The sequence below is a fragment of the Phoenix dactylifera genome, chromosome 5, assembly GCF_051530095.1.
Source record: "Phoenix dactylifera cultivar Ajwa chromosome 5, Ajwa_hap1_PhDact_Kaust_v1.1, whole genome shotgun sequence".
In the NCBI taxonomy this organism is placed as follows: Eukaryota; Viridiplantae; Streptophyta; class Magnoliopsida; order Arecales; family Arecaceae; genus Phoenix; species Phoenix dactylifera.
In genome coordinates, this window is record NC_143194.1 from 4,542,873 (window position 1) to 4,614,485 (window position 71,613).

The window sequence follows — 71,613 nt, forward strand, 5'->3', positions numbered from 1 at the left end:
ATAAAAATGAATGTGATTGACGGAGTCTACGGTCATACTGTGCACGCCGACCGTATACGCCGTGTGGGATATAATTTTTGTTACCCTCGCTCAAATGCGGCTGTACCCGCATAGCCAAGTCGGCTAAAAACTCCGTCCCATGCCGTCTTTTCAAAGTTCGGGTAAAAAAAAATTGACCCATACGGTCACACCCACCTTACCTGAAAAGCCCGGGCCCACATAGTTAGGGTTCTGTCAGTTATTTGTCGGGTCAACTCACGCCACCCGTGATTTTTTAAAACTGTTATAACACCGTCATATATCTGCTTTAACGGCCGTTACGTAAAAGCCCAGAACCCCCTCTTTTCAAAAAGGTTCCATTTCCGCGCCCAGATAAAGTGAAAAAACCCCACCGAAAACAGAAAAACAGAACAAAAAAAAAGATCCAAACGGGCCAAACCCGTCACTGAAACCCTAGGGCCTGGATCTCCGTCGCCGGCGGCCATGGACGACCCCAAGACCCTCGATCTCGTCAAGGAGCTTGTCCTCCGCCTCCTCTCCACCCGCTCCCCCTCCCCCTCGGGCGACCCCTCCGGCGACCTCCCCCACGCCCTCCGCTACGCCCACCGCCTTCTTTCCAGCCGCATGTCACCCTCCCTTGCCCCCGACGAGCCCGCCATGGCCGAGTCCATCAAGCGTCAGCTCGCCGTCTCCGGAAGATCCGCCGACGCCCTCGCCTTCGCTGACCTCCACTCCAAGCTCGCGGCCCGCTCTGGCCCCGGCTCCGTCCGCAATCGCTGGGCCCTCCTCTACCTCTTCAAGTCCCTCTCCGACGACCGCCGCCGCGCCGACCCCATCCTCCGCGCCCCTGCCGTTGGCGGCCTCCCCGCCCTCCCCCTCGACCCCCACCCCGCCCGCCCCACCAAGAAAGCCCTAGCCTCCTCTGGCGGCGTCCTTCTTGTCTCCAAGGATCCGGAGAACATCCGCGAGATCGCGCTCCGGGAGTACGCGGATCTGGTCATGGAGGAGACCGAGGTCTCGGAGTCGGCCCTCGTCAGGGACGTCCTCTATGCCTGCCAGGGGATAGACGGGCGGTATGTGAGGTTCGACAAGGCGTCGGACAGCTACGATCTGCCAGAATCTCTCAAGCTGCCGAGGTCCACGAGGACAATGGTCAGGAGGCTATGTGAGCTCGGATGGCTATTCAGAAAGGTTAGGGGGTACATCACTGAGAGCATGAGTCAGTTCCCAGCCGGAGAGGTCGGGACCGTCGGCCAAGCCTTCTGCTCCGCCCTCCAGGATGAGCTCTCGGACTACTACAAGCTCTTGGCTGTGCTTGAGTCCCAGTCTCTGAACCCAATCCCAACGGCCGGCAGTGATTCAGGAGTGCCAGGGAACTACCTTTCCTTGAGAAGGCTCGTAGTGTGGCTTGCTGAACCGATGGTTAGGATGCGGCTGATGGCAGTTCTCGTTGATATGTGCAGAAATTTGAGAGGTGGGGCAATGGCCGGAGCAATTCATGGGCAAGCCCAGCATGGGGATCCACTGGTCCAGGAGTTCATGGGCCGGCTCCTCCGGAGGGTGTGCTCGCCTCTGTTTGAGATGGTCCAGAGCTGGGTTTTGGAAGGGGAGTTGGAGGATGTCTTTGCTGAGTTCTTCATTCTCAGCCAGCCAGTAAAGGCTGAGTCTTTATGGCAAGAAGGTTATCGGATCCAGTCTGTGATGCTCCCTTCTTTCATTTCTCCAACATTAGCACAGAGAATTCTGAGGACTGGAAAATCAATTAATTTCCTTCGAGTGTGCTGCGAGGATAATGGGTGGGCTGATGCTTCCGCCAAGGCGGCAGCCCATGTTGGTACCACCACAAGGAGGGATGGGCTGGGTTATGGTGAGACTGATGCATTGGAAGCTCTTGTGGTTGAGGCGGCAAAGCGGATCGATCAGCATTTAATGGATGTAATCCACCATCGGTATCGATTCAAGGATCATTGCCTCGCGATTAAAAGGTACTTGCTTCTTGGGCAGGGTGATTTTGTCCAGTACTTGATGGATATTGTAGGTCCTGAGCTGTCGGAGCCAGCCAACACCATCAGCTCATTCCAATTAGCAGGGCTTCTTGAGACTGCAATCCGGGCATCCAATGCACAATATGATGACCGCGATATCCTTGACCGGCTGAAGGTCAAGATGATGGAGCACGGGGATGGGGACAGAGGATGGGATGTGTTCTCATTGGAATACGATGCGAGAGTGCCATTGGACACAGTGTTTACAGCGTCTGTCATGAAGAGGTACCTCAAAATTTTCAATTACCTGTGGAAGCTTAAACGGGTCGAGCATGCTTTGATTGGGGTGTGGAAGACAATGAAACCCAATTGTATAATTTCCTGTTCGTTTGCAAAAGAAGGTCCAGTCAAAATGCAATTTGTCTCAGTGCTGCGAAGGTGCCAAGTTCTCTGGAGTGAAATGAATCATTTTGTCACCAATTTCCAGTACTACATAATGTTTGAGGTCCTTGAGGTTTCATGGGCACGATTTTCAGAGGAAATGGATGCTGCAAAAGATTTGGATGATCTTCTAGCAGCACATGATAAGTATCTTAATTCAATTATGGAGAAATCTCTTCTTGGGGAGAGATCTCGAGACATTATTAAAACTCTCTTCACGCTCTTTGACCTCATATTGCGTTTCCGAAGTCATCATGACCGATGGTTTGAACGTATAAATGAGTTGCAACTCAGGTAGATTCTACTTTGTATAATCCTTTTTCCATTCCTTTCCTAAATATTTATGCTGATATAAATAAACTTTTTTATTGAATTCACAGAGGGAGGGGTAAATCAAGGTCAAAATCAAAGGAGCCAGGTTCATGGGTTGATGGGGGTAGAAAAGCCATGATACAGCTAGCCAGAGAGTTCTTCCGGATAATGGATGAAGACTTGGACACAATTGCGAAAGAGTACTCAGCATCTCTCGATGCTTTTATTTCTCAGTTGCCTATGCAGCAACATGTTGATTTGAAGTTCCTCCTATTCCGTTTAGACTTCACTGAATATTATAGTCATCTATCCTCTAGCAAGTAAAATCAGGGTGCTGCAGAAGAAACAGTGGAAAAGCACTGATCTGCCATTTGTGCTTGTTGTATGACTTCGCAATTTCAAGCTTGCTGACCATTTTGGGCTGGTGGCTGTATTGTTCGTTTCATGTATCTAGATGAAGGTAACTGATGAACTGTTGTCTTACAATGCCTTTTTTTTTCTCTACTCTTTACATATTCTTTTCCCCATCAATAATGTTCTGTATAAGGATTTAACTTGATCTCCCCCTTCTGTTATAGATGCTTATCTGTTGATTCTGTCCATACCACGGAGGTATTACATCATTTTGAGTAATAGGTAAGTTTTGTTACATCAACCTTTGGATTTCGATATATTTTTGTGTATATGGCATGTATTTGTGAGGGTTCTTGATTTCTTGGCTTATTAATGTGCGGATGTTGTGAAGAGTTCCCCTTTTCCCAGGCTTGTATCCTTTGGTTAAAAGATATACAATTCTTTTAGTTACTGATGGCATCTGCCTTTTCTCTGATTTCTCATGCACATTGCTCCTACTATATTTATGTGTAGAATGTTTTTTGTGCTGATGCCAAGACTTAGGTGGGTTCAGCTGCTTGGTAATTTTGGTTGAGACTCCATCTTATGCAGAAATAATTATAGATTACGAAGCAACATAGTTATTTCAGCCAAAGGACTGATGACTTGAGGACATATTTCAGGATATATTATTTATCAAAAAATTTATGTTCTGCCATATCAAATATCAAACTGCACATCTGATACATTCCAAGTTATGAACCAAATTGGATGCTGACTAATGTCTTATAGTTTTGCTGATTCCATTGCTAAAGTAACTACCAAATTGGATGCTGACTAATGTCTTACAATTTTTCTGATTCCATTGCAAAAGCAACTACAACTAAGTAGTAAGCTTCCAATATGCTCTCTATTACCCTAAATACTGATGTCACATTAATAAAGAAGATCGTTCAAATATGATGTAGGAACCTGGTCAATCTTGGTCACTGATAACTTCAGCATACTGGTTGACTTGGATGCCAACATATTTTAAATAATCTCTGAAGTTCATGTCATAAGAAATGGACTTCTTTATAACCTTATGTGCATATCTTTCATTCTTTTGCTTCATGTAGCTTGACCTCAACCAACATACATGACACGAATATACCTACTGCAAGTGTTGCTTTATCTAAAAATCCCACCACCTTGTGATTGTATCCAATATTCATGTTGATTAGTTGTTCAAGGCATTGCTGCCTGCAATGTTTATCTTATCTTTTTTATATGGTGCATCACTCATGCCACACCTGTTGTAGAGTGAAGATAGATCCCAGCAAAATATGCTAAACACAAACAAACGGAGGACATCTTACAGCCGCTTATCAATTAATCCCATATATTGGGAGAGCTTGTTACGATTGACTGTGCTCATTGTTATTAACTTAGCTCCATACTCAACAGTAAAGTTTTTCTTTGCACCCGATAGAATTAAGTTCACCCACAAGTGTTTTTGAGGGAAGGTGATCCATTGTATAACCATCAATTATTTTTGTTGTGATTTTGTTGCTACACATTACCTACTCTTGAATATGTTCTAAATCTTGGCCTTCTTAAGGTTGATAATCCAACATAACTTCTTGAAGCAAGGAGTTTACCAACATCACAATGCACATATTCATCTTTATTATTTCCGTTTGCAGAACTGTCTAGCAAGACCAACCCTCAGCTTTACATTGAAGAAGCCATGCGTGCAACCTCAATGCATCTTTGCACCGAAAGAACTTCTTCATCTTTGCACACTTACACTGCATACTTCAAATTTTAAATGCTTCTCTTCTTGAAAAGCGAGCTTTTGGTGTGAGTGTGAGTATTGGTGAAGCGAGAGACTGAATTTAGTTCAGATTCTTGTTTCATTTGCCTATTTATGTGATGGGCCTCATTTGTTGTTAAAGTTCAACATGCCAGCATACTATGTATACAGCGAGATCTTTTAAAAGCTTGAGTTATATTAAATGTGAGATGTCTTCAAACTAAGTGTCTTGTTGAATTTCCTTAATGAAAGTCTAGACGTATTGACCTGTTGAGTCATAATCTTGGTGTACTTTGTATTGAATAACGTAAATTGGTTATGTGCATTCAATAGGAAGAAGTGTAATTTAGACGCTTGTTTCGTCTTGGTCAATGTGCCAAAACTGTTTTTGAACACTCAAGTCTAAAAGAAAGTACAAGCTTATTGTCCATTAAAATTAGCTGATATTAATTATCCAACATTTCCTTTACTGGTACCATCTAATGCCTGAATGATGATTTGATTGACAATATTTATTGTTCTATAAATAGCCATAAAATTCTGGTAAGCCCATTTTTTTCTTGCACAACTAACCTATTGAAGGCAAACTATATTGTTTTACAGATCTCTAACTGTCACTTGTCCTTTACCTCTGCAACCCCTAATCTTTTTTTGATGCACATTATTTGAAGTCTAACCTTCTTGTTCTGACATTTTCTTCTGATACGTAATTGTGATAATTCATTGATATTCTTAATGATGTTTCTCTAGTTGATTTTGCTCATGTTCTCCACCAAATTGTCGCTTTTTCTTTTGTGCAACTTTGTGGGTGCATGATTTTGTACAAAGTTCCTTGCATAAACATGTTGATCATGGTTGAAATTTTATAACATGTAATTATCATTGTATCTTAATTTTTTCATGGTATCCTATAATTTGTTTTGCTCATGTTTCTCGACCAAATTATGATATTTTGATGTGTCTTTTCTTAAGTTCTGTAACTGCATTTGGTGTGTGATTTTGTACATAAAGTTTCTGGTAAACCGTATCATGATAGTTATGTTTTGGCTTTGAGATACTATGGGCAAATCTACCTTCTAGAGCACTCCAATGAATATTCTCATATAGGAGATAAAGGTGCTACATTATGAAGGGAAGAATAGCTTCCCACTACTACAATGTTGAGTCATATCAGCTGTTGAAGGAGTAAAGACATCCGTTCAAAACTATAGTTTTTGAAGTAATTGCTGGCAAATTGGTGGATGAGATCATGGTTTGAGGTTTCACCCGAAACTTTGAAATTGAAACCTTTGGTTTTGGCTGGACCGATCTGAAACTGGGCTAGTTTGGGAGTTTTAGTAAAAGTAACTTATTGGACCAACATTTATTCTTCATATGAGGTTTGTATATAATCTTTTTTTTCTTTTCTTAATTATTTAAATGTTGAGAAGCATTTTGTCTAGATTGAACTTTTTGCAACTTTGGAGAATATTTGGATGCATTTCAATGTTAAGTTTCAAAAGGAAATACAAGAAAAGTAAATTTTTGACATAGTTTTGTCTATCCTAGAGCTTAAATCTTCTAAAATTTATGTTGTCATATTTTAGATTGCTATGAAAAAATAAAACAATATTTTCTTCTGATTTTCTGGTTCCAAAACCTTAAAAACAAAAGAAAAAAATTCTTTACATCCAAACCCTGTTTCTTTTTCGAACATTTTAGTTTTCTGATCTAAATTTTTGATTGTTGTAGTCCAATCCACCAAAACATTACATGCAAAGCTCCCAAACAATATAATATATTTTAAAACTATGCCTAATTTATTTTTGATATGTTCATTTTTCTTTGTTTTCTTGATTAGTTCGTAATTTTATACATGTATTTGGATTTGTTCATTATATCTAATCAAAGCAAGAGCAAAATCTGCCAAAACTATCAAAATGAAATTAGTTTGGTCTTGCTGAAACTGACACTGGGCTTTTTTAAACCTTACAACCTAGTCATTTGGACAACTAAGACAAGGAGTTACCCATGGGATCTACCATGACAATGGAGATAGATTACTCTGGATGGATTATGGGCCTTGACCTAGGTTCTTTTCTCCATGATCATGAGGAAATTGTGAAAGAGTATATAGTAATTCTAGTAATCATGGGTATGAATTAGATATAAGGAGACCTTCATTACAGTAGATTGAAGCGGTTTCAAGTCATGCATACAAGGTTGCATTGTTCTTTTGGCCCATTTAATGTATCTTCCGCATAGCTCTCTATAATGGAAAACAAGTTCAAATAGGAAGATTTTAGCTAGATGACCATGAACAGAATCCACAATGCATGGTACATGTATTGCATTATTAATGGAAAGTGTGTGCAAAGGCAAGTAGATATCAAAAGCAAGAATTTACACCAGTATGTGTTAAAAGTTGGGTGAGCTAGCATACATTGTTCTAAGTGCCGAGGCAGTTGCCAAAGCTACTGCTTATGATAAAGACACATATGTTATTGGAAATGAAGGTGCACAAAATAGATGATTTATGCATGGAGAAGCTTTGTTCAATGGGTATCTTTGATTGACTGCTTGGACATAGCAAGATGGGAGGTTTTGAGATTTTTCTAAAACAAAATTCAATGTTGTTTGTACTATATAGGAGAACAATTTTGCCATGGGTGGTGGGAACACCTAGAGCCCCATCTTGAGGGATTTCATGAGGATCTTAATTTTAAATTTGAACATATTAGTGATGCCTTGCTGTAATATATGAAGAATCAACATCTTTTTTTAAGTATTCAATTTTCTAATTTTTCAATTATCTACGTTTACTCTTTAGGTCATTTATGCCTATTCAATCATGATGGGGCCAGGCAAGACAAGTGCAATGGTAAACGGCTTGAGTTGGCAATTACAAAAAAACAAAATTGCCAAGGTTAGGTTTGTCCCCTGTTTGCCCTTCCGAGAATCTTGGGTTTCGCCTAGTAACAATCATGCACGAACCATTTCTTGAAGTATGTTTCTAGATAGCCCAAAGTCTTGATAGTTAACTCTAGGTATTCAAATAAAAAACCATGTCGATAAAGACAAGCAGGTGCACGATCACATGGCTGGGATTGCAATTTTCCATGAATTTCCTATTTTGCACTCAACGATGGAACTTTGATTTTTTTTTTTTTTTTGAAGATTGACAAATCAACAATAGATCTTTGAGATATTTCATAAAATGACCAATCCTCACATGAATAGGTAAGGATCCAAAAGTCCAATATTGATTCCTTCGGATGTGTCAATTGGACAAATAAGATCCGAAAATTGGCAGTTCGCCCTGTCAATCTTCCAGGACCCACACAACTCAATTTTCACCCATGAACGATTTGTGTTATTTCTGAGATCATAGCTGCATAATGTGGTTTTTATGCCTATACAATCATGATGCTAAACATAACTTCAAGGCTAATAGATATTCCTTATGATTTCATGGAAGAAAACTTAAAATTCTTTCAAATTTTGAGTTCAAAAATGGTATAGATTTAGAAGCTTCATATGAAAATAAAGCAAACTTCATCCCTCCTATTTCATGTAGTAAAACAATAATGGACTACTTTGTTGCAGGTATGCAAAGTATCAAAGCCTGGTCCAATTTTCTTTTTGTGTTTAAGTACATAAATTAAGTGCTGTATGATGTAGTTCTTAATCAAATGCACTTAGTGTATGGAAGTGATTGTGATATCATGATGCAAATTTTGATATTCGAGCGAAAAATTACATAGATTTTCTGAATATTTAGTTCATGACAAATTAAACACATTATGTGATATCATTATGTGTACCTCTTAAATCTAGTGCTTATCCCGCAAAATTGACATGATCACTTCATCCAATGCAGTTCTCTCCAATTTAACATTTTTAATTCCTTTATGTTCTGTTTCTCAGATTTGGTTAATGATAGGATGGAGACATTTAGTTGCATGGTTGTGTGGAACTTTTCTGTTAAATAGGAAAATCAAAGCAATCAATCTCATTAGCGATATGTTCTCAGGCTTAAAAATTTAATGAATTCAATGTTATGCGTCTTTGTAAACCTTATTAGTGCGGTAATTTTGTGTTGGCTATTGCTCAAAGTCTATAAATCTTGTCTTGGAGGCATTTCGATGAAGATAAATTAGTCTTATCTTGCATAGAGGTGAATATTTTAACTAAAATGTATAAAACTAAGTAGACCAAGGGTTTTACAAAAGAAGTATTAGTTGTTACAGCCTTGTTGCATATCTCGATTCAGGGGAGTTCCAAGACCTATTGAGGGCTGAAACAAATGAGATATCATGGGCATTGTTCAAGAAACTTGTTGATTGATGACTGGACTCACAACTAATTGAGTTGAAAGAAGGCAAAGTATAGCTTTCCTCTTAGCCCTTATGTCTCAGTGTGTGTTCTTTTGTGTTTCCTCTTTTCTTTTGTGTGTGCGTGTGCGCATGTATGTGTTTGATGACCAGATATTGACCTGATAATGGGCTTGCATTTATCCTTATGGAGTCTGAGGAAATTCCTTCTGGATCTTTCTACCATATGTGCAAGGTGAAGCTTACATGTGCACCGTGCATGTAAAGTCCTAGGCACACCTTCACATGGAGGGTTGTTTGTGACCCTCCATGTTGAGTTTGTCTTTTTCGAGAGTTTATTTTCTATTGTTATTTCAAAATTCTCTTTTTATTGATTTCTCAGTCTTCCCTGTCTTTGTTTCTTCCTTTCTATCTTTTCTCCAATATGTAGTCTGTTGTTCTGTTAAATGACAAAGATAGGGTTAACTCATGCTAACCATGTCAAAATTTTAGGCTATCTTTTTTCTTTTTTTTTGGGGGGGTGGGGGGGTGCGTGTAGGCATGGTTGTAAAGTGGGCCTAAGCCCTTTTAAGATATGTTCAATAGCATTGCAGCAATAGTGAGTTTGAGAAATTCTACTAGAAAAGCTCAACTCTTGATGGTAGTCAAGTTAATCATCGCTCCATCAACCAATTAGGAGGTGCATTGGACTCTGTATAGTCATGCATCAGATGAAAAAGGCTTGTCACATATTGCGATTTGAGATCCGAGCATGTGTCAGCATCCATGACTCCTCATCACTCATAACTACCTTCATATATTGCATTAATCCTTCCTGAAATTTAGGCCTTGGTAAGTTTGTTCTTTGTGGGTGTCAAATTCCCTCATTGTCCACGTGTTGGACTTTCAGAAAGAGATTATGGTCATGATGCATTGCAACGTAGTCCCTTGCCCATGAACATATGTCAAGGAGCACAAGATGATTTGTTATCCATGTTGATGATGTCATTTGTACCTCCAAAATTTTAGTTGCATCAACATACGACCTTTTGGTCAGTTGTGATCCACCAAAATGATGTAGCCATTCATCCAAATGTTTCAGTATTTGGACTGTTTTGTCAACTAGGATTTGATTGCACAGAGAAAAATCTAATCCTGCATTATTTTGGCAACTTTCCATTTTCATTTGCTGGAATCTGTAACCCCATCTTAATTAGTTGGGTGGTGATGCATCATACAATAGGATGATTGCATGAAAAACATGATGATCATAACGTTAACTGTGGAAACTACAAACATGATTGAGAAAGATACTGATTTCACCAAAAAATGACCTAAACTTTCAACCTCAATTATAATTTCATTCTTTAATAAAACAAAATTTACAATGGAAAAATTCCATTAAATTGCAACCTTAATATGAAGATAATTAATTCTAATTTTTCATAACATTTAAACAAAAAGCATAAAAAGACTTGTTTCATCATGGGACTTATATCCAACTAAAGGGAAAGAAATTATGAAATAAGCTCCCATAAACTAGTATTAGCAATGACAGTCATTGCATGGGGCCAACTCAATGCTAATTAGGGATGTATTACCTGACACATATTTAGATTCTCTATCTTTTTCTTTTTTATGGTTTTGCCTACAAGTAGCTCAAACTCCAACTTCTTGGTTGCTTTGACAGCTTGGTGATTCGGACCTTCTTGTGTAAGGTCTAAATTTCTTTGACATGGAGGAAACATTTGAAAAAATCTTCGATGACAAACCAAAATTTTAAGGGTGTTCTTCAATATATTCAAACTCATGACTTACACATTGTGCTTTGGGAGGGAATAAGTATCAGTTTGTACACTAACATTATAACATGATTTTTCCACTAAATATCTTAGCTAGGCACTGCACATCATTTCACTATGATCATCATCCTCACATTTGACTAGCAGAATGTAGTCAATAGTTTTCCACCCTTATAGAAACTGTCCTAGACTTTGGAGAGATATGGATCTTATGCTTTCATTAGGAAGAATTGATTGGAGAAATTCGCTGTTACATGCTACTCATTTTCTGAAATTACTGTTCTCTGATCTCCAAGCCCTTTTGTGGTTTGTCCATCTTCATATCCTCCAGGGCAAAACCTTCACCAACAATTTTCTAGTTCTCTTATCGAGAGTACTTTCTTCTGAAACATCTTCTTCTTTAGGACAAGAAGGTGTTGGTTTCCAACTTTATAGTGCTTAGAACATGTGGGTTTTTCACTTCTAGGGTGCTTCTATTGGATAAAAAGAAATCTAGATTTTGTCACGAGACATGGATGCATAGAAACTTGTGCTTTTGTTTTATCATTTAGTTTATCTGCCTCACTTTGTGGTATTCTTCATCCACAGTTCCAACCCTAGAAGTTACCCCCTACCCCATGACATCTATTAAATTTTGTCTGAAACATGAGTGTGTCTCTGCATTGTCCAAACTAAAAGAGTTCCTGAGTGTAGAAACCTATTAAGTAATATCTTTGGTGATCTGGTTCATAATGGTCAGAACTATAGTTTGATGGAAAGAAGAATGTGAATTTCAGTACACATACAGGCTTTTCTTAGAAGTTACAACATTCATATTTTTAATACATGTGTTCATGCAGTAATTGTGAAAATATTGAAATTGAAATTATTTAAATGATATTGTTTTAGTTGCAAAATGTAGATAGTTGAAGGAGAAAGCTGAAGAGACAAATTGTAGAATTACAAAGTCATTCTCTGAGTAGATATCAATAAATTAGTGATTTCTTGCTTTTCCACATGTTAACATGTTTTTTTGTTTCAACAATATGCAATTTAGTCGTCGCTCCTTTCCAGCCATTTCGCAATGAGTCCCCTACCTAATGTCCATCCATCTTTTGCGGCCCTTGCTGAAGGTTGTCAAATTGCCTAGGCAGTCCTAGGTGCTGACCTCTTTGCAACCCTCTATCAACCTAACATCAACCCTCCATCTTTTTAACCGTGTCTGGGATTCACGTTGGTGAGTTAGATTCTTCTCGTCTAATTGGAAAAGAAATTTAAAAAGGAAAACACGGGCATGGAAATGCTTCTTTGTGTTAAGACTTCAACATACAAAATCTACTACGTGGGATCCAAATCTGAAGGTTATTTGAGATGTAGATCCGATTTTAACCTATCCTTTGAATCTATTCAACCCAAAAGGTCTTCTCTCTGATTCTTGTTTGCTATATGTGCATATCTTCTCATTAGATCTCGTTCAGATGTTTCATTTTACATCTACATTTGATTCACTCTAACAATAGTTTAGATTAGCCTCACTAGTTTTTATGCTCAGTAAGTCATTTCTTCTTCTTTATCTTTTTTTATTAAGAGTTAGGGAAGCCTGAAAACAAGAAGATGAGGCAAGACTTGAAAAAAACATAGAACATGGTCAAGTCAGTTATGGAGTCCAAAACATCGAAGAACCCATAAAAGTCTTCCTCTTCTTCTTTGGGGCCATTCTTGTCAAATCCATCATGAGAAAAAAGATGCTGTCCAGAACATGTTGAGGAATGCGGCTGCTTGTCGATGAAGCCTCTAGCATGTGCCCAGCCAAACCAACCGGCTAACAACTAAAACCAACGTTTTAAGTCCCGGCGGGATGGGGGGCATCCTGGCTGTCCCATCCTATTCTTGTGAGAAAATGGGACCAGGACGGGATTGGGACTCTGAAACTCATCCATGCGGGTAAAGAAGAAAAAAAGAGGAAAGAAAGAAAGGAAAGATGAAAAGGAAAAGTGAAAGGAAAGAAGAAGAAAAAGTGAAAGGAAAGGACGGAAGAAGAACAAGAATGAAAGGAAGAAAAGAAGGAAGAAAGGAAAGAGAAAGAAGAAGGAAAAGGAAAGAAAGAAGCAAAGGAAGGGGTAAGAAAAAGAAAGAAGCAAAGGAAAGAAAGGAATGTAAGATAGAAGAGAGGAAAGAAAGAAGGAAAAGAAAGAAAGAAAGAAAAAAAGGAAAGGAAAGGAGAGGAAAGAAGGGGAGAGAGGAGGGTACTTATGGGATTCTCAACCACGACTATTGCCGAGATGAGGTGGGATAGTGGGGCGTTCCGTTCCATGGAGAAACCAAGATATCCTATCCTACAAGATTTAAAACCTTGACTAAAACGACGACTTCCCATCCTTTTCTCCATCTTCCAATCGTTCTCATGTCATCTTTTTTTAATGGCTTTTTCATGATGTTTTGCAACGTATGAATCATAAGAACAAGCCTGTTAACCGTAAATGCAATTGAGAATGGAGTTGCATGGATCATGGACCATAAAAATATTTATCATGCAATTATGATCTCTAAGCCAGTTAATTTCATGGAGAAAGAGGTTAATTAGTATGCCTCTTTTTGGCATGAGTGGCATAAATGCTTTATTTGAGATCAGGAAATGCATCCTGCAAAACTCATCCTGATGACCCTTCAGAAAAACTAGTTTCCACTTCTGATGGAGGAAGAAATTGGTGGTTAATAAGCTATAAGTTGGAGAAAAATGCTCTGCAAGAAACCATTTGGCTAGATAGCGGCCATAGAATGACAAGGATAGCTACAATTGATCTGGTGCTCAACCATTTAACCTCATCTCTGCCTTAAATTTCTTCTGTTGACATTAATGTGCATCTCGGTCTTTTCCTGTTCTTTCTTTGATGACAATTAGAGCTGAATAACACTGTTTGTGCAATACTTTCCTCAAGTGATATGTTTTTGTGATGGTAAATTAAGGCAGGCTTGAATTTGTGCCTGCAAGTCTGCTTGATATGAATGGTTGCTGTGAAGAATGTAATCTCTTGCAGCCTTTCTGTGCTCTGGTTACTTCCATGATAACTTTTTTGCAGGAGAGATTTGAATTCAAGTATTGGTCAGAATAATAGTACTTTCTCTACATCCAGAGTTTATGCTAGGTTTATTAGTTAACTTAAGGGAATGATCGTGAGGTCAGTACCAATATCTTATTTTGCCATCTAGAAATGCAATTTTTCAATTACTAGGGCGATTTTATGAAACAACAGCACTTTTTGCGACCCCCATCCAACTGTGTCAGGCTCTCATGATGTTTTGGTCTCTATGCAGTACCTTCTTTGTACTTTGATCATCCTGCTATACATTCTTTAGAGCCATTGAGAGCATGTGCATCATGTGCAGACCTCCCAAGAATGTTAGAGCTTGGTTACAAATGCTTGAAAAATATATCAATGTAAGATGATTTTGAAGTACATTTATGGTAGAATGTTGTTGCCTGGTTTACGGGGGCAAGATTCCTGCATGCATATTTGCAATTCCTATAGTGATAGCATGATTGTGGGATTTGATTTCGGTCATGTTGCAATCCTATTCTGCATATCTGGTACTTTGATTATGGAGTCCAGGAGCTTGTACTGCAACTTGCTAGTGAAAATCTTGTCCCAGCCTCAACAAAAATACATTTAGCACGTACTCTGATCTGGGATGGACACCGGAAACAAGAGGAAACATCGGGAGGTCAGCAGTTAGACTGGGATATGCATCAAGGCTTCTGGTTTACAAAATTTCCACCTTTTTCTTTTTCTTTTAAAGCAATCTAGCACGTCATTTTTGGTCGCATTCCCTTGTTACCAGTTATCAAGGCTTCTGCACTACTTTGCAGCTTGACGACGATGAGAATATATTCTCTTGTGGAAAATGCTCTTAGTTTCATGGATAAGCTTCCAAGTAATTGCCAAGCTTAAGTGTGCTGAACCTTCCATCTTTTTATTGTGCTGAATGTGCTATTCTGTGATCAAACAGCACTCTCGTTCCACTTGCAATTGCATTAGCTTCCTCTTCCATATGGTCCAGATCCAGCTTGCATTAAATAACAGCTTGAAATTACAAGAGCAGATCAAGGCCATGTCCCCTATTTTTCTAGTTGCTCAAAATGAGCATGAAGCTCTCATGTGCCTAAATTTTGTCTGGAAGTAGTAGATGCATTACTCTAATATCTACAACTGAGGTAGAAGAGGATGCATGCCAACCTCTTCCTAGATATTTTGCCAATCACCTATTTAGATTCAGAGAGAGGGCCAAGAAGGAAACAGGTTCATCGTTGCAATCAGTTCGCTGAATCAACCTCAATTTTACCTGCATGCGCAAGCCAAGAAACACATCATAGCCTGTCCACCAAGCAGGGATTACAGATTCCCGCAGCGTCCCATTGCTGCATGAGCCACATCCACAGCTAGCGAAACATTAGGTAGTCCTTGGGACACGGATCCACTTCCTATGAGATCAACTTTTGGATCTGGCAATTCTCTCTCACAGCACTGTTAAGCGAGACGGACAATTTTTACAGTGGCAACAACAAGCTATATATCGATATGTAAGTCCGGGAAGCGAAACTCCCCAACTTCTGCTCCTGCTCGGGTGCAGATAACAGATCCGAAACAAACGGTAAACATAAACGATCTTTTGGGACAGAATCAGCTTGTCGACAATAATATTATCACAGAAGTTGAACAGAAGGATCCAATTCAAAAGTATAGCGCATATGCAACGCCCAGACTTGAAACAAGTGGGGAAAATAAACCTACTTTCAGAGAGAGTTTCTCATATCGACCATAAGGTAAACAGCCTAACATTCAGGAGAGAATCAGATCGTCCATAATATTATCACAGTAAATTGAACAGAAGATCCAGTTCAAAAGTAATAACATATATAACACCAGGCATTGCCCTAATGTTCGCACCTTTCCTCACCAATGGGCTACAATATATATTCTAGGTCCAAGTTTTGGTGGTGCAATCTCAATTCTTTGAATTTGGTTAACCTACTATTTGGATCTTTCCTCACTTCTCCCTCCCCAAAAATATGGGGAAAAAAAAGTAAAAAATGGTGTAACAGGTCCAAAAGGCAAAATATTCCTGTACAGAGTGGATGCCCCTCCAATTGTAGTTTCAATGAAGATGTCAAAATTAACAATTAGCCGGCGCCAAATTGCCAAATTCAAATTCTTACCAGGGAGTAACTCTGGGGAAAAAAAAATAAGAGGGAAGATAGAAGTCCACAGATTGCGCATACTGTCTATAAATAGAGCAATAGGTTATTGCAAAGAATCAAGCCAAGACAAAAAAATTATAGCAGTTAGCAGAAAAAATTATCACGCAAACTCAAGCAATCATATGCTGAATAATGCTGAGGGTAGTGTATAACAGGCCAGTTAAAATTTCTACTATATTATTTAGTACTTCAAGAAAAATCTGAGACCAGAGCATCTTCCTAACAGCTGGATTGGCCTCTAATCACATGCCAGCATGGTCAGATACAATTTACTTCTCTTTCACAAGAACAAACAAGAAATCTCCTTAGGATAACCCTGAGAGCATTTGTAGGATAGAACAGCCATTGATTTAGAGATAACGAGCAAAAATAGCCAGCTTTTCTCAAGTTAATAGAATACTTATGCCATGTTTAGCTTTCCTGATGTCCATCCTTGATCGTTTAACCACTGGAGAAGGATATAGAGGACCAAAACTACTAGGTAGCGAATGGGGTAGATAGCCAAGTTTATGAACAACGATGCAACCAATGGCCTGTCAACATAAAGAAATTAACAAATCTACAAATTTTATATGCAAAACCCCAATTGAAGGCTTACAGGTGCCCGCCAAAGTAGAGTAAGCCTAACAATGCAATATCCAAGCAGTCACATCCACCATTAATGGCAGTAAAGATTAAGATCAATGTACACGAAGTTTGAAAATGCAGGCCAAAGAAATCCGGTAGTCGCATCCAGAATCTCTTCCAATTAACAGACAAGTTTATATTTAGTATAACCTGAATTTATTGTAGTATCCTTACCATTATGACAAATGCCCATCATCCAAATGTCTCGTCATAGATGATCTGAAGACAGATCAAGGTTAAACACCAAAAAGGATTTCGAATGGTATAAACGCAGATAAGATTAGCACTGTGATCAACAGGAGTACATCCGACATCATTAGATAAATAATTTGTATTCTCAAGCCTATCTTTCTAGATCTACGGTAAGGAGCCCACCAAACACATGGAACACAAAGACAGCAACACTCAATGAATTACTAGGATGAGGTGGATGTTAAGTGAAAATCAGGAAACTTAGGGTTAGAAATAAAAAATTGCAGGAACCATACCAAGTTAAGAAGCTTGTTGATAATCTGTCAGGAAATTGACTTGATACAGGTGTGTCCAGCAAAATTTTGGCAAGGCTACACTAAACTATACAATAATAGTTGTCTTATGTTTGATAACTTGATTTAATCAGTTCAAATGAGTTTTGTTTTCTAAAAATGTGTCGATGAACTATGAAACGATTAATATAATATAACAGGATACAACAAGACTTAAACAAAGTCAAGAAATTACATTAAGAATAATTGTAGAGAGAACATTTGCAATATCAGGGCATATAGTTTTGATTGTTGTGGCATCAAAACCATTAAAAAAACTATATAAGTTATTACAAAAGATGTTTACATCAATGCTGTGTGACATATGGTTCCCTACTTTTACTGTTGACATCTTACAAATGACAATCCAAGAGTCAGCATCAATATGAGAAAACAATCATAAATGAAATTTACAGAAAAGGAAAGAAGTCAAGAATTGTACTTTTTTCATTGAAAAATTGCACTACTTTCAGCCAAAAAAATACATAATAAATGCATAAGATCTACCCCCCCCCCCCCCCCCCCCCCAAAACAAAAAAAAAAGGAAAGATCTACAAGATATTACAAAAGCAAGATTGAAAATGTAAACCCAGAACAACTCAAAATTTTCAGCTCAAATTTTTGAACTTCACAAACCTACAAAAGAGATTTGGAAATCGAGGCCTACAGCTTGAAAAACAACTACTTGAGTGGCCCCATCCACTCCAAAATCCTGCTTTATCCTCTTTTGCCCCCAAAAATTTTGTCAACCCTCAAGGAATAATCCAAATTGTGGGGAAGGTTGTCTTTATACTACCTGGAGCCAAACTCACAGAAGCTTCTAATTTCTCAAAAAAAAACTTGCAAAATTCAAGAATGACCATAATAGGATGCTTATCAGAGTTAAAATAATTTATATATCAGTGTAGGCTGAAAATGCAAAAAATAATTTTGGTTAGTCTCCAGTTCTGCAGAGCCAGTCCATAGCCATACATGAGACCTAGATCAACAATGGCCAAAATTCAAGAAGGAACTTTCTAGTTATGGTTTCAAAAGGTAGGAAAAAGGAAAAAAAAATAATTATAATAAAAATTACTTTTCAAAAAAGCAAAAGGACCACAGATAAGCCATTAAAGTGAGGCCCTCCTATCCTCCTCCACCTCCTTATCATCATATTTTAGATCTAAAATCCATTATAAATTCAAAATAACAGCCATAATTTTGCTGAACTAAATACTTGTTACATCCATAAAAACAAATTCATACCTTTTCAATTCGAAAAAATCCATCAACCCCCTTAGCAGTTGTAAGCGTCATTAATTTGGATTAAAATACAATATAATAGTCTGGAAGCCCCTACAATTGGTTGTCAACTAAACCTAAAGGCACCTAGAGGCATATATCAGCTAAAAGAGTTCCTTGATCACAAAGGTAACTCCCTTAATTAGTTTATTTCAGAAGATATCATGGGCAAAGGCATCAAACACGTAGCCATGGGATGGTGTTAGTAACAACTAGATTTACTCTTGCAGAATACAGAAAAACTGCACATGTGAGGCCTAGCCTCATTGGGCCAGCCCGTTGGCCCAGCCCAGCACCCAAACGCGGCCCGAAGGGCCGTTTCAGTCAAAAATAGGGCAGAGCCCTAGTTGATCGCAGCAGAGGAGGAAGAGTCCTCCTCCACCACGAACTCATTCAGAGGCTAGGATAAGCCTAGCCTCCACTCTTATTTAGAGCCCCCCTCGATGGACCTCCACCGCAACCCCCCCCCCCCCATGGATCTCCACTAGCAATCATCAAGCTCCTTTCTCTCTCTTTTCTTCCTTCAAAATCATGGCATCCTGTCACCGTGCCCGACGGAAATCAGGGCCGTAGCACTCACCGGAGTTGGTAAGAACGCCGAATCCTTCTTCTCCGGCCTCTCCTTTCTCAATTGACTGATTGCTGGTCGGATTCTGCCAAGGAATTGATCAAAAATCACTATGAAAACCCTCCACTACTCCGCCTTTGATCTCCTCTCCTCTCCCTTTTTTCGGCAATGCCTGTCATTAGTGTTCATCACCGAAGCCATCAGCTGCTTCCCTGCATCAATCCCTAGCCGAAGCCGGACCCCCAGTCACCGACGAGCGAGTTGGGATCCGAGAACACCGAGCTAAGAAATTTTCCTCCACCTTGTTTTTAGTTTGATTTTTGGACAGCCGGCCGCCGGCCGCCCTCCGCCTCATATTTCCCACCTCCGATGGCCACCTCGCCAGACCACCATGCCCACACCCACCAACTGCCTCCTTCCTTTGTTTTGCCAAAAAAGAAGAAAGAAAGAAAAGAAGAGAGAAAGAGCCATCTCTCTCTTATTTTCTCTCTTCCTTCTCTCTCATATCCCTATTTCTCTCTCTCTCTTTAAGAAGACCCATGGATCTATGAATCGAGTCCCAACGACTTGATCTATGAACTCAAGTTGATCTCTGAAAAGAGATCCTAAATTGCTCTATTGCCTGGGCCGCCTACTAGACCGATCACTCCGACATTGTTGAATATCCTTAAAACCTCCATCGATGAACCATGTTGATTGATCTTGGACTTATTGAGCCCGATTCATTAAGCGAATTATCTATATTTGATTTACTCGAAACCACCATACGCCCGATCAAATCTTCTCATATTATTTTATTAAAGTCATCAATTAAAAATTAATTTTACTGTTAATATTTTAAATAGGTCTAGCAGAGTTGCCTAGTGAAGTCTGACAGTCTAAGACAAAAGAGATAAGTAGATCTTGCACTCTTTATTATTTTTTAAATAATCATATTTTTCATGCATAAAATTTGCTTGTGCAAATATCATACTTTTTTTAAAACTATGGATCGGCATATGTATTATAAAAATCATGCTTTATTATGAAAAATAATTTAATAAATATTTTAAAAAATAGTTTTGTTTGTGAGATATGAATCTGATCATGTCATTTAGTATTTTTCATCTATTTATGTGCATGTTTTAAAAAAAGATATATTTTTCTAAAGGCTCTCAGATTACTATGACCATTCGTAGAAATGGAAGCCAATTTACAGCCTGGAGCTAACATCCAATGAAAACGGCCCTCAGCTAATGGATTAAAGTTGGTAACGAATACGAACTATGACATTTTGTTGATTACGAAGATGGACCTACCACGGATTATAGTGACCACGGCACGAAATTCTATGAGCAATGTTTTGATCCATGATAGAATTAAATGATGTGAAGAATGATTTACGAATTTATTTTTCTCTCTCTAGACAAATAGGGTCAATAGAAACGAATGATGGTCCAAGCTTAGAGTTCGCGCTAGCAAGCTTGTCAATTTTGTATAAAAATTTTAGTATTTTAAATTGACCAGAAATTTGTAGTCAATAATTTTCTGAATATTAAGAATTATGGATTTGGTATTTATGATTGGATTTAGACACTTTGAACCAGTATTAGTTGCATTTAATGGATAATGAAATTAGATTTCTATTTATTCAATTATCTTTGAGATGAATTTGAAAGCTAAATCATAAATGTAATATTGACTTCACGTTATTATGGGTTGTACCCTTTGGTAGCACGACCATGTCATACTCTGGATCTGGGGCATCACAATTATGGTATCAGAGCACCAGTTTGATCGTGGGTTAAGCTTAAAAGTTTAGTAATGGGTAGAATGCAAGGAAAGAGAATCAGCTAGAAGATCGAGGCTCTTAAGCTTAGATTTATGATTCGTATGGTTAGGCATGTAACAGGTATAGAAGAGTTAGTTTTGATCACAGTTGCACAGCAGAAGCATGGGGGGGTATTAGATGAAGACTCAGTACCCCCATTTGTTTGAGAATGACGGTATGTTAAGTTTTAAGGATGAAATTTTTTAAAAGAGGGAAGAATGTGAGGCCCAACCTCATTGGGCCGGCCTGTCGGCCTGACCCATCACCCAATTGCAGCCCAAAGGGCTGTTTCACTCAAAAATAGGCTAGAGCCCTAGTTGATTGTGGCAGAGAAAGAGTCCACCTCTACCACGAACTCCGTCAGAGGCTAGGATAAGCCTAGCCTCCACTCTTATTTAGAGCCCCCCCTCGATGGACCTCCACCGACGATCAAACATAAATGAAAAATTAAACCTCTTCTAAAAATGATTTAAATTTTCTTTTTCAAAATCAATCATTCACTTTAGATTGTATTTAATCCCAATCAAATCAAACATAAATGAAAACCTAAACCTCTTAAAAATTGATTTGATTTTTCTTTTTCAAAACCAATCATTCACTTCTCATAGCATGCTAGATTGAACCCAAAAATACTCGAATACAACTAACAATTGGGTTTGAATAGTTTGGATCTTACTCATTTTCATGGATCTAAATCTGAATCCGAAAATGATTAGTCTTATCAAGTTCGGACATGGGTAGATGAATCCAACCTGGGTATGACCCATCCATAGCCCTACCAGTATTCAATGTCTCGAATCTGATAAAAATTTAATGGGATGATGAAGATACAAGAATTGAGTGTTCATGACGTATAAACTAGCTAGGAAAATGCTACCCAATTAGCTTTTTTTGTTAGAAAAAGAAACTCAACCACTACCGATGTGACATGAGTGTGAAAGAAGTTGAAAAGTTAGTTTTTTTCTTTTTTAAAATACGAGGGGTAAACTAAATCACTTATTTTGGTTTTTTGACCCGATATATTGCATTGATTGTTTGTGATAGATTAGCTAGCTAGGAAGTGCTCCTGATTAGCTTTTCTTAACTCACAACTATTACTGACGTAACATGAGGATGATAATAAACATTTCCCTCCAAGCGGTACATACAACTTTCATCAAATATGGTTTTCCACAAAATTCTATATATTTATTAGCATAAAATTTTGTTTACTCACTTCAAATTGAATATCCATTTCTATCTTTTCCTACTAGGATGAAAATTCTATATTTTACGTATCCACATGATGAGTCCTTGGATATCATATAAAAATAAATGTTTTCAATTATTGCTATTTGACATGGACCAAGGTATTTTAAATTGTCTATTGACGCAAATATCGTAAGGGAAAACCTCTAACATGATTTGAATATTGGACCTTTGATTTATAGTAGTTCCAAATCAAATCTCTTTAGAAAGATGATTTTTTGTCTATAGTCCCCCTATGGAACTTTGATTATTGGGTTAGCTGTAAACTTCACATGTTTCTAGTAATTCACATGGCATCATCAAGTGATACAAGTCTTAGATAAGAAACTAAAACATTCCAGAATGCCCTTGTTGATGATTCTTGATTCCAAAAGCATATAGGGTTCCCTAAAACAATGTGACATCTCACACCACCTTTTGTCTTGATTGATGCACCTCATGTAGTCTCCCTGTAAAATATTACAAAAAGAAAGACCGACTAAGGGTATAGGGAAAAGGGATTTTGCCCCGTTTAGTTTGCCTTACATTTATTTCTAGAGCAATAGCATGATGAGAGAGATCACAGCTAATAACTAAGCTTCACAACTTTCACCATCTAGACAAAAAATCATCACATGTTCAGTGTTCTTCCCAAGCTACGGTGCTATAATTCTTTCCAATTGGAAAACAATTTCATTAAACTTTTTAATTTTTTAATCCTGTTATACTTAACTTTGAAGGGCTAGAAGATGAGAGTTGAACTAACAGTTTTAAGCACTCTGGCACAAGTTTTAGAATGTTAGGGTGAAGTTGCTGGAGTTGTTAAATTCCAAAATTTTGTATATTGCCAAAGATGAATAAGCCTAGACAATGGCATTAATAATTTTCTTTTCTCAGTTTCATTAAAAAAGCAGGCTACTTCTCTTAAAAAATCTTGTTCAGTTCCATGTTCCAAATGGTCAAGAACGATCAACTTCACTAATGGATCCAAATCATTTCCTCAGCACTACAGCCTTGATATATTGTACTTAGTAACGCAGTGGGACTTCAAATAGTTGGTCAGCTAAAACATACAAAGAAGCATCCTGAGATTAGCAAAGAATATTTTTTTGCAGTAAGAAAAAATAATTGAACATAAGGAGAGGGAATGCTAACTGTAAAGACACAATAAGCAAGAGAGCAAGGGGAAAAAACAGGCACGATAGACAATCCATAAAATGAAACAACCAACTACCATTCTTTCTTACCTTTTGGAAATTAATAATTATGACTCCCCATAAATTAAATCGAAAATGGAAGAAAAGTGATACCCTTTTAAAGCGTTGAATTTGTTTATCAAGTTACTGTTACATGGACATTATGACGAACCAACCAAACAAAATCTTGAAGTTTCCAGCAGCATTTGCAAGCTAAACAATGATTATGCTATGTTTAGAAGTTCATGCATTTCCTACAATCAAAATTATACGGCATATAAAGATAGTGATGATGCTCGACCCGTTGAAAAGGAAAACAAGAGTCATGCCAGAATGATCAGATTCCAAAACCAAAGATTGCTCGTATCTTGTGAAAGATGAGCTCTCTCCATCCCCTCTCCGTGTTCTCCACCACTGTAGCATTACCGTACCTGAAAAAAAATCCAGCCATGAAATTCAAACAAACAAGGATTTAATAGCATTACATCAATGGTTCGTATATCTTAGTTTAAATTCTTGTTAAAAAGAACAAGAAAAAAAAAACACTTACTTATCTTCCTCTGGCACGTCATTCTGCGTCAGTTTTGCGATTGTGACTCCTGGCTCCGGCTCATCAAGTATCAGCCGCACCTGCATTCCAGAAACAGAAACATATCAAAAGCCCCAGTCATCAATTGAAAAAGCAATCAGAGAAAACTGACAAAGATTATGTGCATACCGTTGAATGGATCCCTTCGGGCCAGCTCCCAAATCTCCACTTCTGAACAATAAGCTTTCCTTCCTGCAATTCCTCATTCATTCCGGTGATCGACCCATCGAAGAGACTGAACTGACCTCCAACCTCCTTGCTGATCCTCGCATTGCTCTGAGTGAACCCCTTCCACCGGTTCTCGTCCATCAAGATCTCATACAGATCCCTCGCCCTGCAATTGAACTTCTCTGTCAAAGTTATCGTCTTGAAGCCCTCTTTCACCTTCTCCTTCTTCGCCTTCGCCGCCGCTGCATTCCCTGACGCAGGGACCGCCGGCGCAGCCTTTCCTCCCGCCGCCGGCGCCGGAGACGCGGCCTTCCCGGCGGCCGACGGCGCCTTCTTCACCTCGAGCTCGTCCTTGACCGGCCCGCCCTTCGCCATGGCCTGAACGTAAGCGCGGATCTTCTCGAGCACCAGCGACTTGCCCTTGGCGATAAAGGCGTCCTTGATCCGCGCGCCGACAGGGCCGTCGTCGTCGCGGATGGTAATCTTGACCTCGGGGTCCTCGTCAGCGTTCTCGTCGGCGAGGTAGGGGACCTCGAGGGAGCCGAAGACCTTAAGGAGCGGAGGGCCGCCGGCGGGGTCGCGGGCCTCGCCCTCCCAGGAGAGGGAGAGGGAAAGCTCATAGCCGGGGATGACCTTGCCCTTGCGGACGTTGACGTAGGCTTCGCCGTCGACGCGGTCCAGGGTCTTGGTACGGATGGCAAGGCCGCCCTCTCCGTCGAGGATGGTGAGATTGGAGAGGAGGGAGGAGAGAAGGGAGCGCGACCATTCGAGGCAGTCCCGCTCCGCCCAGTGCCAGTTGTGGACGTTGGTGCCGTCCGTCCGGTCCTCTACGATCCACCGCTTGTCAGCCTCGCCGAACTTCGCCATGAAGTCGAGAAGAGAACCGGGGCTTCGCGGAGAACAAAGGGAGAAAAGAGACGAAGGCAAAGTGTTCGATAAAAGTCCCGAGAGGAATGCGAGAGGAGTGAAGGACGAGGGGCTCGGGAGGGCGGATATAAGCGTGGATAACGGGGTGAGGAGCGCTTCTGGATGCTTCGGTTCAGAAGAGTCTGGAAAAACTCATGTTTTTTATGACAAAGGCCGTTGAGGTAAAGTGGTCCTGTCCTTTTGCGGGCGTCCGTATAGCAATTACTATATACGGGAAGATGGATCTACCGTCCATTTCGGCTTTTGTCGATCTGTATGGGCTACTCTCCGGTCCGGTTCAATTTTAGTCCGACCCAAATTGTCTCAGATTTGGAAATAAAAGCACGTGCACGTGCAAAATAAGAAGCAATTTAAGTTAAAAAAAAAATTCTTTACGTAAATATTCTACTAAAAATTTTAATTTGCATAAATAGTCTCTTCAAATTTATATTTATTGTTGTATCCTCATAAAATACTATTTATGCGCAAATACACTTAATATAACGGATCTTCTAATATAAGAATAAAAAAGAGTAGAATAGTAAAATAAGTATTTTACAAAAGTATATATGCAAATATTAATTTTGAAAGAGTATTTACGTAAAATTCGATATTTAGGAGGATATTCGTGCAAAAAAAATTCTTAAAAAAACAAATAATAGAGATTTCATTGAAAATTTAGATTTTTTTTAAAAAAATTATCATAAATCTTTCTTCCGTATCTCCCTGGCTTATTTGAATACCGAGACCAACCAGGCAAAGGACCCATTGGAGATGGAATAGACATTATATTTACTAGTTAAGGTGCACATGGGAATGCATGTGGACTTAATTAATAATAAAATAAAAAAAATTATTGTGCAGATTATTTTGAGAACAAAAAATTATTATGTAGATGTGTTCATTAAATCATTGCAATTTCTAAATAGGAAGCTGATTCCTATTCTCTTACAAATTATATGACATAGTTTCAATTTTTTTCACTTGGATTGAAGGGTTTCTATTATTCCTAAATAAAATTGGAGGATGATTTTTTATGATCTGATGATTTAGAAAAAAATATTATCAATCTAATGGGTCGAGATCTCTCATATGAGTGAATTATAGCCACAAAATTAGCCACCTTGGAAATTCAAATTCTACATACATAAAAATTTACTAGTTGATAATACAAACACTGTTAAAAGCATGAATTGAAGTAATGCTTCCAATGTGTTTGAACTGGGCTTTGCAACTTCATTCTTAATAGGGGAACATAGTTCTTGGTCTAAAGATAGATAAACTTATCGAAATTTTATTAAAATCATGAAATGCTAGTAAAGGCAATATGTGAATCTAGGTATATACCAAGGAGTCTTTGCCGGCTTGGAAGTCAAACACGCTTTATCTTGATCTTTTGTTGGATTATTGTCTTACTTTTAGCCCTTACACAATTAACATTTTATGTTTAGTCTTATGAAGTTAGATCTGAATTTTGTATAGAATTATGCTTGCTTTTCTATGCAATTGTCCCTATTTTTCACACTTATACATGGTTCAAGGATTAAATGGTAATCCATCTAGGGTGTAGCCTTGATTTCCCCTTTCGAAAAGTAAATCTTGTCATACAAGATGTGCTTCAACCTATTGACATGACATATTACAAAATCATACAAATAATAACTCATCTTACAAAATCTCTTCATTAATATTGTGCTAAGTTGGCAAATGCTAGCAAATTAGGCTATTGAAGCAAAGTCCAATGTTAAGTAGATGGGGTCATGCAATTCAGAGTTTTCCTTATTAGATGTGCAACGACCCAGGATCTCACCCAAAATGGCTAGCCGAAAGTTATTATTTGGGTTTCTTGATCCTGTATAAGTACCCAAGATCTACTCAGCGAATAATCGATGTGGGACTAAACACACACTCGCACGGGTTCTTACATACTCTTCCCGTTCAAGCCCTGACGTCCTCGTCAGGCTAAGGGTTCAAATCTATTCAAATATAATCACAAACACCACGATTGGCCTATGGTCAGCCCCAATGGATCCGTGCTGCAGTGTCCCCTAGTCTACATAGGTTATAGGCCGGGTCCGCTTTGATACCATTTGTAACGACCCAGAATCTCACTCAAAATGGCTAGCCGAAAGTTATTATTTGGGTTCCTTGATCCTGTATAAGTACCTAAGATCTACTCAGCGAATAACCGATGTGGGATTAAATACATACTCGCACGGGTTCTCACAAGATGCCACCATGGTGTTTTTATGCAGAAGTAGTAATCGAGCGCGTGCAATGCATATTTAATCTATGGAGGAGTGAGATCTCATAGTCCAAATCTGTTTGGGAGTTAAAATGCAAAAAAGGAGACATAATCCAATTTGTTTAAGAGTTTTATGAAAGAGATCGAAAGAATGAGAGAGAACATGTGATAGTCAACGGTGAGAAAACTTATGTTTTTTAAAGATAAATAAAAAGAGTTTTCTCGATGTAAAAAAAACTGATAGAAGCAATCAAGAGGGTATATTCCTTGATTATAAAATTGTTATTTTCATATATAAAATAAGTCGACGTTAAAGCTAAAGCACCATTTTTTGGATGCATCATTAAACTAATAGAGTACTTTATTAGTTCCTTCTACCATTGATAGGGGATTGGAGAGTGTAAGGATACTTAGGACAAGAAAATAAAGCTGACCTATGCCTTGATCGATAGTGTCGAGTGTTGAGTCTTGCCAAAACCATAAGCTTAGACTGCTAATAAAGCTTTAATGATCAAAACAAAGTAGGATTACAAAAGAAGCAACATGATATTCTTATTGGAAGCAACTTTTAAGCTATGATTGTTCTATTTGACAGCAACTGACAAGCAACTCCACCATTTCTAAATGGTGAAATCAAATGCTTCATGTTACAACTTGAGAGCAATTGGCACATATATCTACTATTATCTGAAAAGAATTGCAGGACCTCTTGTTGGCATAAGATCTCATATCTTTGTAAAAATAGATAAGACTTTTAGAATGGAAGGCAAATTAATGATGTGGCAACGGTTGTCTCTGACATATAGAAATAAAAACCTTGCAAATGCTATATGAATGCCACTTTTCCATCCAAATTTGGACATGTTAAATTGTTGGTTCTTGGTACTTCTCTTGTGGTTAGAGCAAGAAGGCTAATAGATGGACATGTTAGGCCTCGATTCATAGTTAACTGCTATATCAGCTGAGGTACATGCAAAACCATACTAATTTTGTTAAAAAGAGAAGTTATTGTTGTCATCCTTCCATCTTGAAGGCTATTAAGGATATGTATTTTTTAATAATAATTATTTATTAACATTGAGAATGGCACCAAGTTTCGTTTTCATTATCAAGCATAACATTTCCTTTTCACCATAAGAAGAGGATGTGTTATGACTTATAAGGTTACCTTTCCAATTATTTTGAACTCACAGATGCATCATTTGGTTGTAGAAAATTTAGAAAAAAAAAACAACTATGCACAAATAAACAACAACTATCATACATGGAATGAAAAGCTTTGGTGGTTCATGTTGTGGGAATAAAGGGGCATGAACTTTTAGTCCCACATCGATTAAACAGCGGAGAGATCCGTTTCTTAAATGAAGGGAGGCTACCTCTTTCTCTTCAGAGGTATTTTTTGTGGGACAAAATCGTGTGTTGGAAAGAGACTATGAAACCTCCTTCAAAGCGGACAATACCTCTAAGGAGAAGCAGTCGCTTCCGCTGTTTAGACCGGTGGGGGTGAGGTCGGAAGGCGGCAGATCTCCCGTAGCGCTGGACGCACGGGCCGGAGGTCGATCTCCCTTGACCTCATCACTGGTGGCCCATGCAGGTCTCCTTGACCCCGGCACAGATCTGCCCACTGGGGGGGCTATGTTGTAGGAATAAAGGGGCATGAACTTAGTCCCACATCGACTAAATAGCGGAAATGTTTGTTCCTTAAATGGAGGAGGGCTATTCCTTTCTCTTCAGAGGTGTCTTTCATGGGGCAAAATCGTGCATTGGAAAGAGACTATGAAACCTCCTTCAAAGCGGACAATACCTCTGAGGAGAAGCAACTGTTTCCGTTGTTTAGACCGATGGGGGCAAGGTCGGACGTGTGGGCCGGAGGCCGATCTTCCTTGACCTCATCAATTCACATAAAGATATACTTTTCTGAGTGAGTCCATTGGTAAGGTGATAGAAAAAAAACCTTTTTACATCCCCCAAAACTTAGTCAATTAAATGAATGCTTATATGGACAATATTTATGCCCCTTCCCCACATGTAGTGTAAATTCTAAAGGCTGGCTAGATGAGAGCCACATGGGTAGGCTAAACGGACTAAAGATGACTGGAAATCTACCTGATTAAACTACCACATGATGTTTGGTAGGCTAAGTGGTATCTAAAAGAATGCCGGTTAAATCAGGCTGAAGGACCTCTTGAAATATAGATTAAGGGACATAGGTCAGGTGAAGGTGGCCCATCCAAGTTATTAAGTACATGACTTAAGGCCAATCAGGTCTAGTGATCAATCTAGAAAAAGATTATCAATGTGGGAGGTTATCAAAAGAATAAGCCATGGAAAGTGGGAAGAGCGATTCGAACTAACCATTATAATTGTCGAAGGAAGGTAGAAGATAGGTAGCGGCAAGTGTAAGCATGAGAAGCAAGCGATTAGTTGGTAGTTCGTAAATGATTGTAAACATATTAGAATGTAACTTCAAAAAGAAGTCTCTTGCCAATCAAAAAATTATCAATTCCTTTATTTTATCTTTTTTTTTAGTTGCTTTGGCTTGTCTTAGTTTATCCGTAGTCTATAGTTGCTAGCGTAACTCTGTAGTCCCGAGTCGGATTCCTCCTCTTTGTTCCATCTTAAGAGAAGAAGGCGCAAATAGATAATTATAAAGATGACGAAGACTATTCCATACTGAAATAATTTTGAGATTACTAGATCTCTTTTGGTTAAATATATTCTTCTTGGTAATGAAAAGTTATTCTTTGGAAAGACATTTAGTTGGGTGACCTTTCTATTGGCTTTGCCTTCTCTTACCTCTACAATAACTCTTTTCAAAAACATGCGATGATCTTTAGCTTGGGAAACTCATCATGGAAGCTTGTCATTCTTTTTAGCTTTTTTTTTTTTTTTTTTCAAACTTCTCCTCAAAGTCCCGTGGTTAGCTCCTAAAGGGCTGCAATGTCTCCTAATTTATATGAGTCACGCATTGAGTTCTACCTGACACTATTTTCTAAATAATTTAAATGCTCTAAAGAGTCTAAATTCAAGTAGGCCATTTCTGGTTTTTGTTTTCAGAAAAGTAGGCCATTGCTCATTGCATATTCTGATGGGAGTCCAAATGCCGGACTTTGATAGATCACCGTTAAAGTAATACAAAATTTGTTTCTGAATTAATTTATATAGGCCATTTATCTTTCAACAAAAAAAAAAAAAAAGGTATTCGTCGCCTGAGAGATTCGAACTCTCGCGGGGAAACCCCATGTACTTAGCAGGCACACGCCTTAACCACTCGGCCAAAGCGACGAGATGGAATTTATTTGCACGTTGTTTTTATGTTACTTAATTGCTTGCGAGGACCCCTCCATTATTCCATGTCCTAACAGGGGCCGGCGAACGCAATGCCTCCATCCCATGGAATAAAAGGCCGTCCGTTTTGCTAGTCCACACACCCATCGCACCAAAGTCTTCCCTATTCCGATTTCTCCACGAAAAGGAGAGGGGAAGAGAGAGAGAGAGGGAGGCGGAGAGCCATGTCGTCCTCCGCCGCCCTTCCGCCGAACCAAAACAACCACGCCGGTGGCGCCGGCGGTGGAGAGGGCTGCGCCGCCTCATCCGGCGGCAGCGCTGCGGCCCATCAACAACCTCTGACCTTCTGGTGCCACGAGTGCGACATGAGCGTGACCCTCCTCCCCTCGTCCTCCCCTGCCCCTCCCCTTTGCCCCCAGTGCCGCAGCGACTTCCTTGAGGAGATGGAACTCCCCCCTTCCCCTCCTCCCCACCGCTCCAATACCCTAACTCTTTCCCTCTCCGACTCCGACTCCGACATGCCCGACCTCGACCTCCTCACAGACTCACTCGACGACCCCCACCGCCGTCGCCGCGTCCCCGCCCAGGCCTACCTCCGCCGCCTCATTCACCACCTCGCCGCCGGCGACGACCAGCCCCTCCCCATGCCCATCCCCCTCCGGGGCCCCTCCCCTGCCCCCAAATCCTCCATCGACGCCCTCCCCACCATCCAGATCTTCGACCCCTCCGTCTTCTGCGCTGTCTGCAAGGACGAGTTCCCCCTTCAATCTGACGCCCGCCAGCTCCCCTGTTCTCACTTCTACCACTCCGACTGCATCGTCCCCTGGCTTTCCCTCCACAACTCCTGCCCTGTCTGCCGCTTCCGCCTTCCCGACGACTCCTCCTCCGCCGCCGCCGACCACCGCCGGCCCCGCATGTCGGTCCGGTTCGGGAGTTTCTTTGATGATGACGACGAGGATGATGGTAGCGGGGCCCTGGCTCTCCGGACCGCGCTCCAGCATATCAGGAGGAGGCACCGCCTGGTTCTGCCGGAGCGGCCCTCGGCGTCCGCGATGGTGGAGGCATCTCCCACCCAGATGGCGCAGGCTGAGACAGGGTCGGCCGGCCCGGCCACCAGCGGGGAGACGGTGTCCTCAGAGTGGCCCGTGGGAGGGGGGCTTGCGGGTGGAAGGGTGGATGATGAGGGGGATGCCGTGATGTCAGATATTAGGGAGGATTTGTTCGATTGACTTGTGGATTGGGTTGGATTCTATGGGTTCAGTTAACTTCAGAACTTTCAGGTACAGTTGTTTTGATGCTTTTTTTTTTTTTTTTTTTAAATTTTAACTCCAATTACATGGTCCAGTACAATCAGTCATTCTACGTGACATGATGAGCTTTAGAAAGCTGTGATTTGGAGGTAAAGAGTAATGAGATCCAGTTAAATTGATTTTTTTTAGTCATTAGAAATTGCTATAAGATCTTCACTTCACAGTAATCCTGTTCACCTTAAAAATATGATAAGTTTATGGTGAAGGCAGAGTGAATTGTGATATGAAAATGATGAAGTCACGTGTTAGCTGTAATTTGATCCACTGAGTGCAGGTCTTTATTTTATAAGTTATTGCACTGATCTAATGCTCCTTTGCTTTATTTTAATTCTACATTTTTTTTGCTTAAATATTTTGAAAACAGTATTGAAGAATTTGGAGGGATTCATTTGATGTTGAACCTTGGTAGCAAATAAATCCCTCCAATAAGCAGTGAGTGATTTAATTTATTGGACTGCAGTATCGTACAGGAGATGCATCTTTGTGGTGTTGTGTACTGATCGGTTGAAGTATGTTGTAATTCAGGTCACTTTGACAGTTGAACTTTTGAAAGCTACCATGCAATCCTGAATATGGAGCTTAAGGCCAGTCTGATACCTCACCGTCATCACTTCGTCGAACTCATATAATGCTGCATATTTCCTGAAATCTCAATGGCATTCATCCATGCTGCTCCATTCTTGATAAAGATTGTAGCATTTGATGAATAAAGACCATTGGTACTCGATGAAAGGAACTATCCTTCATAAGGACTTGCATCTCTATCCACACTAGTATGCTATATCTCCCAGGCTGTCTGTAGGATTCTTGGGGGCAGCTTCATCACATGTATGTTGTGCTTGACAGTTTCGCAATAACGTAATGTACCTTCCTTCTTGGTTCCTAGTGAAATCCTCAATGCTTGAGACGAAACCCTAAAAGCTTCTCATGATTCATCTTCCATAGCTTTCTGAAACCTTGGCTTTCACCAAGTCTGTGTTATCTGCATATCATGTTTATTTGAGTTCATACATGGGACCAATACGGCAGACTATATGGCCTTCATGATAATAGACAACAAGTGTTTCTCCCAAAATTTGTAGCCTTGCAACTTCAAAATATTATTCAACATTCAGAAGGCTATAGTCAACCCTGGGTTGACAGATTTGTTAGATTCATCCATTCAGAAGAAAACAGAGAATTTATGAATTTTTGCAAAACCGAACTTTGTTGGACATTGGAACATCTAGATGGCACTAGTATTCCCAAAATAAGACTTAATAGGACTCCTCCGGTATGAAGACTCTTCTTTGCTCTTTCTTGGCGAAAATAACAATTTATATCTTTCCTAAAATAGCAAAATTTGTTTCTATAGAGACCCAGATAATAAGCCATCAAATTCTATTTGAAACACGATGCCAGTAACTCTCGTTTACTGGCTTCATCTAGACCAAAAGCATGGCTTGTATACAGTCTTCCTGTTCAGAAAGGACTAAAAGCTTGCTAAAACATAGCCCCAAAATTTAATGTAGAAATCATAAGGATTTTGAAAGTACGTAACATTTTGGCAAAAGATTTATATTTCTAGGACCCCTACTAGGTTGGCTTAATAGAAGTGGGGAAATGAAATGAGGATTAGCACTAATTGATAGAGGAAATGGGTCCATGAGGGAGGCATTGAAAAAAAGGAAGAGGAAGAGGCAGCTGTTGATGAGAAAGAGGAGAGGGCAAGGCTGCAAAGGGGAAAGGGTGAAAAGTAGAGAATAGAGAAGCAGGAGGTACTGAGATTATGTATTTAATGGTTCAAAATTTTGTCCTCATTTACTTGCAATAATACACTAAGTTTTTAAGAATTGTTGAGTTGGTTTGTGCTGGTCTAGGTTTGGAATTCCAATCTTGTCGAGGCAACCCTACTACTAACTTGCTCATCCCTCTCTGTTAGCCTGAATCCAGCCTGTTTAATGAACATATTTGTTGAATTAGCCCTAATTAAGATTTGGGTGCTCTACCAAAACCAACTTATTGTATGTCAATTTTTAGTTGCATCCATGGGTCGTGCCCAGGGTTGCCAACCTTAGTCTAGTGAACATAGAGATTTACCATTTATTTTTTTATTGTGATTAGGCCTTCATGATCTAATTGCACATTTTTGTCTTGTAAATCTATTGATTTTTGTGAGTTATGCTTGGTCCAATCCTTGAAATTTTTGCTTCAGCAAAGGTATATGAGTAAGTTTTATTGTGGTTTGGTTGTACTTTCTTGTTCTCTTTGGTATGATGGTATCTTGTTAGTTATCTACCCCACATTGAAATTCTTGCCTGGAGTAGCTAGCCTTTTCAGGCTTTGATTGAGTGGGTTATAAGTTTTGTTTTTTGGTCATCTTAACGAGGAGTTAAAAATGAAGGATATGCTAATCATGAAAATAGAATTCCTTATAAGATCATGGTCAGCCTTTTCCATTGACCTCAATGAGAAAAATGCAACTGGGGACATTTTTGGATAGCTGCTCTAGGAATTAGTCCATGTGATTGGCCTAAGTGGGACATAACGATAGTATAATTGAGCAATAAGAGGACACCATATAGAAATGTAATTATCAACATGGGTGTACTGCTTGGTTTGATGAACTGTGAGGTCATGTGGAAGGAATACCATATCTTGTAATGATCTGATGCGTGAAAGACATGGCGGCGTGCAAGAAGATTTCAAATGGTGGGTATGATGATAAATTTTTTTTTCATATATTAAAAAAGCATTCATAAATCAGAATAGTTTGTCATAACAAAATATTGCATGCTTTAAAAATAACACAGGCAAATTCCATTGTTTAGTCATCATTCAGATATATGCATTACAAGCCACCTTCCATGTGACAATATGAACATCACAATTCTAGAGTTAATTGTCCTTTATATATTCATCTAGGGAAGAGACCCCATACTGTAGAGGTATCTAGGAAGTATCTTTGGTGTTACTTGAGCTTTTTTTCTTTTTTTTTTTTAAATTTTCAAAATATATGAATGTATTAAAAATAAGCATCAATACTGTGAGGATCGTGCTGGCATGTGTTTAGTCCCACATCAGTTGTGCACTAGGAAGATCTTAGGTATATAGGGCGAAGGAACCCAATAAACTATTTTTGATTAGTCTTTTCTGAATGAGGTCCTGGGTTGTTACAAATGGTGCCAGAGCGACCATGGCTCATAACCCATATGAACTAAGGGACGCTACATCATGGGCCTTTTTAGGACTTATCATAAGTGGATCGTGGTCTTTATGATTGCATTGTTTTTGATATTGGGCCCTTAGCTTGACGAAGACGCTAAGGTTTTTATTGGGAGAGTATGTGAGGACCCATGCCAGCATGTGTTTAATTCTAGATCAGCCGTGCACTGCAAGGAATCTAAATAATAATTGTTGCTTAGGCTTGTTGGGTGAGGTCTTGAGTCGTTACAAAAGGATTTTATGTAAGAACTCGTGCAAACATGTGCTTTGTCCTATAGTTGTGCATTGGGAAGATCTTAGATATTTATATAGGGCTAGGAACACACATAATAACTTTCTATTTGTAACAACCTATAATATCACCCATAAAGGCTAGCAAAAATCTTCCTGGTGCATAACTAATGTGGGATTAAACACACACCCACATAGGTCCTCATAGATACATATCTTAGGTGTTGCTTGGTTGCTAGGATTTATTTATTCATTTTCATAAATCATGTTTTATTGGTAGATTTGATAAAATAGCTTTCATAATTCACGTATGCAAGTCCTGATCTTGTCTATTATTTTGTTTGCATGTACTTGTTAAAACAAGATTTAGATAGTGAGTAGTAATCAAGGAATGCCGTATCGATCAATACTAGTGCATACTGACCATACAGTATCGGTCAATATTGGTACATGATACAAGGGGTGTACGGAGTGTTGATAAGCCCAACCGCCTCCCATACCAAGTGTATTGATACAGTAATAGATTGGTATTGGTACGGGATCCGGTATTTAGACACATACCTTGATAGTAATATAATACTATTTTGTTATCTTGTATTATTACTAATTAAATTGAATATATGAAATATGAAATATGAATAAAATGTACAAATTGATAATCAAATAATGTAACAAAACTTAATTAAATAGAAGGTTGTGTGATTGATTAGAGATACAATAATGCTATGAACTTAGTGTTTTTATAAACTAGAATGTAAATCTTATAAAGCCAACTATAAAAAAAGTAAAAAAGCAATATTTTGTACATAGTGTTGGTGATGAACATAGAGAAGCCCAATGCTCCGAGGTGATTGAAAAAGAAAAATGCCCATCATCCAACCAATGTTATGGTCCTAAAAAAAACCAAGAAAAACCATCCAAGTGACTAACAGAGTGAAGCATGTGTCTAGCAATAGAACCTCTGCACAGCATTCAACAACAAAAGGTATACATCAAAAAGTGGAGGCAACAGTGAATCAAGGAAACAACTCCGTGAGGAGGGATGTTCTCTTGGAATCTAGCAACAAGAATGGAGACAAGCCTAATTAGGTGGTAATACAACAAAAACACCTTGAAGGGGAAGACAGCAATTCGCAAAAAGAGTTGGTTCCAAGGTACACAAAGGGCTTAGCATGATAGACGACTAAGCAAAAGAAAGTTCTATACAGGAAAGGGTTTGTCTACAGGTTAATACTGAGGGATTCTAGTTAGGGGTTATGAAAAAGGGCTTTTGGTGTCAAAAAATTAGAAGAAGAGGAAATATGAGGTGGAGGCGAAGACGTTTGAGCATATGGATGAGGTGAGTGAATCGACTAGTAGAAGATATGAGGGAATGTGGAAGAGGAGGATATGATCGTGCATGGAGGCATTCATACATGATGGGGGTCACTTGATCAATAAGTTGGGTTTTATGAGATCGCATTTTCTAAAATATATGGATCTGATAGTTTTTAATAAACCCCATTTTTTGAGTTTTTGAAAGACCAGGTAAACTAAAACTTGTTTTCTGGGATTTATTCAAACAACTGTTTGGGCAAAACCTGTTTCATGTTTTGTTAAAGGTACTAGTTTTGATAAAATTACAAAATTAAACAGTGCTTTAGCCATGTTCAACAATTATCGGTGTTCGATGCATATCGGATATGGGTGCAACATGCACAATTTGAAGGAGTCATGCTTCCTAAGGGACCTATAATAGGACATCAATCCATGCCTTATGACCCCCACCTTGAGCAGTCGATTATATCATTATACTGATAAAGCTAAATGAGAAGTGAAGATGACAACCTGCATATCACGTGAGTTGTCAGGCATCTTGTCTGAAGTAAATCTGAGACCAGTTTCGGCAAAAAAAAAGAGAAAGAAAAGAACTTGAATTGACTTTACTTAATACTAGAATGATGGCTGGCTGGTAGTCTGGTTTCAGTTAGACAGTCACTTAATCTTCCAATAAGTAGTGTGTGCTGGGCTTTTTCTTTTTAGGAAAAAAGAGCTGCCTTTTGAGTGGATGCAGTTGCTTTCACACTTTTCTGATGAAGTCTAATGACATGGCGGATTCTTTTAACATTCTTCCCACCTTTTGTTAAAGGAGGTTTTGTTGCTGTTTTCTTTTATTAATTTCTTTCATTACATGCAACATACAAGGTTGGAACAAGAAATATAGAGAACGTGCATGGAAAGTTTCTCATTTATAAGTTGCTTTAGTTTTGGATGGTGAGACCTCTTGCTAGGTAACCACCATTCATGAGCACAGTTCATTCGGTTACCCATCCCTTTAATTAAGTATATATGCAATCCAGACTAAAGTAGCTATCCACCTGAGATGATTCCAATGACCACCGAGGAAGAACCCTAGTTGTCTTTGGCATTTTCAATTTCTTCACAATGTCTTCTATTATATAAGGATACAATCACTTCTGCTCCATGTTTTAGTCCTAGAGATTCTGGCAATTCAGGTGCACAGTGAATCCAAGGCATTTCAAAGTAGAAGAGCGAAGATTAAGTTAGTTATTCACATATTGGTAATAGCTTCTGACTTTATAATACATCAGCATACATGCAATTGGCACTAGATTTTGGAACTAAACAGGGCCTAGTCAGGTTTTTGTGTAGCTTGGGCTCGGCTGGCCTGGAAGAATTTTTGAGCTTCGAGCAGTCCAAGGCTTGATTTTTTTTTACAGCACGCGTCCCAAGCCTGACCTGACCTTGAATCTGAACCTGGGAACCCAAACAGGCTCGACCTAAATGGAGCTTAAGCAGGCCGGACCCGAGCCCAAGCTCCTCCATATCTTCTGTGAGTGACTGCATCAAAGTGTGTAGCCTCGGTGCTGGAGGGTGAGATTCACCCACCACGATAGTTGTAGATCTTGGATGCAAGGTCGAAGTTTTAGCAAGATTGGGATCTTGGCCGCTGGCTTCTCGGTGGCGAGGAAGGTCCTAATGGTCGGGGTCGGAGGAGGAGAGGGAGAGTCAGGAGGAGATGGACACTAATTCAAAGTCCGAGTCCCACTAACTCAAAGTCCGAGTCACAGAGCAATGGGAGGCTTAGGGATGAGTTGGTTGGCAGCATTCTATGGTTTTGGCGGAGTAAATACTTAGGAAATTTGAGGTTAGGGTTCTTGGAAGTGGCAACAATGGCAGTGGCCGTGGGTTTCCTTGAGATAGAGTAGCCATGTCCATTGGCTGGAACACTTGGGCTCTGCCATGACTTCAGCCACTTCGATGACAATGATGGCTAGGAGGAGATGGAGGTAGAGAGGAAGAGAGTGGGGTGGGGATTGGCGGTAGGAGGGAGGGGAGGGAGGGCTATGGGATAGGAGGTGTGAAGAGGGGATGACGGCATGTGGTGGGGGGTTAAGGGTGGGGGATGGGGGATTAAGAGGGTTAGTGTTAGGGGCAGTCCATGCTAGGCCAGGTCTAAGTCGGGCTTTGGGCCGGGCCTCATTTTTATTTGTTCTCCACTACCTGGGTCTGAATCCCAGCTTGAACTCTCTTTGGGCTAGGCCCATAACCCACCCCTCTCGGCCTGAGCCCGTTTCCAACCCTAATAAGTATTTGACTGCTTGACCCAATATCAATGTTTGTTGGACATGTGGCACAAATATCATGTCCAAGTGTCTGTACAATTTGGACATGTGAATCTTCAAAAGATCAATTTGTTAGAGCCTGCAAAAACTTCACTTATTTTAACTTGAAAACTTCTTAGGTGTGACTTCCAAGAGTCATATCTTACTGTGATGATATCATGGTTTGTTGATTTAAAGTATCACACTGAATAACATGAATTGTGTATACCAACATGGTACGGTATGGGATGGAGATTGCGAACTTTGTTTTGAAAACCCAATTTGAATTGTCTAGGTAACGCTGCCTAGTATCATCTAGCTCTCTATGCTCCCACTTGTTCAGTCTTCCTTTCAGAAGGTCAACACTGCCAGAATATCTTGCACTTGATGATCAATCTTCTGTCTTCATGCCTAAGAAGCCCTCGATTGTACAGTATGTGCATTGTTAGCGAACAAGGGTATGAAAGTAGAGGAACGCTTCCTTTATTAGGATGCTTGAGCATATCACTCCGTTAGCTGGATCATGCTACAGCGCTATATGCCGAATTTTTGTTGTTGCCAAATAGACAAGGAAGCTGCTTTTATCAGGATTTTGGGCACATCATGTGGTTGTCTAAGTCTGCTACCAGGATTCTGTCCAATTTATTGTTGATAAAATAGACAAAAATGGTTTGATATTTGAGTGGCTGCTTCCTACTCTGTGTTTTTATTCTGACACGTTTATTAGTCCTACGAATGATTTGCATGTCTTTTGACTGCTCCAGATTATTGTTTTCCTGTGATATATTGAAAGTTTGAAACGGTGACTTTGATGAATTTTAACTGTTTTTCAATTCTTATTTGATGACCTCTACCAGTCATTTTATCAGCCTTTCTGCTGTGGTCCTAAGATTTTGTGCATAGTTTTCTTTTTTTGCAGCTTATGTATTGTAGCTGTTACCAGAAATCCGTCAGGAACCGCAAAGATTTGCCCTTTGGGATATGCTTGGATGATTGCAGTCTGCAACTCTGGCTTGTAGTAATGTTATAATTTTATGCGTTTATTTCCTTAGTGCATAGACTGAAGACCTCACTTTCCACAATAATGGTACCGTTGCCCCTTGTACATTTATTAAACTTCTTTTTCCTAAGTAATAGGTATTTGTGTGATTTTGTTTCCCCTTTCGGTTGATTGATGTTCTGTAATTGAACTTATTTGCCCATTTTGTTTCATGTTTGTGAATACTGAATAAAAGTTCTATAAATAATGATAGTAGATTGTAACTTCTAGCATGGATTACAGCAAGGATGACAACTTTCTCAGATGTTGAAAGGTGATGCTGGAGAAATTTTCAGGACTGAGGTCATGTATGGATCAGTTTGAATTTTTTTGTTCCTTAAACTGGTCGCTTTGAAATGTTTGTTTGCAGTAGTTTACCAGCATGAATTACAACTTTGCTTGATGCACTTAGTGAGAAGATGGTAAGAGCCATTGAAGAGTGCAATAAAGGCTCCTGGTTTGATCTGTGGGCAAGACATACCTCATCTCAGTATGAGAATCTACCCTTTCTTATGTCTGCTTGGATATATTAAGCGGACAGAAAATAAAGGAGAAAGGAGAGAAGATCACTTCCAAACAAGGGAAAAGAAGAAGGTAGAGGAGAACCTTGGACAAGAGGGAAAAGAAAGAAGTTTAATAGGAAGAGGAACTTTTGAAGAGATTGAAACAAGGGAAAAGAAGGAAGAGGAGAACATTGGACATCAGGTAAAAGAAAAGAGAAAAATGGGAAGGGGAGCTTCTTAAGAGAGTACAATAGAGGGTTGGGATACGGGGCACTACTCTCCATTTGCCTCACTTAGACTAGCCAAATATAAGACTTTAATTCCCTTTTCTTATCCCCTTAATAAATTTAATGAAATAAGGGAATGTAGCTTAATTTTGTCTTCTCTTCCTAATGAAAACAAGTGATTATTTTTTCTTCTCTCCTCTCCTGCTGCCTCCATTTTTATATCTTCATTTATTATTTTATTTTATTTGATTTATATTTTTTTTCTCCACGTAGGTTGAAATCCAAGTCTCTTTAGACTTGCGGAACCAAGTTACTAAGAAACGACATTCTGGAAGGAGGGTTAATGCCTTTCAAAATTTTGGTACCATTCTTCTTCTTCTTCTTCGTTTCTTTTTTTTTCCTTTTTCTTTTTTTTTGTTTTGCTTGCTTGCTTGCTACAATAGATGATTCATACGCTTTTAATGTAAATGCATCCAAAAAAGTTAAGAGATAACAAGTCTCGGAGTGTTCTAGACAACTAGCCCCCTGTCCTTCCACTGACTTTCTTTTCTGAGGACTCTCATACAAGACGCATTGCCCTTTCACCAACCCAAAGGGCTCCTCTAGAGTAGTCAGCCACAAGGCTATCTAATCTATAGCTCTATTGGCTTTTTTGTAAACATGCTTAACTTGGAAGGCGATGTTTTCACATACTATAGCTCGAATATTGCAGAGTAAAGAGTGGCGGATACTCATGCCGTCAGTGCCTCCTGTATCTAGCCGATTACCGTAGCCAAGTTACCCTCGAGCGGGACTGCGCTGGCTTGCATAGCACACTGGACTTAGCACAGACTAGCCCAAGCTGCCCTCAGCTCAGCCCGTAGAATAGCTATGTCAAAGATTTGGCATCCACCAGCAACAACCATCTTGGAGTCTGGGCCTCGGATGATGAAACTTGCACCATCCCTCTTGCCACCTTCTAGCACACATCCGTCGAAGTTGACCTTCAGAAAGCTCAGGAGTGGGGTTTTCCAAATGAAAAATACCGTCCGTGGCGCTATAAGAGCAGATGTAGAGCTCCATATGTCTTGAGAAATCTAAGGCCTGTCTGACTGACTTGCATGGGTACATGCATGTATCTAGGCTCGCTCCACGATGAACCTAGGTGTAGGGCTGCTCTCTCCAAAAATTCAGGCATTCTTGGCCAGCCCGATATGGTAAGCAGTATAAGTCGCCACAGTGGCCACATATCGAGTGTGAGGGGTGGTGGCCCACCGTCTGAGTGCCTGAGTGAAGGAGCCCGACTGGCACTGAGCGTCCGACGGGATGTTGATGAGCCTCCAGACCCTCCTAGTTTGCTTGCACTAAAATAGAGCGTGGTCTACGGTCTCCTCCACCTGGCACCCTGGGCACTAATGTTGGATGCCCACTCTCCACCCGCTTAGCACCGATCTCGTTGGCAATCGGCCCCAAACCACCTTTCAGAGGAACATGGCAACCCTCAGGGTGAAGATCAAACCTTCAGATCCAAGCATAGTCCTACCTCGAATGCTGCTCACTCTGAAGGAGACCATAAATGTCTCACTGTGACTCTGGGGATGCAAGACATACACCAAACCCTCACATCCGGACTAGCACTCTTCGAAGCTGGCAGCAATCGGACTCTCTCTGCGAGGTGCTTCCTAAATAGATAGCGATTCGGCTAGTGTCCCACTCCACCTCTAAGGGTGTTGAAGATCGCAAACTCGAAGTACGCTCACGACCTCAACGTTCACCATAGTCGGCCAGAGTCTTATCGGAAGAGTATCCACCGAAGGGTCTACTACATACACACTGCACTCATCGCCGATCAGCCATCTGGTGTTAGCCAAGACAGTGGCACATACCTACAGATCTCCTGCCAGAGGAAGGAGCATCTCCGGCCACTCTGAGCTGCCTCACCTGTCGTCATCGGTCTATAGCAGGCAGTCATCACCTGACTCTAGAAGCACGTGGCTCAAGTACCAGTCTTACGGCATGCCGAGCAATCAACGCTTCTCTCCTTATAAGAAGAGGCTGGACATTCAACCCTCTCTCGAGAGTCAGCTAGCAGATTGTCTCCCATGCCAATAGATGCATCCCATGACCGCCGCCATAAGAGCCCCACATGCAGTATTGAAGAAGCCGTTCAATCCTCATTAACACATTCTTCAGGACGATTGTGTTGGACATGATATACCGGTATGGAGCTCAGGACCGACCTTACCAGCATTAGCCTACTCATCATGGATAACGAGGCCGCTCTCCAGCCCTCCAACCGCTCCTAGATGCGCTGCACTATGTTGGGGTACTCCGAGAGCCCCAGTCTCCTCTTCGTAACAGGAATACCCAAATAACTCCATAGCCTCTCCTGCTTCCTCATGCCAAGGACTCCCTGATAACCTGCTTCTCCGATTTTTTAAAGTGTGCAGTACGATATCTAAACTAAAGTTTGCTGGTTATATTGTCTCCAATTCAACTAATCAGAACAGGCTGTCAGTGACATGCGATGCATTAGTGGATTGGTTTTTGTCGGTGATATTCGTTGCTGATGACTTTGGCGTTTCTTCTTGCACGGAGTTCATAAGCACATGTAGAAGAATAATAGAATAAAGATATCAGATCTTACCGTCGCGAGGCATCAGCTGATAAAATACTAATATTTTAGCTGAGATTTATTGGCCTTTCTTTTGTCATTTTATCATGAATTATTAGGGCCAGACCATAAAACAACTGTGAATATTCTTCTACTTTATTACTATTTCATAACGGGCTCTTTCAGCACTGAATATTTAAGACCAGGGCATCACTTGTGAATCCGGTTTCCATATCCTGTTTGTGATATATTAGTAAGATAGATGGATTTTTTGATAAGTAAGATAACTTCAGCCTTTTTCGAGTGAGATAAATAAGCGTGTGGGTAGTGATGACTGAGATTGTTGACATGTCCAAGCTTTACTGGGCTATGGGCAAATTCTCGTGTAGTGTTACATGATCGAAACTGATGTCTCATATGAGGACTTGGAACTGTGAATCCCTCACGCTCATTCCACGTGCTTGAGTGACTTCTGAGTTTTGATTACAAATATACCATCTTTTTTGCACTCTAGGATCTTGATTCCTTCACATCCATTCCACCTGCCTGAGTAATGTGTGGCAGATGTACTTAAGCTGCTTTCTCCATTTGAACTTTGTCACATTTGAGTGTAGATACATAGTATAGCATTTGCATTATATTGGTCCATATATCATATCGGAATCCTTTTATCTTTTTCTTGCTAAGCATATGATAACCATTTATTAAATGAGGGTTTGCAACTTTCCATCAAATATCAATTAGGTGCATCCTACAGTGCCATATAATAGTGTATCTATTGATGCAATGGCAACCGTTTCTTAAGCACTTGTTCCTTTTAAAATAGGCAGGTGCATGCAGGGATATCAATGGGATGGATTCAATATAGTTAGTGAAAAACTGAAACCAAACCCAAGATCTATCACTGCTCTCGGAAACCGAAACCGAAAGTGAATGATTTTTGAAATTAAAAATCATAACTGCCGCAAAAAAATATCACAAAATTGAAATCAAAATCAAAAAATTAAAAACCGTCAACTTTTCTTATTCATTTCAGAATTTTCACATATAAAGGCCAAATTAACTCAACTTAAAAAATATATCCAAAAATATTAAAACAACTATTCAACAAATTTAATAATATAAATATAATAATACAACCTTTCAACAAACACAATAATTCAAGTTAAAAATAAGTCCAACTACATCAAAAGAAATTTTTCAATATAAGCGAATTTTGATGAACAATCCAATCCTCCATTTTGCCTTCACCAGTCCACGAACATATTATGCCTAATAAAAAATAAAAAATACAAAAAATATGCTCAATTAATAAGATAATTTATAATTTAATTTATAACTAATTATTCAAAGTCTTCAATTTTATTAATATCAAGAAATATTCTATAGATTACCTCATCAATATAACAGTCATCTGCACTACTATCATCATGTAATGATCGATGATAATATAATATGGTGGTAGAAGAATCTATACTAAATACAAAGAAAGCTAAGGGTATTAAATAGGGTACGTTCGATTTTGGTATCAACTTCGGTTTCAGATTAGATTTGAATCGAAAAATTCACTGTCGAAATTAAATATTTTTATTTTTTAAAATCATTTTTGAAACCATCCCATTTAATTTCTACTAAAATATTTGATTCTATTCAAAAATAGATAAAATATATGGATTTCCGTTCTTGTTGACATCCCTAGGTGCATGGAATGTGATAAGCCACTTGCATTATAACATTTGTATAGAATCAGAAAATGCGAGGATGGCATGTTCAAGAATCTCTCTCTTTTTCGCTTTTGTGGGTCTCATGTTATTGTTTAAAGAGCAGTACCACGAGCCAAATGGAATCCAACCTTCTGGAAAAAAGATCGCAATAAAAGGAACACGCACATGGTTATTTTTCTCGTGCCGTATCGGCGAAGGGACAAGTACTTATCCGTCGGTGTCAAACGCGTCAAATGCCAGGTCATCGGTCAAAGAAAGACAGCGCTCAAAACAAAAGTCACCAAAACAAACTCAGGATATTGGCTATCTTGGGATTTGGTCGGCCTACACAAATCAAAGATTTGCCCATAAGCAGTTTCGTTTGGTCCACTTTTGCTAGCTTCAAACTTAAACTAAAACTTCTCTTAGATGTCATGAGTCAGAGAGATGGTCCATCACATTTCTATAGCCATCTTAGATCAGAGGTCGAGAGCAATGGAGAAATGGATCAAAGCGTTGGAAAATGATTTGAAGACCTTCTCCCATCTTTAAGGTGGAAATATATTTGATAGCTGCAATCCTATTAGATTGTTTTAGAGGTCAATTAAAGATTTGATTGCGTGTCAAACTATGAACTGTCGACAAGAGTTAATATTCTAGTCACTTGAATAAAGCATGAGAAGCTCATGAAGAAGTTTCTTCATATGGTGACAGTCAAACCGGCGGATGGAAACAGTGATAACTAGTCTTCTGTATAAGAAGGCCCTCCCTTCCAACTGTTATCCCATAACACACACCATTTTCTCCTCCTACTTCTTCTTCTTCTACTCATTTCACAGTATTCCATTCAAGTACAGCCATGGCCTTTGAAGAATGGAGTGACTATTTGGTGAAGGTAGGCCTGTTCATTCTAGTCCAAGTTCTCGTCTACCTTATTCTGGCCAGCTCTTCCAATGTCTTCTCCAACACAAAGATGAGATCCTTTAGCTTCCAATCCACTCGATCGCTGAGCTTGCGACGTATGATTGCCTCGCTCCGCGACTTGCCTGCGGGCGTTGAGCCATCGCCCCGGTCCTCTGATCTCAAGGACTAGTTGTGTCCGTATATTGGAGCCTCCTCTCTCCATGGGAAAGGTAGAATATACCAGCCTAGAGGGCCTTGGTTGTGGTTAGTTTATAAGGCATAGGAATTGCTATTTAGGTTGTGATACATGAGGCTGGTTGATGTAAAATTGCTTTGCCAATTGTCTTTTGATGATAAGAACTGCGTCCAGTTTTTCTTTGTAATTCTTTTTTCTCTTCAAATTTTTCCCCCTTTGGAATCAGTATCTCTTGTATCTGGTATGCTGTGGTAAAGTGGATCCAACAACAGGAATGCATATTGATGTAATTCCTAAACTATTGATGTAAAGCAAGGAGCAATGTCTCTCACCCATTCCATTCGAGTAATGCTATCAGCCACTCCTAGTATCAATAACTTTCTTTTGCACCATTGGGATGTCATACGGCACAGGAGCATAAGTGCAAACATTATTCTCGTGCCATGTTGCATTCCAGTAATGTGGAGAAAACTCTATGGGGTAATATAAAAAATTTTGTGTGAGAATTAACGACTCTGGTTCAGGAAGCAATAAAGTAGTGCACATAAGTAGTCAAATAGGAAATAACAGTCTATATGTTCTAGGTTAATATTTACAGGAGACTGGTAACTGATTCAGTTGGCCAAGTCACTGGAGATTGAATACCAATGATTCCAGTCAGACTTTCTCCAATTCTAATTCTGAAAAATTAATATTCACAAATATATAGCAAAATGCATACATGAGAGACTTGAGGTGTAGTGGAGTAAATGTTTCTTTTGATCTATAAGGAAAAAATTGGAATATGAAAATGTAGCAAAAATAAACACCACAAATCATAAAGTAACAAACATTTTTATATGGATTGTACCTCGAGAAAAGCATGGTAGGTAGCCCCAAACTATTTTTAATTAATGGGTTTACAATGTGATTTTTTCCCCTCTTTCTTAGGCAATGTTGGTTAATATGAAAATTAATGGAGAATGATGCTCTTGGAGCACACCCTTTTAGAGGTATTCTTTTTTCTGATAAAGCTTTTAAAGATCAAATTAGAGGATAAATAATAACAAGAGACTATATCTAGCACATAATAAAGATAATGTTGTATCAGACTACTTGTCTCCTTGTAGTTGGATCCCCAAGTTTTTGAAATGTTCCAAATTCCACTTGAGCATCCAAATCTGGATCAATACCAGGAAAAACATCTCTGAACAAGGTTCTAGCACCATGCCAAATGTGTCCAAAAAAGAAGAGCAAAGCAAACGTAGCATGCCCAAAAGTGAACCCAAGATCCCAGCATAACGATTCCATTTCTGTCTAAATTTCGGAGTAGCACATGAATATTCTACGATAGTAGGTATTGAGGGATTAGTACATGAAATTTTACTAAATTTGAAAGAAATTATATTGAGAAGTAATCTGTATGGAGTTATAGACGCATCCATCTGCGTCAGGGGGCCTAGATACGTAACCGCTAAAGATATTATCTCACCACCTTATGTGAAAATAGTTGACACGACACAATATATAGCTAACCTGACGGAACCATTTGATTTGTGTATTGAATTACAAATCAAGAGAGATCAATTAGGTCCGCTTGCCTAGGACTCGATTTTGGTACCAATCCATAACGGTCAAAGTCGAATCGCGAGCCTATTAATGAAGCAAATTCAAAGAAACAACAACCGGTACTTTCTTTTTACTCAGGATCCTGGATTTTAACATATCAAACAAAGATTTACCCAAAGGGATCTCTTAAAATCCTTTCAGAAACATGGATCTGAGATTTTGGAACCTATAAACATAAACTTGTGAATGAAATTTTGCAAATTCATCGACAATCCTTTTTCTTCTTATCGCTCTTAGAAAAAGGTTTATTTAACAAAATGAAGTTATTTGTGTTTTTTACCACATAGGCTTCCATAGAACAAATCTAAATGAGCATACCCGCAGGTCCTAACTTAATTCATTTTCTTCACCAAGAAAAGATTTTACACATGCTCAAGTAAGGAAATAAATGTTCACTTATCAAATAAAATTAGTTATGAGCTTATTCAATCTACTTAAATTAGACTAACAAAAGGGGGGCTTGGTCTCTTTACCAGAGACCAACATGTGAGATGCACATGAGAGGATGATAGAATGTTCGAGATGTATGAGAGAGTCTTATTCTTTTGAATTAGATGGGAAGGCATGAAATGGCATATAGGGATGAGAGAGAGAGAGAGAGAGAGTTCAATTGGCTTGAGGATAGGGTTTCATTTGAGGGTGGGATGGGTGGCCTAAATCCTTTGCTTTTTTGTGATATTTCCGTTGCTTTAATGAATTGGATGTCTCAAAGAAAGATATATGCCAACTTTTAAAAATATTATTTTATTGTACATTAATGCACTATTAGTTCAACCAATATCAAATTTAAAATTGGATTATCTAGGGGCAAAAAATAGTTTAGATTGCAAATGGAACCACGGCAATCAGGATAGATATCCTATTAAATAGCACTCCCCATCTGTGGTTGCAATTGAACTGAACATGTTCAAGGTTGGATTTGAAAATGCATGGGTTTAAATTAATTTTGAGCTTGAAAATTAAAATCAAGCCTGATTTATTTGTTTTTGGATTAAGCCTAATTTCAAGATATTACAAACTCGAACCCCTTTCGAGTAGCTTCTTAACATTTATCAAGTTAAAATCAATTCAAGTTTATCCTACACTTGAACCAAGCTTGAATTGAGCTCGATGTTGACTCGACTTGAGCCAATGGTTGATTATATGCTATGCCGACCAAGGATAAGTATTGGATTAGACCCAACGATTAATTATACATTAATTAACAAAAAATAGTAAAATATTAAAATTCACTTTGCCAATGTTGAATAGTAGCTGAGCATTTTGAGGCTTGGTTTGAAACTAATTTCAAGCTTATGAACTACGTTCGAGCTCGATTGCCTTAACCCAAGCCAAGCTTGACTTCAGCTTAATCCTAATGGAGCTCAAACCATGCTCGAGCTATGCAGATCAATTAACAACCCCAACATCATGGACTCTAGAAGGAACCATCAAGATCATAAACCTTTCTTAGATAAGAAGAAAAATATAACAATTATGTCTTCCTCCTTGGCAATAAAGTAAGGCCTTGTTAGAAACTATATACTTCAAGTAACGTGCACCTATTAATTTGTTTCTAGATGCCTTGTGAGTTTGCCTAACCACGTCAGCTACATATATTTCAGCAAAAGCAACCCTTGCCGTCAAACGAGCTATTAGGCTGCGACCTCTTGGTAACGGTTTCCACGTTCAAAATTCGAGTAGTAGTCCCAAAATTCCGGACTCGGACAGCTTAGAAGAAATTGGACTTCGATTATGAGGGACGGCAGCCATCCCAAAATACCCTTGCAATTAGACTTCGCTCATGCTTATTTTATTTGAGTGTTCCAGAAATGCCCCCTTTGCAGGATGCTAAATATATCCATAAACTATGTTTGTTTATATATTTTGTTAGCAAATTTGTGAGAGTTGTCGATGATCAAAAATTATAAATTTTATATTAATTATACCTTTTAGAATAGTACTACTCTTGATGTGTCTAGTAATAGCTATCTTAAAATCATGATATTTGCTATATTTTAAAATATATTATGAAGGATTTTTTAGATAAATAAAAAAATAAATTATTAAACTATTCAAGAATAAATACATTCATGAGAATCAAAAAATAATATATTCCAAAATTGAGCAGAAAAATCTGATGTGGAATCTTGTAATGTAGTCCCAAAAGTCAATTATGAAGGTTATAATGGCTTAATGCCTAAGCATACACAATTTATATTATGAAGGTTTTGAAAGTTGGAAATTTCCATGATGGATTCAATGGTTGAATTTTAGGTTCATAAGCTACATCGACAATTTGGGCAGACTTTATAGTTTTGGATTTATCTAGTACAATTGGTTTGGCTATTTGCCTTTTTCTTTTTGTTCTTTCTTTCTTTCCTCCCTTCCTATAAAATGCTTATTTTTTTCTTTAATTTCTTCCGTCATTGAATAAGAATATGCTCACTTCTATGTTAGCTTGCATATTTTTTTTAACATAGCTTAGCTTAGAATTTAGACTAACTAGTTCTAGGATGTCATTTCTATCCAACTACAAAAATATTTTATTGCTACCAAGAGAAAAAATAATCAAAGTTCCAATTACTAAAAACCATTTTTAATTTTAAATGACGCAATCCCTATCCGGTCTCCTTTTTCCCTCGCCAACAAGCCAAAACGTGAACGCTGCTTCTTGCTTTCCAAGCCATGCATGGAACTTGGTCGTGTCATTGCTTTCGTGGCCGTTAGAAAAGTAAACCATTACAAACTATATATAATGAATGCTAAACCCATCCAAGACCCCAAAAACTCTCCCAAACCAATCCCGTTCTGTCCTCATATTTCGTTCCCACGGACATAAGCCCACAACCATGGCCATGGACGCCTTCTTCTCTCGTGACCTCGCCGACGTCTTGACAAAGGTGGCCGTGTTCTTGTTGGTCCAAGCTCTGGTGTATCTGATCCTCACCAACTCATCCAACATCTTCTCCTCCCCCCCTTCGAGATCTCTCAGCTTTCGGACTGTCGGATCGATGAGTCTTCGCCGGATTCTGGCCCAGTTCTCCGACGTGCCTGTTGGCACCGATGAGCCATCCTATTCCAAGTCCCCAGATAGAGAGGCTTCTTCCGGCGACAAGGTGGACTAATTCTTTGGCAGATGTTAATGGCCTGAAGATTCTGATGCTGTTATAGGTTTTGAGAGTTTCAACCTCGAAGTAATGAAGTGATATGATTTATGAAAAAATAGCAGAGTGATTATTTGATTGTGGACAAGGGTTCTTTTGTTTGTTTGGATTGTTTATTTAACAGTTTCTACAAGTGATTGAAGGAGATTTTATGTGTAAATATTTTTGATGAATTGTGGCATGCTGTAAAAGATTGCTTGTTTTCTTTGTTTTGGTAATTAATGATTGCTTGTTTAGGAAGTATTCCTAAAGCTTCATGCATGAGATCTTTTATGTAAATTGATAAATAGAAATAGTGTTCCCTCCCACCCTTTTTCTTAGTGTAAGTAAAGAAAAGAAGGGAATTTCGCCTTTCCTTCTCGATTTTAAGCATTCCTTTTCTTTGCAAGTTGATGAGGCAATATGTGACCTGAAACAGTTTTTAAAGTTTGCAAAGTCATATTGAATTTTGATGAATTTCTTTCACAATATTAGTGCATGAAAAATGAGCATAAGTGTGTGCAAGAGTATAAGTTAGAGAGCCAATATATTTTGCTATGATTGAGCATGAAGAGTAAGTTTAGCTAGTTTAACCTAGATATTCCTAAAATTCTTAGAATGTTTGTCTTAAGAATTTTAGTTTTCTTCTTTAATCATTATAAAATTAACGCACAACATCATTTATTTACTCCTTAGTACTATAAGAAAATGCTAAGAAGAGAGAAATAACATATCAAATATAATTGTGGATCATCTCTCGGACCTCATCCATTACTAGCCAGCTTTATGTCCTCCAGTTATCTAAGCTTTCCATTCTCCATCCTTCCATAGCTGCATGTAGCAGCCATTTCCAATTATTCTCCTTATATGAAACATTTCAATTAAAAAAAATAAATGAGAGAATTAATACCCACCTTAATGGTTGGCTTTTTCTGAAGAAAGCCCATATAAAAAATAGGAAAGAGAAAACATAAGATTTAGAAAACACATATATAGTAGTTGTAATGACAACCATTATATTATAAAGAGTGATGCGATAAAGATAAACAAAGAGTTTATGGCGAACTCACAGAAATGTTCCCCGCTTCGCCAGAGTTTGAGAAACTTTGTTAATGCCTGCATAATAAAATTTAATTTGGCAAATGAGAATAAAAGTTGTAAACAAATTTCAGGGCAATGTATCATAGGAAAAAAAAATTAGAAAGTTAAATTTTCATGTATTCTCCCTGCAGCAGCGACCGCATTGCCTTATTGTCAATGTGATTCGAAATCAAATGCATACTTCCTATTTGGCTACTCATGTTTGCTTAGCTGAAAAAATAAATGATTTTTGCATACAAAGAAACATAAATGATTTTACCCAATTCATACCCAACATTTGTTTTGTACTTTCGAAGAGGTATAAATTAACTGGCCTTTGGAGAAATAAAAGGATAGGAGTTCAGCAAAATATTTCCGAGCTAATTTTCTACAATTAGGATAGCTTTTTAAAGGCATATGGAAATATTGCATGGTAACTAGTATACATGTGCATAGTTGATCAACTTAAATAGAGAGTTACAAGGATTGGTGCAATCAACTTCAAATTCACTTGCTTACTTCAATTTCTATTTAAAATTGGGTCAAGTTTGGTCAAGTTGCTTTCCCTTTTCTGAAGAAAGTTCGGTCAAGTTAGCCTATTTCATTCAATGGCACTCTTGACACAAAAGATAATATTGGTCAGGGTAGGTAAGGTGATATCCTATCTAGGTCCAACTGGAGCTTTCAGGTGATCCAACATGGAGGCAACCTAAATAGAGTATAATATTGTAATCAGCTTATAACACATAATGAGGATGATAATATGTTAATTGAGTGTCAATGGCATCTACTTGTGCAATTGTCATCATCTCTTTTTAGTTGAGTTCCCACTAGCAGGAATGAATATATGATAGGTTTTAGGCGGACAGGGACTCTGCCAAACTAGTTCCTATCTCTTTCCTTTCCTATCTCGAATTGATATCTCTCAGCGACTGGCCTTAGTAGACCAGATTCAATTGGATAACTTGATTGAGACCGTCCTTTGCCTATTCTCTTAGTCAGGAATTTCATTCCTTGCAAGTATATAATTTTAAGTTAAAGGGCACAATTAGATTCCAACAAGGCCCCTCTTTGGGCTAGCGTTAGTTTTCCCAACTTTGTCTGGAAAACTAATTGGAAAGGCATATCAAGAGTCCATTTGGGCCTGATGCTTCTTACTCTCTGCTCTTAACTTGGCTTGGTTTATCTAATGCCAATATTATGTTGATTTCTTTTCTGAAATAAGAGAATGGACTGGGTTTTATATTTTAGAAACAAATAGTCATGAACACCGAAGTTTTCAAAGTAGCTACGTGCTACGCTGCATTTTTAAGTTATTTTTTTTAATTAATATGATTTGTGAATAGGCCAGAGGTAGAGAAAAATACTGACCCTCGGTGGAATTCAGCTGCCAGATTTTCCAGCTTGGGCTTCAAAAAAGTGCACTCTTAACACCAAGCAGCCATCCTGGCCCAAGACAATCACCAATAACTTAGGTGTTATTGCACTCAGTGGTGGCATTGATTAGCTTGCAGGAGTTACGTTGACATGCACTCAGTGGTGAAGATAGGAATATACAATTGATGATAGAACTAGAAGTGATGGTGCAAATAGGATCAACCTTTCACTAAGCCATTTGGGCCAGGTCGGTAGAGATGTATTGCAATCATTTTGCATTTGAGTTGCATCATGCTAGATACAAATCCAATCTTAGTTTTGGTATATGCAACCCTAACCCAAACCCAGTTGCATCCCAAACTCTACAATCTCCAATTTGGCTAAAAAGAGTTATACTTTTACAAGTAGCAACCTACTAACCAGCACAAACAATAAATGTAATGACAACCCATGGAAGAGTTAGTAGAATGTTGAGGATTGATTACAAGATTTTTCTTTACCAAGGCCTTATTTACCATCACATTATTGTCATTATTTATATCCATATCACTTTCTGTCCTGCAATTGTTAGAACTACTTGGTAGATAGAGATAAGAGTGGGAGGAATTAGCTGAGGGTATTTGTTATGTCTCCGATCCGAGATCACGAGCTGGGGGTCGCGGCAACCGCCGCACACTCATAGAAAACTCTCTCCATGAGCATGCAAGGTATCTCATCATAATATTATAACTATACAACGGAATAATTTAACTAATAATATACAAACTTTATTTCATTAACTAACTCAACTTACAATATCTCACAATTTTAACATTAATCTAAGGTAAAACATCAATTTAATAAACTCTAATTTAAGATAAGTTGTGCCACATTTCTATTAGTCGCTCTCTTATATTGAAAACCGCGGTAGGCTAATTTTCTGAATCTGAAAATATATCAAAACATGTCACAGGAGAAAAATGCATTTTATACAAAAGCGATACGAGAATGACAAATAACATTGATAAGGTCCATGCTATATTTATAACCATATTGGTTTTATAAGTCATGATGAGTTATAAAAGTAATAGATTTAATAACGCATAAAGCACATAATGCTCACACATGCCATAGGTCATGGCTAGTCACAAGAGTAATAAATTTAGTAACGCATAAATAGCATATATCTGATGCATGTTATAGGAGGAGAATGCAATTATGGAAACGCAGTACGAGAATGAAAAATTCCATTAATAGCATGCATGTTAAATTTGTGACTATACTCCTTTCATAGGTCATAGAAAGTTATAAGGACAATAAATTTAATACCACATAACCACATATATCATGTGCATGTTTTATTATCTAGAAAAGGTCTTATCATGATACGAGATCATTTGCCAGAGCAGGTGGACAAAATCCGAACCAATGAACTCTACTCAATCAAGAAACAAGATCGGACGTGATTCCGGTTCGTCTCCATTTTAGTGACACTCTTCCTCAAGCAAGGTAGCCGATAAGTCATCGAAGGGTTTATGTGACTAATAGACCGGTAAGCATTACTCATCGTAGCTCTCTCACTTAACCTGACCTGCCTACCACTTAGAGGTTCATTTTCTAGCAAGGGAGAACAAAATAAAAAAAACTAATTATACACAGGTTGTATGTTATAATCATTTCCTTATATTTGTCTAACAATCATAACGATAAATCTAGCAAGGTATGAACCATATGTGCTACTAGTCTCCAAAACATCTTGTTGGTGAAGTCCCCACTAATAGGCAAAGCTAGTTTTTGTTGTTGGAAAATTAGTTGTGGTAGCCATTCTTTACCAACTGTTGATATTGTATGTTGTATAAGAGGAGATTTTATTATACTTGCCACAAATGCAAAGTGAAGATAACATTTAGAATTAATTGTTCACAAATATGAAACGCACGTTACTATGGGATTGACATTGTTCAAAACACAAAACTTGTACATTCTTACCATTTTAAGTTTACATATCAAAATAATCTGCAAAGTTAATGTCAACCTTCATTTTATTGGTGAACGGAGAAAAATCAAATTAAGAGCTTATTTAATCCAATCAAAGAGAAGAAATGTATTCAACTCGAAGCTCTATATAAAAGAGAATAATAGATAGAAACAAGTAAATTTTTAAAAATAAGGTGCGTGGTACCCTAAACGTGGTCTAAATTGTTTCAAGCAAGCCCAAGCCTAACCTAAACCATCTTAGGCTAGAACAAGTCTAACTCGAAATGGACCAACACCACAGACCTTGGGCCAGTCTAGGCCCATTGACAGACTTATCCTTGACCCTCTTTCCCCTAGACTACAATCTGGCTTCAAACCTTAGGGCTCGTTTGGTTCGCGGGAAGCATTTTTCCTCATGGGAAATAAATTTCTAGGAAGAGAATGCTTAGGAAAGTACTTTTGGCATATTTAGTTGACCATGAAAAAGTAACAAATTTCCAAAGTGCTTATGTTTGGTTGGCCATCCACTTTTCTGGAAAAGTTATGTATAATTCCTATTATGCCCTTAATAAAAATTAGGTCTTTAATGCCTCTTTAATGCTTCTTTAATGCTGAAGGGCCTTTTTGGAAAAAAATAAAAATGAAATAATTCCCACCTCATGGAAAAGTAACTTTCTCATGTTTCTCATGGGAAAGACTCTCCCATGAAATGTAGAAATCATATTCCCATGGAAATACAACTTTTCCATCTCTCTCCTTTGAAAATTCCAACCAAACAAGAGGCATCTCATTACTTTTCCGTTGACTACACTTTTCCCCCTTCTTTTTCCGCGAACCAAACGAGCCCTTATTCTCATCATGCTTCGTTGTCAACCTTAAACTTATCCTTGTTCAAGCCCTAAACCCCACTCTTGAGTCCCACTTCCTTGCTACCATGCCACCTCCCACATGTTACTGCTCTCTCTCAGCCCTTGACCCCACCTTGTCCCTCCTCTTTCTCCCAACCAATCACATCACCCAACTCCTCGCTTTGTCTTCCTTAGTCTAATTAATATCTAATAGAAGGTTTTAATAGCATCTAGTCTAAGCATTTAAAAATCGCATGACAATCTAAAAGTGACTTTTTATCCCATGAAGCATGTTAATACAACAATTATGCTTGATTATAGAGTCATAAACAGATTGATTTTTCGATGATATCTTGATTGCTGAAGTCTTTCGGTTTGATAAGTTTCCTTTGAGTGTGGCCTCAACAAAAATCCTTCAGTATTTTAAACGTCATCCTTGTGCTGATCTTATCCTGATCAATCAATATGATCATCTTCACTTAAACGCAAGAGCTGGACTCTGAATATTCTGGGATATTTGTATAACATATGCATAACATTGCAGCAGTTCAAAGTTAGTCTATACACCCAGTAGTTAACCTGGAATATCATTGGTTTCTCATTTATTGTTCTTGCACTCCTTTATAAATGTTCCCTCATAGATGTAGTCTTTAGTTTGTTCATATATTGTATGCCTTTTTGTATCGTTAATAACTCATGTAAGATGATCTCATTTTTGTAAAACTTTATCATTATTTTTTGAAGGCTGCAACATTCATTTTGTTGGCATGACCAGCAATTATCCTGAACTCTTGATCCTTTGGCAGGTTAGTGTAGCTCAATTAATGCAGTGAATCAATCCTGGTCCTTGGTCACAATCTCATTGAAGGATCTTGACTTTGCCTATGGTTTTAAAAGGTAGCTGCTGCATGAGGGCCATCAAGGGACTGTGTAATGCATATCCAAAATATGGATCACATATATATGTGGATGCATATACAGCTACTATTTTCTAAATGTATTAAAATAAATATAAGAATGATAGATTTTTTGGGAGGGTGCTTGTGATTTAGTACCTAATATTTAATAGCAATAACTGCAAAATAATTTAATAATTTTAACATTACTGATACTCATGTCAAGCCCATCTCAAATCTATATCAAATTTAACTATTAGTTTGAACCTGCTTCCCCTACTTTAGGTCCACATACAAAATTGTATGTGTCTCCAAAATGCTAGCGGGCTCACCAACTTTTTAGGTGTACAATGGTAACGAGGCCAGTTATTGAGCCGCAAATGCTAAGTGGATCATTTTTTTTTCTATCTATTTGCAGTATGACCTCATATTATAATCACATATAGGCAATGTGGTACGGTCAAACGGTCGGAAACATATATGCTGCGATGGTATGCATCAATCTTAAATATTGTTACCTCAGTGTCCCAGGTCATATGCTATTCTGGCCTAATCCTCAGGGCATAAGTACGGTTCTATTTCTGGTCTAGCTACAGAGTATAATTGTGGTCATAGTTACATGTTGTTAAGTTGATTATGATTTGTTTGGAATTGAATTTATAAATACGTATATAAATATTTGAAAGATATGAATTTTAATGGATCTATGTTTTGAAACTGAATTAATTATGTTTTTACACTGATTTGTAGTAATTTATGTCTTACTATTGCACCTTATGTTATTACATGAACTACTTATTAGGCTATCGAGCTCATTATTTCTTCTTTTTTTTCAAGATTATGATAACTAAGATGGTACGGGGTTATGTTCGAAAGAGTAACTAGAGACAAAACTTGACATCTTTAATTTAGAACAAGATTTAATATAAGATATTTTAAATATTGATTGGCATGTGACACATTAAAATTTGATTCTACAATCTTTTTAGGGTTATTGTCTGAAGTTTGAATTATATAAGACTTAAATTTTCTTTGACAATTGGATTTGTTAATTAATTGAATTATGACTTTTAGTTATTTTAATTATCTTCACTGCATTGTATTTAATATCACATGGGAATTGGAATGCCTTGCATACTTATAGAGAGAATTTCTATGCAGTAGTTACCGCGACTTCTCATTCGTGAGTTCGGATCAGAGGCGTGACATATCTGAATTTAACTCAAGCTATCCTTGTAGGTATTCCACAATGCCCTTCTATTTACCTCCCCGATGGCACAGTCCACATTCGGCGCAATTAGTCGGTGATCACGGAGACAATGAAATCTGCAGTCTGCACCACCACCTACCTCGAAAAGCTTTCAAATGTGAAAAGAATGGCTTGCTGGATCCCGACCCAAAGGGGACAGCAGAAAAATGTACAGTCCATGTCCCGTGACCATTGTTGTCTTGTGCCATGGGACCTGTCTTTTTACTGCCTTGTTCTTCCCAAGTGCTGAAACCAATGACATACTATATATATATATATATATATATATAAAGGATTTTTTAAGAGTGGAGTGGGTGGGCCAAAATCACGGTATTGTACCTCTCTTGTTCTGTTGTGGAGGAAGTCCTTTGTGACTGGCATTAATCCAAAAAAAATTACCAGCTAATGTAAAATATTTTGGTGATCAGACTCGATGTAGATTATTTTAGCCACTATTAGTATGTAAGGATATTACTAAACTCGATGTGAAACACTTTGGCTACCACGATCAGAACTGGATAGTGTTCAGAGACTAGATTTAGTACATCGGAAGCCAAGTCGCATGTCAAACTTTCAGAGGTCATAACTTGATCATACGATGCCTGATTGAGATGTTTTTTTATTATTAATATTGAAATTTGGTAGTCTTTTGAGGTTTATAATTAGAAGGTTGAATTGGGCCGAAATTCTATTGTTTAGGACCTGCTGGTCAAACTGAAAGTTTTCTTTTTAAGCAAAACTTTGACCGAACGTAGCTTTCTATCGATAAATACATTGTCCTATTCGAACTAGAAGAGGAGTCCAACCCAAATTGTAATAGGGAAGATCTCACTAGTATTACAAATAGGAGCTATGTATCTTACTTTTGTGTATGGAGAGTTAATAAAAGAAAATGATACTTAAGTCCTTTCGAGATTCTTTCCACCTTCTTTTATTTTTTTTAAGAAATTCGAGTTGAACGGATTGAAGGAATTCTTCGTTCTTCCCGATACGGTCAGGCATTCAACCTCATTCACTAAAATAAATCTACTCTGCGATGTGTGTAAGACCTCGGACTTTCCACCTATATATATAAAGCAGCCAATATTGCCAAATGGGACAGGCCTGCAAGAAATGCATTAACAATGGCCATTAAACATTACAACATATACAATATTGAACAATTCCTTACAAAATACATTAAAGAGCATATAAGATTATAACATATAATAATATAAAGTTGCGTTCAAAATCAAAGAAAAAAGAACAGGTGAGCAGTGGAATTAAAAGACAGCGAGAGATGATTTTGTAATTTCTAGAGATGATTGGATAAGAGTTAGTGGCGAGGAAGAGCCGAAATGTTTGATCATAATTAAGGTGGCGACATTAAGGCTTGTGACTTTTTAATTTTTTGTGGTGACTAGGGCTTATTATTTGCATCAGTGATGGAATTATTTTAGCTACTTGGCGATAGTGGCAGACCATATGCTTGTGTCGGTGTTGAACACCAGGATATGCCAATGAATGATGACTTATATTTAGGTAATTAAGCATCTATCGGTATAGTATTCAAAGTTTTGGGTTATTAGCTATGAACAATGACAAAGATAGGTTTAGGTCACCTTCAAAACCAGTGGAAATGTTGGACATTTGAGTCCCTGAATTGCCATTCCATTTGTTTCTGCCGACCATACCAGATCTTTCTAATCTTTATTAGTAATGCCCCCAAATCAACATGGATAAACTTAAATCTTGTTGACATTTTTAGTAGCTGCTTTTGCTTGGATTCTCCAATCTTTTTGTTCCATAGCATGTCGGTGGGTAATTTCTATTTGAAAGCTTTGAACAGATCAAGATGCCTTCGGCCATGTGAGCCTTCTTTTCTCTCGCCCTCAGCCCAGCTATGTCTTCTACTGTTCTTTTTTTATTTTAAAGCATGGCATGCTTCCAAAGTTGAACCACGGTCCATGTGAACTGTGATGTGGATTTCTTAACTCTAAAAAACAACTATGGGTGAAGTGGAAGAGTATATATCTAGTGCTTTCTTTTGTGACAATTTGCGTACAAGGAGATCAAAAGTTTGATATGCATGCATGCTAGAGACATAACTGGATTTTTTGGAAATGCCCCTGATCCCACAAAAGGGCATGTTGCATTATTTAGCTGCAAATGTAACAGGTTCAAATCTAATTATGTGGTTCCTAATATGGGTCAACCTGCATGGTCCGGAATGTAATGTACTTATGATTCTCCAAACTTAAAATATTAAATAAAAATAAAAAATGAAAAAAACTTTCTATATGATACCATTATATATACAAACATGCATACCTATATTCATATCTATCTATCTGTATGTCTGTCTGTCTATATATATATATATATATATATATAAATATAATATATATTATTGGGTAATTAATCAAGTGAGAGTGCTGGAGTTCGTTAATTCCACCTTATTTTCTAAACCTCCCTCATCATCCTTCCATAAGTTGATAATAAGGGTTAGAATCAAGAAGCCCTCATCCAGCTTTTGTCATTTTAAAATTTCCTTGATATGCTCCATCAAAAAAATTCTTGATATATGAAAAAATTGCAATAATTCTTTTCAAGAAAATAAAATCCTGTGATTCCATGCATAACTGCTTGGACAGGCAAACTCGTATATTCTATGCTGGTAACACAGAATTTATAATGAGAGAGAGAGAAACCTGCAGGCAATATATATATATAGATATAGATAGATAGATAGATAGATGGATGGATGGAGAAACCTGTAGGCAGATTCTTCTTTGACAAAAACTATTTAACCTCAATAGGTTGTGTTAGCTTCAGACGGGCTAGCAGTGACATGAGCGTCCAGCATTACATTGTTATTTAGAAGTTGGTGAAACAAACAGGTTGAGAGCAAATGCAACATTGCGACGTTCCCTTACTCAAAAGCAAGTTAGACGGCCCTAAGTATCATGCTCTTCAGTTCGACAGCAAGTACTCTCATCATTTTTCTTTTTGATAGAAGACAAGAAGTACTCTCATCGATATCAGATTGCATGAGATCTGGGACTGCTACCATGCTGGGCCACAAGAACAAGCGGGATTGTCAGAAAAATTGATTGAGCCAAATGGAATGGAGTTGGATGTTCGTTGCTTGAGTTCTAAGCAAACATTGCAGGCAATGGACTGTTATTGTTCTGCACTGCTCTCATGGCCTAAAACCTTTTGACCATGACTCCAAAAGCTAAGTCCCCAAGTGACCATTGTGACACTAAAAGTGCTGGTGCCTGCCATACTCGAAGCCTCCGGATGTTTCTCCATGATTTCTTTACAACCTATGGTTCTTTCAGAAGTTTAACCCACCATCGATCTTTTATGTCTCATGGGAATACTAGAAAATATCAACCAAAATCACCAGCCAAAAAATGCCATTTTCCACAAAAAAAATAATTAAGCAACGGAGTCCGTTTACTTTATTTTGACAGTCAGCCTAGTACAAAAAGACATCTAATACACTGAGATCTCTATCAGCCAAAACCATAATTAATTTCAGTAGTAAGTTCACATTATTACAAGTAATGTAGTCACTACATTAGAAGTTGGCATAGAATCTCAATTGTAACCTGAGCCATTAGGTGTGGGGCCTAGGAATATGAGTGTTTCAAGCAACTGCTTGTGTTCCATCCTCTCACCACTTTCCAAAGGAGAAAAGGTGGTTTTGCTGCCGTGCTTGTTTGCTCTTTCAGTTGGTAGGCTGTGAGCCTGTAAGCTATAGTGGAGTTTGGTAGTTAACCATCTCTTTAATTTATCTCCTTCTGCCTTGGTGTGTTTTAATATTTTCACCCTATAATGCTAGGTCGGGGATGTTGCCTCCTTTGCCTACTTTTTGCCCAGAGGCTTAGATCATCTAGAGCATAGGCCGGTTCCATCAACTCACTGCCAACTAAATCAAGAAATAGTTTTCACTCTTAGTTTCCATATGGTTTACAGATATGATATTGGTTATATACCATCTAGATATTTTACTCTCACTTGCAAGTGATCCAGAAAGATCCTCGTATTAGATTTGGACCACTTTGGCCACTATAAGTAGGACCAGATAGGCTCCAAAAAGAAAATTCATTACATCGAAAAGTCAAGTTGTAGGTCTAACTTTCGAAGGCAATAACTTGATCATACAACATCTGATTGATATTATATTTTCTTTATATATAAATTGAACAGTTTTTTGAATCTATGACGTAATACCACATCTTTAAGGAGGAGGCGCCCCTATCGATTGAGTCTAAATTACATCGTTTTAGGTCTGAAATTGACCGATTAAACCGAAAGTTTTCTTTTTGGGTAAGACTTTGAGCAGACGTATGTCTCCATCTGAAAAAAGTCAGATGGAGCGACAGAAGACAAAGTTGATGTCTAAATAGAATTTGAAAAAGTATCTTACTTCCTCCAATTCACATAAAAAAAATAAAACAAAGAATGAAATGCACCTCGATGATAACTATTCCAAGAGAGAATGAGAAAAGAAGAGAAGCACAATTAAGCAAGAATGTAGCTATCAATTCTCTAACCTGTTTAGTAAAATGGTATGCAATGATTGCATGTATCAAATACTAATAATGAATGATAATAAGTCTTGAAACTTCAGTAAAGGTCCAGGATACATGTGGTCTTTAAGAAAGAAAGGTGCAATGAAATTAGGAAGATTTACTCTTATTTTTTCTCCATGTATTTTGTTGTTACTTGACAGTAGAGATACAAAATCAGAGCAATACTGCAGAAAGAAGAAAATAATACGAAGGAAAAACAACAAAACAGACTTGATCTTGGTCTCTCTACCAAAGCAGTCTTCCTTGTTTCTCTCTTCCAAAATTTTGTAAATTCTCCTGATCTTTGAACTTTGATAAAAGCCGGATGACTGCTCTTCCAACCTCCTTTATCATCAAAAAGACAAAAAAAAAGGTACCCTTGTTGATATAGAGAAAGAAATAAGTGATTTTGTGATATCATGAGTTGCTTATAATGGGTCTTATGGGCAAACAACTCGAATACATGCTCCTTATCCTAGCAGGTTTTCATTATTCACGAAGATGAAAAATCTTGCTAATGAAAAAGCCAAAAAAAAAAAAAAGAAATTTCAAGTGCAGTCACCTTTGTAAAGTCATGCCCTTCTACAGCAGGCATAAATGAGCCTTGTAAGATTTAGACATTGCTTAGTAATCTTCTTTCAAATGTGCTTTGGATTGTCAAGTGAATTTTTTAAGGTTAAGACCACTTGTTTTTTCATTACAAAATTAAAAGTTTGTCATCGATAAGTTGACATGTTGCAACTTGATTGGCAACAAGGAAGCTTATAAAGTCATATGTTATCTCAAAAGAAGTAGGCTGAACAAACTAAACAATGTGACTGCTAGGTCAAATTTGTTATACTAACATGTCTCATGATACAGACTGGGCATCACAAATATGCCGGGTTGGCACTCAAGTATCAATGCTCATCCAGTATTACAACGCATGCACGTATCTTGAGGCAGCTTTACAGCACTTCTAGATTGTAGGGTCAACCTACTTCATGACAAAACTGGAATTCAGCAAAATCATATTTGATCTCAATTAGAGGTAAGTATTTAGCTTAATTGAACAATGGCCGATCTAACAACTTATTAATTTTGAAATCAAAGAAATACTTGATTCATTACCAGTAGTCAAACCACACCAACTTTTGAAATTGGAGTCCTTTTTTCACCATTTTGAGGGTGGACTGTGGAGGCCATTAAGGGATGACTTTCTTTTTATCACCATTTTGAACTCTTCTAGGATGATTTATGTGCATCATCAACTAGAGCAAAGCATGGATGCCGCTCAATATCATCTATATCATATATAAAATTGGAAGATTTAAAATTAAGAAATAGTTCACTTATTTTTTAACATCTTTTTTAGCTCTGGTTATTGAAAAAATATCAAAAAAATCAGAAAATTAATAGTACGGCGAACTAAATATCTAGTATATTGCCTATCACTCGGGTGGTGTCCTGTGCGATTCATCAACTTCAGCTTTGCAACATTAACCTCTCTGATTTTACTGAATGCATTCATTTTAGAATCACAAAAATATGACCATCCTTCCAAAAGAAAAAAAAAAGAATATTTAGAAAATTCAACAACATGCAAATACAAAAAAAAATTTCTTAGAATGCCTATCACATTCAAGAGTAACAATTTTAAATTAATTAAAAAATTGATCCGATAAAAATATAGGAAAATTTGAATTGCTTCTGAAAATATAATTTGATAAAATAAAAAATATTTTCATAAATCAAATAATTTGGCTAATAATTATTTTTAAATATAGTATTATTCTTTTTCTAAGTAAAAGTTTATAAGTTATGTGTAATGTACCTTTCAATTTTATAATTTACTTACGTGGAAAGATCAAGACCTTCCATCTTCTAATGGTGTGAAAATTTGACGGTTCTTAATTCTCCGCGTGTCACAATCTAGGTTCAATTTTGCCAGAGCTGGGACCCGCTTATTGTTTTGTTGAGGCTCCAACGGCTAGGGGCGACGCGCAGATGACGCGGAGATGGCTCGGTAACTGCAGAAAAGGACAGGCAAAGGCCACATGAAATCAACCCCACTTCACCGAGGGAAACATGGATTTAGCGCGTGTTTTGGCGGCCCACAAATATTAAAAGATCATGCACACTTACTCATTTGTCCCTTCTGCTTCTCTTTATTCTCTAATACTCGTTCGTTTCTTGTGCCAGCATTTGAGAGTATGTATCGCAATATAGCACTGATTTAGAACAAAAATCAGATATATGTGGACATATATTTAGTTTCATATTAGTGATACAATCTTAAAGGTTTATATAGAGCTAAAAAATCTAAATAATATATTTTGATTATATTTTTTAGTGAATATCTAAGTTATTACAAGACCAATGAGTTAACAAAGTGCAATACACAGCAAAAGATAATTAAAAATTAATTGATGCCCTTTAAATGATCCTAAATTTGATGCCACGCTAGCTATATTAATCTATAAAAGTAAAATAAAATTTACCGCGTTAACAAGGCACGAAGGTTATATTGGTTTAATTGTTGTACATTACTTAAAATGTAAGTTAATAATTTGTTATGCCCTACGGAATATGATCTCATGCACTAATACCATATAATAATAGAGAATAATAATCTTGATTACAACATGCAATAAATCTCAATGAGAAATTTGATTGCATATTAATTATAGGTAAGCGCTTAACTACCACCAAATCGTATGTCTCGTCATAAATTAATGTATCGTGACAAGGCACTGCACCATCAACATGCCATGTGGAATGAAGGAATTGGTGCAACCAATAAAATTGATGCAGTGTTTATTGGAATTATAATATAAAGTGCCAACCTCTAATCGAGGATTTAAAGCTTTTTCCTAAATCAATTAGATCACAAATCTTATCTATGAACACCCAAACATATCTTCAACCAGTGCTGTTGAAATCTTAAACTGATTTTAGGTATAATCTTGAGGGCATCCCAATGTTCTCTACATGTCCATTAGATTATATTTTTTGATTGAAGCTATTTTAGCTTTATATATATATATATATATATATATATATATATATATATATATATATATATATAAACTAAAATATTTATAATAAAATTATATAATTATAGAAAATGACTCTTTAAATATTCAAAATCATATCATAAGCACTTTTCACCTCGAAATGCCCAGATAAGTGATAAAACAAACCAGTTAGGATCTGGTTATATCTGCTGCATGGAAATTCTAATTTAAATATTTAAAGCAGTTATTCCATGATGAATCCCACCAATCCAGGAATAACTTCAGCCGGGATGGCATAACCGAAAATATTGCGGAACAAAGAGGCTTATTTGTCACGCGTGAACGGACGCTGCTCGTGATCTGGTCACCGCCACTCTATCCCTCACTCCCAAATAGCACGACAACCACCGCCACTCTCTCTGTCTCTGAGAGAAATATTGGAGGCGCCTCTTCTTCCTCTCCTTTTCCTCTCTTCTTCTCGGCGATGAAGGACGCCGGGAATCTCCCAAAGTCGTCGAGCTTTGGCTCCGGACTGAAGGGCCTTTTCGCAGTGGTCGGGACCCGGCGGACGAAGCTCTTCGCCTACGGCTTCGCCTTCGCCTTCGTCGCCTGCACTGCTTTCCTCGCCTTCAATCCCTCCAGCAATGGCTCCCCCTTGTTCAACAACTTCTTCACCTCTTCCTCCTTCTCCTCGTCCACGGCCCCCTATAGATCCCAGATTTCCTCCCTCTTTTCATATATTTTCCCCAATTCCTCTTCGCCCTCTCCTGGAAAGTCGCCTCCTTTGCTTGGTTATGCTGCCAAGGAAGGATCGGCGGGGGTGAATCGGACCGGAAAGAGCGTTGAGTTCCACAAAGACGAGATTTTGGGAAGTAAAAATCACACGGAACCCGGAATTGGGCTGCAGAAAAGTGGAGTTTCCGACAAAAACGGGGTTTCTGCCAAGAAGCCGGTGGGGGGTGGAGTTGAGACGAAGAAAGGTGGAGACTTGGCGGCGAAGAACCATACGGGAAGCGGAGTAAGTGGAGTTTCTGGGAAGAACCAGACGGGAAATGGGATTGCTGAAAAGAATCAGGCGAAAGTGGAAGCCGGCTCCAAGAAAGATGGAGTGTTGCCGGAGAAAAACCGGACAGCAAGTGGAGTTGGATTGCAGGGAAGTGGAGTTCTTTCAGAGAATCACACTGGAAAAGGAGTTGCTTCGAATGGAAATGGAGTTTCGGGAAATAATCAGAAGGAATCAGTAGCTAGTCCTCAGGAAAAAGGAGTTTTGAAAAAGAAGCAATCATCCCATGGAGTTTCCGCAAGTCCGAAGAGCAGCGAAGCTTCGACGAAGGCCGAGCAAAGAGCTTCAAACCTGACAGCTTCACTCGGAAAGCAAAATGATTCGATTGCATCGACCCCGAGCAGTGGCGGTCAGAAGGGAGACGACTGGATCAATGCTTTGAAGGGCTGTGATATATTCCAAGGGAATTGGGTGAAGGATGATTCATACCCGCTTTATCCTGAGGGATCTTGCCCTCACGTTGCTGAACCTTTCAATTGCTATCTCAATGGAAGGCCGGATCGAGCTTACCAGAAACTCCGGTGGAAGCCCGATGGTTGCGACATCCCGAGGTAAGAAAATTGAGAACAGAAGTTTGATAATTATGCAAAGTTTGATTCAGCTACGTGCATACAATTGTTTTTATACTATGTTCAGATTGAATGCAACTGATATGTTAGAGAGATTGAGGGGAAAGAGGCTAGTTTTTGTCGGCGATTCGCTCAATAGAAACATGTGGGAATCTCTGGTTTGTGCTCTAAGGCACTCTGTCAAGGATAAAAAGAAGGTTTTCGAGGCGTCTGGTAGGCATGAATTCAGGACTGAGGGTTCCTACTCTTTTATATTCAAGGTTGGTTTCTTCCTCCCAAGTTAGTATCTCCATTTCTTCGCAAAATCGTCCTCTGAATCTGTAGTAATGCATTCCATTCTAATTGGTATGTAGGACTATAACTGCTCTGTGGAGTTCTTTCGCTCCCCATTTCTTGTTCAGGAGTGGGAGATTCCGGTAAGCAATGGGAAGACAAAAGAAACGCTTCGGCTCGACACAATTGAGAGATCATCTCCCAAGTATAAGAATGCACATGTCATCGTCTTCAATACTGGGCACTGGTGGACGCATGAGAAGACCTCCAAAGGGTAATCTGGAAATATAGCTTGTGGAATTATATTCTATATGCATGGTTGAGAGTCTGGATTTAAATAAGCTTACTCCCAACAGGAAAGACTACTACCAAGAAGGTGACCATGTCTATAGTGAACTCAATGTTGTGGAAGCATTTCATAAGGCTCTTAATACATGGGCAAAATGGGTGGACGCATATGTGAACCCTAAGAAAACACTTGTTTTCTTCAGAGGCTACTCTGCCTCCCATTTCAGGTAACTAAAGCTTATCTTTGATTAGCTTCATCAAAAATTTAGATTCAAGAGGTCTGTTATCTATCGATTCGTATAGTGAAATTGATTGGTTTTTTTCTGCATGGTTTAGTGGTGGTCAATGGAATTCTGGCGGCCAATGTGACAACGAGACAGAACCCATTAAGAACAAGAACTATCTCTCTGCCTATCCACCAAAGATGCGCGTCTTAGAAAAGGTTATCAAGGGAATGAAGACCCCTGTCTCTTACTTGAATGTCACAAGAATGACCGATTACAGGAAAGATGCTCACCCTTCCATATATCGTAAGCAAAATCTCACCGAGGAGGAGAGGAGGTCCCCTGAGAGGTACCAGGACTGCAGCCACTGGTGCCTCCCAGGAGTGCCTGATTCTTGGAATGAGCTACTATACGCACAGCTGTTGATTAAACAACTTCAACTATTACAGTGAATCGACAATAAAGAGATGGATATTAAATCGGTGGATGCTTGTATATTAATTCTATATCGCAGAAATAAATAACTAAGGAGCGGATCAAAGTTATTCTGTCTTCGTAAAGAGAAATAAAGTGAGTTTTGGTGAAGAAGCAAGGTTTAGATGTAAGTTCTTGATGTACCACAAAGAGGAAAGTCAGCTGTTTTGGTGACCTCCCTCACCTACACACAATTCTTTTGAGCCTTTTTAGGCTAGTAGATTGTAAAGTTCATGTAATGTGTTAATTTAAAATAAAGAATGCCATATCTGTGATTATGAAGCATTTTGTGCCTATTTCATTCCTTTCTTTTCTTTTGCTTTGCCTTCTCAGTCATGAGTACATTCTTTTTAAATCACCACTTATTCCAAAAAATTAAGCTGACAGGATGAGATAGATTTATTTATATATTTTATATTTTCTTATACTCTTCCTCACATGTGGGCCGGACTTTCTTTTAATGGGTGAGCCCAACATGTGAAATTTTTAATAATGAGGTTAAAAAGTGTGGAGATAGGATTCGAACACAGGACCTCTGCTTTGATACCTTGTGAAATTTATATATTTTATATTTTTTTACACGTTCAGCAAATTGTTTTACCATATGTGGGAGTTGTTTCTTGTTTTTAACTTACGTACTAATACACACTGACATGGTAAAGCTTTCTAGAAGATGAAGTACCAAGGCTTATTTTCCCAGCATCCATTATCGACAGCACAACTTTTGGTATCAAAAATGTTGCATGTACCCATGGCCAAAGAGTTGAACCATGCAAATTTCTGTTTCGAGGTATCTTCTAGTTTACTTCCTGCTGCTTACCAACCTAGGCCAAGAAATGTGGGGAGCTTGCTGAGGATCATCTTATGGGCTTGCCTTTCAGGTTAGTGTTATTTGATTGGAATCTTTGATGTTATTTCATTGCTTGCTGTGATGGCTTCAATGACTTAAAAAGTACTTAAGTGGATTCTTTACATGACATTAAAAAAATTTCATCTATTTCAAAATCTAACTTATATCTTGTTGTATTGGTCGATGTGGAAGGTACTTGGAAGGCTTGTTTTTGTGTCATTAAGATGGCATGTAGTTGTAAGTTTGTGCTTCTCTCTTTTAGTCAGCCTTGTTCCACAGGGAGGATATCTGGTCAAATATTTATCAAATGTTAGGAAGAGTTTGTTGGACTTCACAGTCATTCGCAGCACAGGTTGGATGATGCCAGATTTTTGTAGGAAATGATGCCACTGGAAAGGTGTATGAGCATCTAGAAGAGACCCCCTGTGGCTCCTATTGCCATTAGAATGTCACAACAAAGGAGTCTTCATCCATTTTGTTCACTGAACCATTTATATTTGTTTCATGGATTGTGAGAATTCTGTCTTCTGCTTTACATCAACATACATTTTGAAAGCAAAAAGATGAGGTTAATTTTTACTTTGGTCTCTTACCTGAGATAGAAGCTGCGTATCGAGTTAATTGCAATTCCACTAACTAGTTGTTATTTCTGATGCATGAAGGCCGTCCCGAGGGATGCCTCCATGATCATTCATTGACAGAATGCAGATGAAGTTTATGCCGTTCGTTTATTCATTAGAGGACGAGTGTTGGAAATTCTATGCTTCGTCCTTCTTATATTTTTCATCACTCGTTTGTTACGTTTGTGGTTGTCACGCCCCCGCCTGTGCGGGGCACGTGAGGCACTAACTGCCCACATGGAGGCCACATGAGGGGGGAACACGGAGCTTTTCTGCAAGATATTGTTTGATTCCGGGACCCGCACGCGCCGCTCAGACTTCTCTTCGGTTTTGTTTTCCATCCAAAACGTGTCTGCAGGATTTGAAGACATCCGCTTCATATGCCTAGGCTCTGTAACGAGTCTTTTCGATGTGGGACTATTAAGCCTCACACCCTTTCCACCATCGGCACCCAGTGCCCATGTGGGGGCCACATGAGGGGGAACACGGGGCTCTCCTGCCAGATATTGTCTAGTTCCGGAGGCCGCACGCGCGCATGCGCGCCGCTCAGACCAGGTGGGGTTATAACCGTCTCAACAGTTGGCGATCATGGCCATTGGTTTGGGTTTCCATATGGACCGCCGATCAGGTCGGTCTATTTGGCCCGGTATTTACAGTAGTCATGCATACTGGTGGCGGAAAACATCCACCACTTGTTACGTTTGTCAACGTTTTTGGGCAACTCAGGGAAGACTATTTCTTTTGTTTCTTCTTCTCTGGCTTTCCGTTCATTGCCAAATCGTGTAACTAAAGTTGTTTTGTTTTATTTCGTTATTTCATAGAAAATACAGAGCTTCATTACTTATTGATGCTTACAACTTGAATTCAAGTTTTAAGCCTTTTCCACTTTCATCCATTATATTAGATTCTTGTTCTTTAGATATATTGGAGCTAAAGATGAAACAGTTGTGAACAGTTGAAGATCTCGGATGGGCTTGGAGTTGTAATCCATTGGCCAGGTGGCCCTAGTTTGTATTGGCCTTGGTTTGAAATAAACGACCAGGAGCCTAACAGATTGGGCCTTGGAGGCAATATGTTTTGCTCTTTGAACTAATGATTTTCCCATAACCACAAACTCACTCATTGACAGGTCTCTTCTTTTTCCATGGAGCAAAACAAGGGGAAACTGCGTCTTATTTCATCTAAGTAATCCTGTAACCCTTCTCCCATCTATGTTAACTTCATGAATCTGTTTCCTTTTCTGGCCTTACAAAACATATTGGATACTTTACCGTCTTAAGTAAGTTGGCCAAAACTTTTTCCACAATCATCGTGTTTATGCGATTAATCACTATGCTGAAGACTTCCAATTTCAATCTCTAATGTTATCATCAACCAGATAAAATTTAGGCTGCCTTTCGAGAAAGTTATAGATCT

At 38.5% G+C, this 71,613-nt stretch overlaps 5 protein-coding genes and 1 non-coding gene across 8 annotated transcripts; 4 read left to right on the forward strand and 2 right to left on the reverse strand.

The window, feature by feature from the left end:
- The first annotated feature begins 379 nt into the window (after positions 1-379).
- Positions 380-5,090, forward strand: SPC98 (spindle pole body component 98). 2 transcript variants are annotated; one of them, XM_039129416.3, is made up of 4 exons: positions 396-2,720; positions 2,807-3,198; positions 3,317-3,374; positions 4,757-5,090. In XM_039129416.3, the coding sequence occupies exons 1-2, from the start codon at positions 484-486 to the stop codon at positions 3,060-3,062; spliced, it is 2,493 nt and encodes an 830-aa protein (XP_038985344.2). In that variant the 5' UTR covers positions 396-483; the 3' UTR covers positions 3,063-3,198; positions 3,317-3,374; positions 4,757-5,090. The 2 variants fall into 2 exon arrangements, with proteins under 2 accessions (XP_088577569.1, XP_038985344.2); XM_088721443.1 differs by lacking the exon at positions 4,757-5,090 and having other exon boundaries at positions 380-2,720; positions 3,317-3,567.
- An 18,424-nt stretch (positions 5,091-23,514) lies between these two features.
- Positions 23,515-25,222, reverse strand: LOC103708625 (uncharacterized). Its single transcript, XM_008793642.5, has 3 exons — positions 24,148-25,222; positions 23,980-24,059; positions 23,515-23,860 (listed from the first exon to the last, which is right to left on the reverse strand). Exons 1-3 carry the CDS (start codon positions 25,051-25,053, stop codon positions 23,767-23,769), a joined length of 1,080 nt encoding a protein of 359 aa, XP_008791864.3. The 5' UTR covers positions 25,054-25,222; the 3' UTR covers positions 23,515-23,766.
- A 5,318-nt stretch (positions 25,223-30,540) lies between these two features.
- TRNAS-GCU (transfer RNA serine (anticodon GCU)) lies at positions 30,541-30,622 on the reverse strand. The gene has a single exon. It is a non-coding gene; the product is annotated as a tRNA-Ser (tRNA).
- Positions 30,623-30,741: 119 nt separating this feature from the next.
- On the forward strand, positions 30,742-40,247 carry LOC103708666 (uncharacterized). Of its 2 annotated transcripts, none has more exons than XM_039129420.3 (2): positions 30,742-31,905; positions 39,879-40,247. In XM_039129420.3, the coding sequence occupies exon 1, from the start codon at positions 30,850-30,852 to the stop codon at positions 31,852-31,854; it is 1,005 nt and encodes a 334-aa protein (XP_038985348.1). In that variant the 5' UTR covers positions 30,742-30,849; the 3' UTR covers positions 31,855-31,905; positions 39,879-40,247. The 2 variants fall into 2 exon arrangements, with proteins under 2 accessions (XP_038985348.1, XP_038985347.1); XM_039129419.3 differs by having other exon boundaries at positions 30,743-31,905; positions 39,895-40,247.
- A 5,565-nt stretch (positions 40,248-45,812) lies between these two features.
- LOC120111668 (uncharacterized) lies at positions 45,813-46,516 on the forward strand. The gene has a single exon (XM_039129421.3). The coding sequence runs from the start codon at positions 45,900-45,902 to the stop codon at positions 46,131-46,133; it is 234 nt and encodes a 77-aa protein (XP_038985349.1). The 5' UTR covers positions 45,813-45,899; the 3' UTR covers positions 46,134-46,516.
- A 19,705-nt stretch (positions 46,517-66,221) lies between these two features.
- Positions 66,222-69,012, forward strand: LOC103708665 (protein trichome birefringence-like 1). The gene is made up of 5 exons (XM_026805253.4): positions 66,222-67,450; positions 67,536-67,728; positions 67,822-68,015; positions 68,098-68,256; positions 68,366-69,012. The coding sequence occupies exons 1-5, from the start codon at positions 66,321-66,323 to the stop codon at positions 68,703-68,705; spliced, it is 2,016 nt and encodes a 671-aa protein (XP_026661054.3). The 5' UTR covers positions 66,222-66,320; the 3' UTR covers positions 68,706-69,012.
- Positions 69,013-71,613: the final 2,601 nt, after the last annotated feature.

Excerpts from the sequence above, each read along its gene's own strand:
- SPC98 (XM_088721443.1), top strand. The coding sequence starts at position 484 with ATGGACGACCCCAAGACCCTCGATCTCGTCAAGGAGCTTGTCCTCCGC. Across the intron at positions 2,721-2,806 it reads ATAAATGAGTTGCAACTCAG|AGGGAGGGGTAAATCAAGGT; the intron begins GTAGATTCTACT and ends TTGAATTCACAG.
- LOC103708625 (XM_008793642.5), bottom strand. The coding sequence starts at position 25,053 with ATGGCGAAGTTCGGCGAGGCTGACAAGCGGTGGATCGTAGAGGACCGG. Across the intron at positions 24,060-24,147 it reads CCGAAGGGATCCATTCAACG|GTGCGGCTGATACTTGATGA; the intron begins GTATGCACATAA and ends TCTGGAATGCAG. Across the intron at positions 23,861-23,979 it reads GACGTGCCAGAGGAAGATAA|GTACGGTAATGCTACAGTGG; the intron begins GTAAGTGTTTTT and ends ATTTTTTTTCAG.
- LOC103708666 (XM_039129420.3), top strand. The coding sequence starts at position 30,850 with ATGTCGTCCTCCGCCGCCCTTCCGCCGAACCAAAACAACCACGCCGGT.
- LOC120111668 (XM_039129421.3), top strand. The coding sequence starts at position 45,900 with ATGGCCTTTGAAGAATGGAGTGACTATTTGGTGAAGGTAGGCCTGTTC.
- LOC103708665 (XM_026805253.4), top strand. The coding sequence starts at position 66,321 with ATGAAGGACGCCGGGAATCTCCCAAAGTCGTCGAGCTTTGGCTCCGGA. Across the intron at positions 67,729-67,821 it reads CCTACTCTTTTATATTCAAG|GACTATAACTGCTCTGTGGA; the intron begins GTTGGTTTCTTC and ends ATTGGTATGTAG. Across the intron at positions 68,257-68,365 it reads TACTCTGCCTCCCATTTCAG|TGGTGGTCAATGGAATTCTG; the intron begins GTAACTAAAGCT and ends TGCATGGTTTAG.